Here is a 60,948-nt window from a genome sequence, read left to right on the forward strand (position 1 = left end):
ATTTATGACAAGAAATGTTGCTCAAAATATATTGTGTATTTTACCCAAGAGAAGATTTTCTTGGATACGAAAAGAAAATAAAGTCTGTACAAAATGTTGTGTTTCTTTTCATAAGATTGTGTAAGGTTTTTTTTCTTATTAATTTTTTTCCTGTTTTGTTTTTGTTTATGGGTTTTTTTAATGTAGGAAGCTTAAAGCATACTGTTCATGGTTGTTGCTTTCCACCTGTTTTCTCACAGATGTAAAATTTCTTTACACTTTTTTTTTAAATGCTAATACTGTCATTGAGATTTAGGATGAAAGCTTGTAGTTATGCGAGGTGGGAGTTGCATGCGTTTTAAACTGAATCGTTTCAGTGATTTAGTTTATAACACAGTTCAATGGCACATTGAGAAGTTAGTGCATGTCAGTGAAAGTAAGAGAAAATGGCTGGGGATGGGTATGTGCAGAAACTGCTCAAGCCAACGTTACTGCTGAATCCAATATACTGTGGAATTAAGCAGCAGGTATGTGGCTTGATTTTGAAAGATCCTGAGTGCAGTACTCTCCATTAGCAGCGGTTATCCTCTTATCAGAGCAGCTCAGGTGTTCTGCTCTCTGGTCTGAGGGTTTTCCTTGTATCCACTTTCTCTTTTCCTATATTATTCCTCTATACCACACTTTTTATTCTTCAGTACTTAAGTAAAGCTCACAGTTCCTACCTGAAAAATTGGGGCCCGTCCTTCCTGATATTCCCGCCCTGGGAACCCCTTCAGCCACACTATCTTCTGAAACGTTCCCGTGCCCTTTCAGTCCTATGTTAATTATGTCCTTAAAATAATGCTGCTGCTGCTTCAACAGCAACCGACAGGCATTTTAAGACAGCTGTCCCTCTCTCTCTTCCCCATGAGTTCAGTTAATGAGGGAAGGCAGACTTAAACCCAGCACAGCTAAAAGCTGATGTTTCCTGTCAGCTTGCCAATCTGCTCCTTGATTAATAGTTATGAACAGTGGGTGACTGCAGCTCTTCTCCCTTGATTTTTGAACTAATGAATTAATAGAAATACAAATACTTTACTGTAGGGATATGGGCTGCAATGAACCTACTAAGGGTAATATAAATATCAAAATAATTTGGAATCAGATGTCTCTTGTTAAAATTTTCTAATGGTCCCATTCCTATCCTCACTGAAGTCTGTCACGCTCCATTTTCATGTATGAAAATGATGCTCATATTTCATATTTAAAATTATTAAGATGTTTTTCCTTGTTTTGTCTTCTGAATCCATGCATGAGAAACATGATCCAGGAAACTAAAATTCTTCATTTAAGTATCACGAAAATGCCGGTTTCATTTTTTCTTCCTTCTCTATTTCACATTTAATTCTTATGTTAGAAAAGTTACCAGCAAAGCCTAAAGAAATATTTCCAACCTCTAGTGCATGATAAGAGTATCCCAGGTGACCAGCATCTTGTGAGAAATAATCTTTCTGTCATCTGATTTGGGAAAAGGTTTATTGCTAACTAAACTTGGAGATTCATCTGACCTTTCCACTTAAAATGCTGTCTTAAATAAAATCTGTCCATTAAGCGTTATACTGCAGGTTATCAGTATTTAAGAAAGATTTGAGTATGCACTTGGTATCTTCACACAGGTGTCTATCAGCTTATCTTCATTCCCCCTCCTATCTTCAAGCCATCTGCTTCTTTCCTATGGTCATTGTTTTCCATATTAATTAGTACAGAGTGTCTGCTGACTAAATAGGAATTAAGCCTTTAAATCTTTATGTGCCCAACTATATGGGAAAAATAAAATGGAAAAAATGCCACAATGTTGTTTAGAATTTGTACTCGTTAGTATAAGGCTGTGAGGGCACTTCTGGATGTTTAGGCAGCCTGCATAATTTAGGACCTTTATAGATAGCTGACTTGTCTCATTTGATTTGTCTGCTTCACATAGGGTTGTTTAATGTTTTTAGGTTTTTTCATTATCACTGTTGTCTCTTACATTCATAATGTGGATGGGAGCACATGAGCAAAAATGGAGGGACAGGGCAGCATCCACTTACCATGAGTTGATTTGGCAGTAAGTGGTATATAAGCGCATATAGCCTTTCCCGTCAAATATGAAAGTCAAGTTCTGACTTTGACTCCTCTCAGTGAGCATCAGACTTGAAAATGAGAGGCAGTGCTTGGGTCATATGAAAATTATTAGCCGTTTCTCCAGAGACCTATTTGGAGAAAAGCCGCTATGTTGATTCTAACAACAGTCCTAATAGAAGGTATTGTTGCCTTCAACAGTTCTGGTGCAGAAGGATAGTTCTCTTGAAATAAAATATTATCAAGGAATAAAGAACATAGACCTGATGTAGTAAGACTAAGGGAATTGGCCCAGATTCTGCTATCAGCAGAAGATGAGGGTTTTCAGTACTCGGTGTTTGTTATTTACCATGGTTTTGGCATATCATGATCACAGCCTGAGCTCAGAATTTTCTATTCCTTTTTAAGTTTTGTCTCCCCAAGTTTGAATATAAATGGTTATCTCAGAACTCATATCTTTAAAATGCAAGTTCCTAGCTTTTCTGGCTACAGGGTAAGCTTGAAAGCATGTTACCTAAACATTCTGAGACTAGAGAAATTGGTAAAATGATATCCAAGTTGCACTATTTCTGCAATCTTGTTCTAAGCAACTTAATGGTTGGGCGTCTCACATCACAGATTTTGAATATGAAGGGACAAGGGAGCATAACAATGCTGACAAGGAATGTTATTTAGTATCATAGTACCAGTACTTGCTCTTTTTGGTAAAGGGATGTTACAATCCTGGGTGTTATTTGAGATTGCTACCCAATTTGGAAATTTATGTTTTCAGTCTATTGCATTCTTTAGTAATTCTAGTAAAACTTGCAACGCCTGTGTACTTTCAATGTATTTTTGATAGGTATGTCAAAAATATATTGCTGTAAAACTGATGGCTATTTCTACTGCATATAGACTAGCTTGCTGCAGCGCTATTGCACAGTCTTGATTCTTTGTTCCTCAGTACAAGACTGCTTTGATTTTCCTAGGATATGTGAGATGGTCATAACAACACGACCCTGAGGCAGGCAAGGCTCTGTGGTAAATTGCTTGCACCTTTTCCTTTAAATCATTATACGAAATTTCCTAAAGAGTTCTCCACTTCTAAAGCTTTCTTTTTTTAATAGATAAAGGGAGGAGGTAACTGTTTAGGTAGACTCAACTGTGACTGATGAAAATAGAGGTTTGGAAACAAATCTACTCCCTTCCCGCTGTGTTCTTGCAGGATGGGTCCTTTTCTTCCATCTTGCTTTCCATGTCGTCCTGTGTTGCCACAATTGCCGTGTGTCCCTATCTGGTAGGAACTCAGCAGACCCTGTCCTGGCCGAGCCCTGCCTGCTTGTCATCTCTCTGCTTTTCTCAGGAGTCTCTCTTTCTTGTCCCTGCTCGTTGCTTTTTTCATCCTCTGCTTTCATTGCCTTTCATTGCAGCAGCACCAAGACTTCCCCATTCTCCCAAAAGATTCTGGTTTCAACCAGGACAAGGCAGCCAACCCTCCCTCTTGCCAGAGACGTCCTTTTTAGCATCATATACTGTAGAAGGTTGATACACAAATAAGGCAGTTGTTCTCTCTATCACAGATATACTTTATGAAGAGGTTTTTTTCAACGTTATTTGAAAAAAGACCAGGAACCAATGTGTTAATAATAAATATGCAACCTTTGTAGCTTCTCACAACTGCAATTCTCATTTGGTGAGGTATTTAGGTGAAAGAAACGTGTAATTTCTGTAGTGGTGGCCTGGGTTTGATTCTGCTGTTCTGTGTCTTATAAATTCTTGTTGGAGAGACTGAATAATTTACCTGAAAAAGGACTGTGGACTGGAACATACTGAGAATATGTAAAATATGAAATCATGCCACACAAACCTTGAAAACTCCATTTCTTTCTTTAGAACAAAGTATGACTGTGTACAGCGTGGATACACAGTCAAAAAAAAGTTTAAAAGCCTGGATTGGTGCTTTTTTTTTTTTTTTTTTGTGAATTGAGTGAGGAAATAAAGCCAGTTTCAACATTAAAATCTATTTTATCATTTTCTGCTCTGCTTTTCTAGAAAGCATTTTACTACGCTATTAAATTTTGTGTCCAAAAGCAATTGAAGACATATAGATTGCTATATAAAGAAAGTTTCTACCTACTTAAATAGATGTGGTAACTGCCTCATGTATCAGTATATAAGCTTGGTTTTAGTTGTTCCTGACAAACATCCTTTCAGTCTTGAAGGAACTCTCATTGCAGATAGTCTAAATGAAAAATCTGCTTTGGTTTCAGCAGAGCATTGGCTCAAAATGATCCTCTTTAAAACCAAAGTTCTTCCATTCACTTACAATTGCTAGTTTTCAGTGACACAGCAATCATCATGACTGTAATTAAATATTTATCACACAGTTCTCTTTTGTCATCTGAATGTTACAAGGCAGGCAAAGATATACCTTAAAGGCTGAGTAGTAAGCTATATTATGATAGTATATCAGGCAAATGAGTGTTTGATGGACTGTGCTAATGTGTGCTAAAAATAAAATCCCATCTGTTCACCTTTCAAACTGCATCAAGGCATTGCATATGGGTTGCAGAATAACTTCATGAAACGCAAATGAAAATATGTTTATTTCCATCTTGCTGAAACAAGTAAAACAGGCAACTTGTTAGTAAAGATGTTTTAACAAGTAAAGAATTGTATGCTTATGGTTCTTCTGGAAGACAGCAGCACCACATTTATTTAAGAGCATAAATGAACAGAAGTGGAAGCAGAGATATTCACTGAAGATACTCTCTCCAATAATCATATAAAGCTCAAAATCTTGATTACTAGTGCCCAGAGTTTGAATTATTGGAACAATTAATGATATGCCCCATTAGCATTAATTCTAGGGAATGTACTGCATATTGTGATCTTCAGCAATATTATTTTTTCAATGCTCATTTTTCTCATAATTTAATGAGCTATTTTAATTTATTGGTAGATTATACAGAAATGTTAGAGCCATATGCTGATTTATCTCGGCTGAAGATCTCTTCACTAGATCCACAATAATTTGTGTGCTGAGGATTTTTCAGTGCACTGAATGCTACTTCAATACTTTTTGCTGAATGATTTTTTTCACTTTTCAGCTAATTGTATCTTTGACATGACATATTAATCTGACTTCTCTTTTGTACAGTAGTAACGTGAAAGATTTCATCTGTTATTTTTAATAATCATTTCCTGTTGATTCTCCTATATGTTCAGCCAAAGCTGAAGCATATTTAGTGAGTTCACAGAACTCCTCCTTTTGCAGGTCTTATGAAACAAAACTAGAAGACACCACTAATACGTTAGTTGCTGTAAATACTTGGCAAGGCAGGGATAGGTGTGAAGGGTTCATCTACTTCCTGAAAAGAGGAAAAGACAAATATGAAGTGCCGGGAAGAGAAGAGCTTGGGAGAGTAAGTGGCTTTGTTTAGATAAGATGTGCCTTATGCTTCAGGCTCCTGGGACACATCTTGCTACAGGCAGCTCCATGATGGAAGAAACCCGGAGTATGTGCCATTCTCCTGTGAAACTGTGTTTCTTCCTGGAAGAAAAACTGGATGTGAGTTTATAGTGTGCTTCCAGAAAAGGGTCCCATGAGAAAAGGACTGTAAGTACACTTCAGACTGTACTAACCCATCTGCCCTCTTTCTTGACTTCTACTTAGTGACTGCTCTCCATAATATAGTTTTTAAAAAGATATGCTGATCTTTCAAGTCAGAAGGGGTGGGCGTGTGTTTATGCATGGCTATATATACGTATGTGTGTATACAACTATATATATATCTCTGTATACGCATATAGATATATAAAATCATAGTGTTTGCTTTGGTTAAACAGATTGGATTTCCAAATGGCTGAGATGTGTTACAACAGCTCTGAAAATGAAAGCCGCTTGCAAAAGCCTTATGTTAGAGGGGAAAAACTGCCTGACTTATCATCTTTTCCAAGTCCCAAACAACTCTGAAGCTGCTTGACAGGAAATTTTGAACAATAGTTTTCTGTTTTCAATGTAAATTTTGAATTGTTTTTGTTTTGTTAAAAAAAAAAAAAGATTCAGCCAGGCATTATCTTTAGATATTTAGATGTACACAAAAATATGACAGAAAAATACATATTTTTTTCATACTGAAAAATAATCTTATTCAAAAGATGTTTTTCAAAATAAAACCATTTTCTTGGAAATTTTCAAAGAATTTGCATGAAGAAGGTAATGTTTTATTCTTTAATTCTGTCCAACTGTAGTTTGAAATATAATATATTTCTGGTAAAAGATCTCTGAAGAAATAACAAATGTATGTTTTTCAACCTGCTCATGTTAGATCATAGCTGCCCATTCTACTCTATGCTTGCCTTGCCTAGGAGAGAATTAGTATGTGCATAGGTAGAGTAGATTTAAATACATTGTTAATTTCTATCTTCTGCTCTTGATAAGAATATAAAAGTAATCAAAGTACGCTAAGAGCTAGAATGCTGAATTTGTGAGGTAGCTGTAGAGAAAGAAGGATCTTGCTTATAAGAGTACTTATTTATTTGCCACATGTGCAAACATGTGAAATGGGACAGTTTGTAATCAAATTCTCCTCATGAGAAATCATTCTGTTCTTTGTATTTTTTCCTGCTTCCATATGATATTTGTGCTTTCTTGATTAATGCAGTAGTTTTCCAGTATCTATGTGTACCCTATGCTTAGAATACAGTTTGTTTGTAGGTTTCTTGATTTTCCTCAGATGAAAAGCCGGAAGTAAGGTCCAATAAAAATATTACTGAAGTTCTTCGTAATATACACTGACACAAAAACTTGGGAACTGTTTCTTATCATGTTCTTTACCATTGTATTACTTGATGATGGAGCTTCAGGAAAAATAGCTCAAGTGTCTTGACGTTACTGAGTCACGGAGAATAGTTGTGTGCATTGTTAATGAACCCCTTCCTGTAATCTTGCAAAGAAATTTACTCTTCTGTTTGAGTCCCAAGCTCCTGTTACAGATTGTTACTGATTTAGTATTCGTTAAAGGTTTTCAGATGCTGATGCAGATTGCCACCAGAAAATGCAGAGTATTTAAATTTTTGAAAGTGAGTCTGCCAACATTTAATTATATGCATAAGTAAATCTACCCCTGCTGGAAGTATTGCATTACTATCTAATGAATCAAGTGATGACTAACATGTAAGAACACTTTGAGAGAGGTTCACTTCTCACGGTCTCTTCTGTGTTCCTACTGAATGCCATTGTATTTGTATGACTTTTGTTTGAAAAGGATTTTGTTTCCCGTGATTCTGTCTTTTCTCACTTTTGTGCCATCCTATACAGAAAACTGTATTACTGCTGTCCCTGAAGTTTATTGCCTTATTTCTTATACATTTAAAAGTAGGCAGGACAAGGTAATCCAAGGATATCTATTTGACCATAATATGCACAAGTAGGTTCATATGTTATTTGTCAGCTACCTTATGCGCTCGGTTTTAGTTCACTTTTTCTGTAATGAGTAGCCTGTTTCCTTACAGTAGTTTCCTTTTCTCTTTTTCTCTTCTTTTTCCCCACAACTAATCTGTTAAGAAAACTCCATGAATTAAGTCGATCCAGCATTCATATTCCTATTTCCTATTGTTCTGATGGTAAGTTGCAATATTATATTAAAGGTGCATACTGTTCCAGGTACCATTGGGATTTTATAGATCTGAAGGTGTTTTGTTTTGTTTTGTTTTTTTTCTCTCCTTTCTTACAGGCTGAGGGGAGGGAATTACCTTAAAGATTTTTTTTTTCCTAGGAAGATTCCAGGGAGAATCTCTTCTTGCCTTAAACTGTTTCATTCCCCTTTTCCCTTCCCTTTACAACCTCAAGGTTAGAAAGATAATTTGTTTAATGATTTTTCAGATCTAGGACACTTTTTCCTCTTCATTTTAGTTTCTGGTGGTGCTTGTTCTCATCTCTATTCCTTGACCCCTCAGGGGCTGAACTTTCCTTGCCAGTACCGATGCTAGTTAATGCAATGGATCAAATGCATTCAGAATAATATAGATATTAATAGGTGTATTAGAGTCCCAAAGGTCTTGCTGCTGTCAGGCTATTCCTCCTCTCCTGTGCTGAAGGCACTCCTCTGTGCACTGTTACTTTCCTTCCCCTGATACAACCAGAGTGAAAAATCAAGAGAAAAATACACAACTTTGCATAGATGAACATTCCTTAGCTTTCTTCCCTAGGTGTTACGTACATTATTAAACATTAGCAGAAAATAGAGAAATTGTTCTGAAACTGAACCACCTTTGCTTGTTTTCATATTCTTCCATATATCTTTCCATTAAAATACTGAATTCAGGGATAGATATTTCTCTTTGCTCAAAATTTAATGAGAGCTGCATCCTATTAATAACAATGGACATTCCTTAAAGTCTGAGTAACCTGATACTAGTTGGCAGTTTATTTCCTGTCTTCCCGTCACTTTTCACACCAGGAGTTAGTTTTTCAGGCAATGTAATGACCTGTCTTTGTGGTTGGTTGTTGCACTATAATGACTATGAAAAATTTAGCTGTGTGTATACAGGATGTCTGTCCAGATTTTGGTTGTCCAGCTTTACATGAACTAGCTGTAAACTAACTCTAATCAGGGTCTAATTTTTAATGTCAAAGTAGCTCAGTTTCCTTCACGTGAGTCTTTCAACAGAAGAATCTAGGTGCATGTATTAAAGAACTGAATTAAGAAAACCAATTGCTGTTGAAGAAAATACTGAATGATTCTGAATGCTATTTCAAAATTGCCAGCAGAGGTTAGTGCTATGTTGTATGCTTAATTAGCAAACAAGTTATATATATATAAAAAAGACAAATAATTCAGTGATATTAATATTGATAAATGTGAAAATAAAGTCTCTCTAGGACTCTCTCAAAGCAAAGTGAGGAAAAGTAATCTTATTTGTACTTGTTACCAGAAACTAGTTTGTATTCATTCATAAATGTTAGTGGATATTGACTCTCCTGGGATATGCTGACCTGGGAACAAGGATCAATACAAAGGTCTGCCTGGTCCCAGGCGAGTGTCACAGCTGCAAGAGCAGGGCACACTTCCATTTATCCTCTTGGTCAGACCATAAGATTTCTGAACACTGGCCCAGCTTCAGTACGTAGGTAAGCAGTGGTCCACTCACCTTAATAGTAAAAGTGTAAAAGGTGAAATGTTGGGTTAATAGGTTTTAGATGACACAAATATCAATAAGGTGCAATTTCTTGCATTAGTGCAGGTTCTCCATGTTTTTTTCTCAAATTCCTTAAAATGTTTCTCAGCTACTGTGCTTTCAAAAGAGCTAGGCTCTTCCAATTGCTGGAGCTATATACTAGAGGATCCTGTTAAGTATTTTGTTCTTTGTGTATTGTTGTACATAAAGAGGTTTGGTGTTCCATTTTTAAAGCACAATAAACAGTAAGTAATCTAAGTAGCAATATTCTGAGCCGTATGTTCCTCTGTATGAGTCTCTGTGGTTGCACTTAACTCATGATTCTGGTCTGCTACTACCATTCATGAGTCAACTGAAAATACTGTACTGTAAAGAAGGAGAAGTCATTGTACCCCAGTGGTGTAGCCAGAAAGGAAAAGTGAGTAAATCCTGTTTTGTATGTATAAAAAGGGGGTAAAATCTTTAGTGACAAACTAGAAATGTGTAGATTCTGCTTGAGAATAAAAACATAAATATGCAAACATGTAAATCTATACCTGAAAGGTCATTTTTAGAATGCTCTTCCATCAGATGTACCTTATGAGTACGCTAAGGTATTTTTGGAGTACATAGGTAGTTATACTTCGTGATTTGCAGCCTGCTGTAGGCGAGCCTGCTTGAGCAGGGGGGATGGACTAGATGATCTCCAAAGGTCTCTTCCAGTGTCAGCCATTCTGTGATTCTGTGATTTGAAATGCACAGGTACCTAGCTGATCAGCTGCAAAGTACTTGTCCTGGGGAATCCTCTGCCAGCAGCAATATATAAGCAGCATGCCTCAAGCAATGTACAGTCAACTAGTGGAGTTCAGTCTAGCTTAGCAGTTATCTAAATACAAGCCATACTGTTTTTTTAAACAAGAGAGGAATAATAAGGGAACCATTCGGGGCACTTTAATGCAACACTGCCAGATTAATTTTGCGTCTAACATATTACTTGCTAAGTATCTCATCTCTTCTGTCAACACACTAAATTCTATTCTAATGCAAATGAAAACCATATTAAGTTAGCTAAACACCAAAATCATTTAGTCTCTCTTCCTTCTCCTATCTCTTTCATACCACAGTCTGCTGATCATTTTTTGCACGCTTAATAAAGTATTTGATTTCAGTGAATATTACTGTTGTAAAATAAGAACCTTTATTCATCCACAGCTTAAAAATTCTTGCAGACTAAAAGACATTTGTATAGATAACATCCAAATCACACCTGAATACGTGAGGTGTTCCCTTGCTCTAAAATTCATCTTTCCGACTCCTTTTATGACTTCATCTTAAATAATTAGATCCAAAAAGTGAAAGATGGAGGAGAAATCTTTCCTACAAAGACATACACTAAAGTGGTGTTGAAGTTACTCCAAGTAGTAGAATACAAATGCCTGAGAGGATCTGTAGTGTGAAAGATGTATCTCGCATTGGATGTGTTTATCCGTGTTTGGGACCGTGCAACCTTCTGTTCAGCTGGTCTGGTCTGCTGCACGCACAGGTGCCCCCACACTCTTGCTCTCTCAGGAAGAACTCAAGGCCCTTTGTGACTCTTTCCCCAAACCTCCTTTTTCTTGGTGGGTGTATTTCTACTTGTTCTCTCTTCAGATACTCTGATTCTTTGTTCTGGTTTGATCTCTCCTTTGTTCTTTCTCCAGTGTTTGCTCATAGTTAAATATGCATAACCTATAGATACTACCTCCTGTCCTCTGAACTTCTATAAAAATATGTTGCATGACTCCCAGTATCATGTAAATGTAATTGAAATATAAAGCTTAATAGTTCAGATTTTGTTTGATATATATGAAGAATACATTTTAATGTGTAAAATTATTTCCTGTACTCTTCAACTCATAATTTATAGGAAATGTATGCTTATTAGATAGTAGCTCTCAAGGAACTAAAGAGAAATATAAGCACTGAAAGTAGTAATCCTTGTACAGGTTTGACAGAAGATATTTATTATTTTGCAAATGAACACTTACCCCCCAAAACTTTCAAATTGTTATTTTAGGCTTATTTTTATAGTCTTAAAAATCCTTCTTAAAATAGAACATTGTGCAGTAGTGTAATATGGTTGAGATACTGAAGCAAGCAGATAAAATAATGCAAATTATTCTGAAAGAAGCATCCTTCCAGGGATGTCTCAGAGTCCTTTTCTGCAGTCATTTGGCAGCCTGGGTGCCAGGCTCCCTTTATGTGGAAATGGGGATCTGGGGAGTGTTCAAAAGAAAGAGGGAGGAAGATGATGTGGGCCCAGTTCTCATCTGAACCAAATTCAGGATCTGGTATCTTGGAAGTGCTTTTGATTTCCACACCTTAGATAGATCAAGCACAGCTTTAAAATAACAAAGATAGGCAATTATTGCTTTCATGTGAGGATTTATAGCTGAATGTAATATTCTTATTTACAGGGAAAAGAGACTTGGTCATACCAAGAAATGAGATTCTCAAACAATTTTTCATACCATCATATATAAATTGTCTTTATTTAGGGGCTTTGCATGCTTGCTTTCTCTCGTCCTGTCCTGGATGGAGGAAAATGGGTCGTATTTTTCTAATCAGATGAAAATTACAGGTAAAATAAAAATGGTGATTGCATCTCTTATGACAAGCATCTGATCCAAGTCCCTATCCATGTCTAGCACGAAAGTGTCTTTGCCTGTCCTGCACAAAACAAATATTTCAAATGTCTGCTCTGCCATTTTGTTTCACTACAAAAATTGGTGTGATGTTTCTAGTAGGATGCAGTTTTTCCTGTGCATTTCTTTGTGTGAAAAGTAGCCACGTTCTCATTATACGGAGATTCAATGTATTCTTTGAACTGGAGAGTGGAAAAAATTTTAAAAATACAGTAATGTGTCATGAAAAAAATATGGAAATATTTTGCAGGAAAATGTGAACTATTTACAAAAAATACAGGTAAGGACTTGTTCAGATATTCTTTTGCATGTCACAATTGTGTTCATATCCACTTACTTGTTTTGAGCATAAAACTGCTTTAGCAATTCTGCAGTGCCCAGTGTAAAAGTCGCATCAGTAACAAGGGCTTCAGGAGCTAGGCACAGCACAAATTAAGATCAGAATTATAAGTGCTTCTCTCTGAATCCATAGTCCACGTAGAAGTTTCTGGCTGCTCTTTTATTTGTCAAAAATACTTAATAGTGAGACAAAATAAACAGTTCACAAATAGTTTTGACTGCTGTAAGAATTGTCCTGGGGTCCTCAATAGGATCTATGAAATCTGTGTGGGGGTCTATGTAAATGTAAAAAGAATATATTGCCCACAGCCATCTTGTGTGATGCTAATTATAAAGTATGAAAATATCTGTAGTTCAATCTGTAAATGACTAAAAAGTGGACACGTGAAATTGTGTTTGAAACTATACATGCAAATGTACAACTCAGTGCCAAAGGAAAACCCTTAAATATGTCTTATACATCTCTTTTTAGTCTAAAGTCTGTAATGTGTAAGCTGCCAAAAGATGTAAAGCATTGCCTGCAGTACATGCTGGGAACAAAGAAAAGTGGATTTGCTGAACTCAGGCGAATAGTAATACCACAGGGATGGAACCGGAATGTATAAATATATATAGCAGATTCCTCTCTCAAATACATTAACTCTACTGAAAAGGAGCTAATCTCAGAAAGAGTTCAGTATCCTGACTTATTTTTTATTGTTTTTATTTTCAGTGATCCCTCCTTGTTTTTTCATTACCAATTGACGTACACTACATATAGGAAGTACTTTAGGTGGAACTCGAATGAAGACAGTTTGGGACAAACTATTGGTGAATTTTCCTTTGATAAAACTGTGCTAGGGAGTATATAACGAGTGTATAAAGGAACAAACACTAACGTAGATTTGAAAGATGATGTCCAAAAATCCTAAGATGTGCAAAAGAGAAAGCATGCAAGAAAATATGTTCACATGGCGATTTAACAATTAATTCTCATAATCCATTTAATTTTAGGCCCTTAAGTAGTTCATATTAATGGCTTTGGAAGTTCTAGAGACTAAAGGGTCTTTGTCCCTGAGTTTTTAAATTAACACACATGCAAATATATTCATATGTAGAAGTTAGATTTAAGCTGGAACAAAGCTATAAGCCCAAATGATTTTTATATATATACATATACATACACACACACACACGTATTCTTTTCAAGATGTGATTTTTCCAGCTTGGATACGGTTGAAATGCAAACGTGCTGTGAAATGATGTGCATGTTCATCAGAGGTGGATTTTGTTGTTGGAGGGAGCAAGAGGAGGGAGGGGTCAGATTCAGCCTTCTGACCAACAAGGTGTTATAACTGAGGCTACCTGTTGGGATGCTAAACAAAGCTTCACATTAAGAATGTTACTGTTTCATGTAAAAAGGAGATACTTGTGTATGCTGGAAACCTTCATCCTAGGCAGCTGTTATATGTTACTCAGATAACAAACTTGGTTGATAGATTTGGTCCATTTTTAGCCTCTGAAATCATACAGTTGCCTAGAAGGCTTAATTTCTAAATATTTTCAATAAGCTTTCTAATTTTCTAACTGGCTAAATCTCTTACTTAGGACTAGAATTAGTGGTAGCCAGTTCACTAAAGAATACAGATTTCCTTCTGTTTTTTAGCTATAATTTTAGAACCGTGTGAATAGCATATTCTATTCCTACTGTTTATTATTTACTTAATTCCATCTCTCTACCTGAGCTGATTGTCACAAAGGATTTTGCCTGAGATGCTGAACCACTGCAAACTGGACACAGCTGTTGTATACTTCTCCCACAGCAATGCTGACCTGTTCTAATTGCTTGCTCTCCAAAGTACAACTTTAAAATCCACCAGTTGAATTTGTGAGACTTCCTAGGATTTCACAACTAGAGGCCCTTTCAAGAATAGTTTTTCTAAATTATGTTCTGGGAATGATTTCACAACTGGCTGGCTGTTTAGAGACAGTGATATGTCTGCTCAAAAATTCAGCTTCACAAAGGATGGAGAAATAGATATATTTTTGTCATACTCAAAAAAAGAAAAAGTCATTTTTGAATTTGGTTGGAGTAGGGAAATAAGTAATGTTTGAGTCAAAGGTGTATTGCTAAGTCTTTTAAGAACAACAGTAATGATCTGCAGAAATGTGCCATAAGGAAAAAGATCTCTGAAGTGATATGCACATAGCACATGTAAAGCTGTACTGACCAACGATTCAAAAACTCTACGTAGAAAGAGGTGAACATAGGCACACAGATAAGAAGGCTAATATTTTTATTGCCTAGTAATGCATTTAAAAAGGCCACATAGAGTGGGTTCATTGTTAAGCATTTGTTTGTTGTATTGAATTTATAGCAACAGATTTTTACAGTTTTAGACAACAGGTATTTTAGTGTTCCCTGTGACTCCTTTAGGTCCTTGACAAGGAAAAAATAATATATGCAGCTCATTTTATTGACCTTGTAATTCTCATATTTCAGGTGCTACTGTAATCACTGGTGAATAAGGATAGCCGAAAGAGATGGAGGGTAGGGAATAATATACTAATCCTTATCCAGAAGAGGTTGTCTTCCTTCATCTGCACCAAGGTCAGTCTCTTTCTTTGAATTTTTCAGAGGAATTGAAACCTTTTACAGCTTTTCTGTTTACAAAATAAAAAAATAAACGTCTTTGAGATAATATGACAAATTGGGATGGGAACTATAGCTCTACTGTCTTCAGATAGAAGGGTCTAGGGCAAGTACAATAGAAAGGAGCTGGATTTTTAGACATAGACCAGAAAACTCCATAACTGTGTTAAGAATGAAAGAACAGTAACCATAGTTTTTCTTACACGGTGGTTCCTATCAACATGGGTTGAATTTTATTCTGAAAGTGAAAAAAGCTGTGGAGAATGGAAGGCTGGAATGTATTTGGTAGAGGAGAGACAAATGAGTCTTGCTACCTTCACACTTCCTGTTCCCCAAATCACCAATCCTTTACCTACGAGCCCAGGCCCCCTCCTCCCACCTCATTTAATCTTTATCTGTCGTCCTAGTATCCCTTTTGGAAAAGCTGCACAGACTGGTCGGACAGCAGAAGCTTTTCCCATAAAGCTGCCAAAACAGTTGTGTGGCAGTTACATGAGTGGTCATGTACTAAAATTGCTAAGTAGTTAAGTCACAGCTGAAGTGAATAATTTGATTAAAGAAAAATCTTAACCATAAACTGTATATTTTCATCAAATCTTAAAAGAGTTGCAAATATCAAATGTATTAGTCAAACATAAAAAAGCGGCAATGTGTGCATTGGCTTACTAAATTTTGAATGATTTGCTCAATTTTACATGTCAAACAATGAGGACTGTTATGCACATTGCTGAAGTGTTTATTGCTACATCCTAATCAAAACTCTCCTGCAAAAGCAGGGATTTTATTTGTTGGACAAAGAGAGACCTGCTTCCTCTAAATTTCACATATCTCACTGTCCCCCCAGACCAGTCTCTAAAACGTGGGGGATGCTATGAAGAACATTATTTGAAATAAATAGTCTAGAAAGTTTTAAAAAAGCCAACAGCAAGAAAGCTTGACTATGTTTTCTTCTGGAATACCTTCTCACGTCAGGAGTGGCTATGTTTTCATGTACCTGTCACATAAATTTAATTTGGCAAATGCATAAGTTGTAAGAACATCCAAATTTTGATTACAGTGTGTGGGAACTTGCTGTTTGCTTTAGATAGAATTTGCTCCTTTGGTATGCTCCTGTATCAAACATTGAAACACATTAGGCTGCTGTATTCAAGCTTCTCACATAGCTCAGTGATATATTTCCTTCCACAAAATTGGCTTTTATGCATTAAATTAAGCATCCAAATGCAGAATATGGAATTAGGAAAAATTCGTTTCCATGTCTGGAAAAAACTATGAGATTAAATTTGAATTATCCAGTTATGGTCTATCGAATATGCAAAAAAACCCCAAACCTTGAATTTTAAGCACATTTTTTTTTGTCATTTTCCAAAAAGAAAAGTGGTTTCATGGGCTCAGGTGCTTCAGATTGTCCAAATTTTGATTTTGCATAGGGGAAAATAGCATTTTAAAATTTCTTTTTATCTCTACTATGGATACATAGCCCAGACCTGAAATTCCACTTTTGAGAAGAGCAAAAGAGGATAGATTATATTAAGAAGGCAATGGGGAAATAAATTTCCACTTCCTGAGGAAAGAAACAGATTGTGTTTCCTAATGATTTTGCATTTGTTCAAATAATTTTGTAGTTGGTTCTGAATGGATCTGAATTATATCAACATTATTATTATTATTACTACTACTATTATTACTAATGTCTGGACTATAATAATCAAAACAGAAGTACAAAAATGCTTATGAACAGTTGATTGTAGAGGGGATGGTGGCTCACACCCACAAAAAAAAAAAAACGTATCCAAACATTCTGTTTAAAGTGAGCAGAATAATTCTTAATTTGCTGCTGCTGTTTTCTTCATGACAAATCAAGCTTAAAAGAGGCACTGATTTAATTTGGCAAAGATTACATCTGCCTGATGCCTTGTTTTCCACTTTCTAGTATCTTGTTAACAATTTTCTTGTCAAAGGCAATGCAGGTAACAAAGAAGCAGTTAGAAAACTTCAGATAATGGGTAAACTTTTTTCATTACAATAGTAGTTAATGTAAAAAAAATTAAATGTTATTGTTAAAAGAAATAAGACAAGCATTGACTTTCCATTTGAAATTTTCTGGATCTGAATCCCAGCACATTGATGTGGATTGTGGCACAAGGTGGGTTTAAACTGCAAATCAAGGTTAGTTAAGGAATCATGGTGTAAAGTTGAGTCCGTGCTGTTTTCCAGTGTGGTTTGTAGAAAAGGGTGTAGCTGGAACGCTCCTACCTTCCAAATAGCCTCCTGGGGCTTAAAGCAGCGGGACTTTGTAGCTGGGAGCTACCTCGGACAGCAGAAGCTGCTGACTTCGGTGCCAAGGGGGAAATCGCTGCAGGAAGAGGTAGAACCTTCTATTAGACTTTTATTGATTACTGTAATCAACTTGGAGAAATTGTTCTCCATCTGTTTTACCTTTAAAGATTTCTGCTTCTAACTCAAACTAAAGAAAGCTTCAGTGTCCAAAAGTGGGGGTTTTTTGTTTTTTTTTTTTTTCCAGAAAGTGGTTGAAAATATTACATTTCCCTTGAAACCATGTCTTATTTATATCCGTAGGTCATCGCAGCTACAACACCACTGGTATTTCTGGTGTGTAAATGGCTATTTCCAAACACTGCCTGGTGAGAAACTGGCCATTTGTTTAAAGTCTAGGAAATACATGACATGAAGAGACTATAAATATATATAGAGATCAATGCTAAGCCTAAGAATCCAGGTAGATATGTGATTTCTTATTGTAATTACATATCAGACTTGGCTTTTCTTTCAGCTATTGGATAACCTTAGGGGAAAAGAAAGGAATTCTCTTGTTAAAGGTGCAGCTTTAAATGTTTTAAAAAAAGTACAGTGGAGTAGGAAAGGAATGGACAGGTTTTGGTGAGGTGGAAAATGTGGTCTTCTGTTGACCTTAGAGCTGGAGAGTACCTGTGGCATTACTCAGAGCAGCTCATGGCAAGCTCTAAAGGTTTATAAGAAGATATATTTTAGCTCTCAGGCAGTGTGCTGGCTTGATGGGGTCGAATTTTCACTTAAAGATGTCTTTCGTACTCAGATACAGCAAATGTAAGGATTCAGACTAAAAGACAGAATCAAATTGAATTTGCCACTTGGATTTTTCTTTCAGGAAGACTTGGAAACTTGGAAACTAATTAAACATTTCATAATGCAGAAGCACATGGTAGCTTAAATATAATTTTCTTTCTTTACTTTTGTAGTTCTTTTGTAAAGGTTAGAATTTCATCTTTTGAAACATGTTCAGGGACTTTGGATTTTTTTACATTTACTTTAACAGCAAATATTGAAAGTATGGTAATGGTTATTTGCTTTAAATTTATGGTAGAAGAAACCTGGTGTTTAGTAATAGAAGGAAAAACATTGGAAGGTCTGTGTCTGTTATTACAGGTACTGTATGCAAGTTAAAAAAAAACAGATTTGTTTCTTATACTTTTTTTTAAATAAAAAAGATATTAGCTAGGTCACAACCAAAATATTTTCATCCCATTTACAAAGCTCTGATTTTGATGATTTTTTCCCAAAGGCAGGACAGACAAGAAAATAGAAGTCAAGAAAGAAATGGAAGAGATAAAAGTTGGAGGATGGGTGAAAAAAGGTGAAAAAAGGGTGAAAAAAGAAAATTTCAAGCATTGGTCCAGTCAGAAATAGCTATGTCATATTGTTAATATGGTAATTTAATAATGGCCTCTCTTTTCAGCTGGCAAGTCTCAAGCTCTGTGAGAGCAGTGGCTAAGTAAAACCTAGATGATCCATAAAACATCATAACACATTCACTGTTGTGTAATCTAGTTATAAGACTTAAAATGTTTTTCGACTATACTTATATACCTATTGTATTGACTTTTGGTAGTTATTCTGGAAGTTATTTTCCTTTCTGCTTTGTTTTAGACAAAAATTAGAGGATAATTATGCCAAGTCTGCACAAAAAAGCCTCTATTTCTTCAGGCAGGGGGCAGAGTTTTGACCTCCAGTTCCAATTAAACTAAATAATTTTAGACTATATGATGAATATTTGATGAATAACTTGTGATACTTGCAAATTTACTGAGGCTATAACCATCTTTTTCTTCTATATTTTTTTACAATATGGTTTTGTTCCACAATTGGGTGCTCTGTACTGTTGCTGTAATTAAAAAACATCAATTATTTGTTAAAATTAATCTGAAAATAATTGTGATGAATGAATACAAGAAAATCATGATGGTGTTCAAAATAGTTCATCAGTTGAAAGAGAAGAAAAAAACATTTTAATGTAAGTGTTTTGCTTTGAAATTTTCTATCTACACTTAAATATTCACAAAATTTTGGAAATGGTTTCTGGAACCTCATTGCCACAGTGATCAGATCACTTTTTTGCCTGTTTGATTCATTAGTTCAAAAATTTGCATGAAAAAACTTTGAAATATATAATAGGAGCTATGGTATTTTCAGTGAACTAAGGAGAGGTTAGTTTAACTGGGCAACGTTCCTGTTTAGTTTGGATCTGTCTTTCTTTTTAGCCTCCAACATTTCTGGGAAGTCAGAACAAGGATTGTGTTCTTTGGATTGATTATTGTTGTATTTTTCTGTTTGCAAACTTTTCATAAAGTGATATAATCAGCTGGAACTAGTTGACTCAAGAGACAATGGTTTATGGAAAAGTGAGATTATGTGATTCCCTTGCCTGTAAAATCTTAAACCTAACTTGAAGCTTGGCTGTGAGACCTGAGCAGAAGCCTTGGATACAAACTATAGTGTCCCCTAACCTTCAGGGAGCTGTAGCAGTGTCTGCTGTTATATCATTTTCTTTTGTTCATAAATATTTGAATGTTTTGTCTTACAAACAACCTTTCTGAGTCTATTTTGTTGCACAGCCTGTTTTGTGTGGTAAAACTACTGACCTTTGCATTTGTTTTCTTGGGTAAATGTGAAGCCTTAGCATTAGCATTTGCTTTAAACAAAGTCTTCACTTCTTAAATCATCCTTGCATCTGGAGAGAGAACTGGGATATTCAGCAGAGTGAATATAAGCTGCTCTTTATTTTCACCAGGATGAGATGTGAGGGGACGGGAAGTGGCGGTGTGCTTTCAGCTTCCCTGGGAGACGAGCTCCCAGCACCCAAAGGGGCACAACAGGGAAAGGTCTGTGTGCAGGGTGGGAGCAGGGGAAGGCAGCAAAGCGAGCGGTCCTGCCTCGTCCCCTCTGCCCATCATTCGCCCAGGGTAAACTGGTAGGTCCATAAAAATGGATTTTTGATGAGTCAGCCTGTGTCCTCTTAAAGTGTAAAAGCCGAACTCTATCTACACCTTTCAGTAGATAATTGTATTTTCAAGGAAATGTGTGAAAATCCTCTCATCTTCTACTGGGATTTGATGATTTCATACTCATTAAATACATGCATCGTTTTTTGCAGAGGCAGTTTTTTGTAGAGGCAGTAACACATTCAGATCATTGGCTGTCTTTGATATTAGTGCCTGTTTCTTGTGGGGCAACTCAGTAAGTAAAATACCAGCCAGTGGCTTGACAAGAGGCTAATAATCAGGTTTCTAGTGCCAGATCACTGACATCTCCCGTTGACGCTAGCCTCACTGGCGTGGTTTGTTGTACTTCTGCAGAACACATAGAAAACGCAGACTTTTGCTGTAAATTTAGCTTCTTACATTCCATCGTCCCCAGGTGTCAGGTGTGCAACTGCCGGAGATGGCTTGGAAAGGAGATGCTGTTACTTTCTTGCTGTGCTGAATTCAAGCTATAGTACTGACACAGGGCAAGTGCTTGGACAGGACAGACAAAGGAGACAGAAAAGGGCTCATGTTTGTTTTTTTGTTGTTTTTAATTTTTTTTTAACTGGTTTCTTGTCAGAAGCTCAACAATTCTCTACCTCTTGTTTCTTCTTTTTCTGCACTTTTGAAAAGTCTATTAAATCAGCTAACCGTATTAAATTGCACAAAATTTTTTAAAGTTTTTTTTTTTAATTCTTTATCCAGTGTGGGGTTTCCTGGTAGGTATGCCATTTAGAAATAGATGAAAAAATTGGAAATAAAAGCACATGAGCATCTCCCAAGTTGACTATCAAATCAGAGGTGTATGGACAAACGACAAATGTAGCAGTTTTCTTCCTTTATCTCCTTTTTGCATTTGTTAGATTAAGAAACTGTAAGCAAGCTCACCAACAGGCCTGTTTGCAGAGACTTCCAGCTCTGTTTCCACAACACAGCTCTTTGTACACTTGGAGAGTTGAACTTTTGGATGTTTATTTGGATTAATTCTTTCTGGATTTCCCCATTGGCATATGTATAGTACTGTGTAAAACTGATGTCAATGCTCAAAGTGTAATATAAAGAAGAAAAGAAAAAGAAAAAACAGTGAAACTAATGTGAGCTGATGTAAGCTGCCAAAGAAATGACGAAGTAGTAAAAAAAGGAATAATTTTTTCTGACAAAAAAAGACAAATAAAAGGTACAGGGCTGTGCAAGAACCCTCTGCACTCTCTCCTGGATCTGCTTTATCCTTATGCTTGTAGTAACATCTCCCCTGGCAGAGTTTGTGAAGGATATTTTTTGTGAAAAGCCAGTTTAAGAAATGAAGCAGTAGGGAAAGTGGGAATACCACGAATTATTTCTCTTTCTCACTCTCATCTGAATCCATTTCTCTCTTTGGCAATCCTGTCAGCTGCAGACCAAGGCAGACAATTTTAATTTGAAAATGCTGATCTTTTCTTCTGGTGAAATTCACCTTAAATGTAACAGTTTAGAGGATTTCAATCAATAAAGATTACAGATAGCAACATAGTAATCAACCACCTGCTTTTCCATTGCCATCCTTGTCCAGTTCTGCCTTATCCTGTAAAACCCATTATCAGCAGTGCATTTTGCAAGATGCATGGAGCACTGTAAATACAATGATAATTTATGAGAAAATAAAAATCTTGCTAAGTCTTAAATTATCTTCCCTGAGGTACTAATTGCAGTCTTTTAGTCATTCCCACCTTTCCTTCTTCGATTAACAAGAACTATTGCTTAATAGCAAAACCATAGCTAGATATGAGAGCTGATGTTGCTGTGGGTAAATATTACAGCACTTTTTAAGAATTACGTATAGAAATGAAACAATGCTAATTAAAATATTTGAAGCAGAGTTTATGAACTTGACTGGAATATAGTAGTTTCATACTACATCTATACATCAAGAGTCGCTGTCACTAGAGATGGTTTCCTACTTATAAATAGTAGGATGTTTGATTCTCCTGTCTCAGTGTTACTGACTCTACATGTGCTGGATTATTTTGACTCTGCTGACATTCCCATCTATCTTTCATGTTCAGAACCAAAGCTAAAGTTCTTTACAGCCTCCATCACTCTAATCTGATTAGGCTTTTAGTGGGGCTTAAATATTTGGCAATTTCAGTCGTTGATCATTTGAAAAATGCAGTAAAGCTTTTCTTAAATTTCACTTGTTTTGTAGCTTTCATTTCTTTCCAAAAAATATAGGTCAGTTGCTAGCTCTGGATTTTGTTTTCCACTGCTAAACGTTTAACTGGATAGCTTAAGCTGTCTCCACATGTAATTTTAAAAACACTTCTTGAGCTTTTCAGAATTTTTTCCCCCTGTTTCCATAATCTAAAACCATTTAATTAAGTTTGCTCTCTCACAGATTCCTTAATCAGGAAAGCCTGAACACACAAGTTTAACTTCACATGTATGGGAAGCCTCACTGAAGTCAATGAGACTATTTACCTGCATAGTCAGGTTGATGTTAGACACTGGAATATGAATCGGTCGATGTTTGAAATGCATTTTATTTCAGTTAAACTTTATGTACTGCAATGTATGGCAGTAAAAACCCTTTGAGTCACATTATCTGGTACATACTGACAGAAGCTTGAGATCAAGTTTGAGATTACTTGGGATCCGCTCCCCAACACACATCAGGAGCTTTGAAATACTTTGCAATACATGATCGTCCAGACTTTCTCTTTTGCACAGTGACTGACAAGTTGTTACTGACTCTTGCAGCTAAAACCCCTCGCAAGCACAGGTAACTTCATCATGCATCCAGGCATCACCCGTAACACCCATTATGTTATCAACTCAACAGAGCTAAACCAGCATGAACATACTGTGCTGACAACAATCTATTTGCTAAATAATGTGACAGCCAAGGCATAGCTACATATGTGCATTTAAGTGTCTGTTTTAACAGTTTACTGGCTGCTTTGGCAAAGGTAGGTGCCACCGGAGGCCTTGCAAGCTGTTGAAAGGGATCCCGCCCTACTCCTGTGTGCTGTAAGGTAATCATAATTTTTGCTATAAAAACATACCCCAGATAAATGGTGCACATTGATGTGTGGTTTTGAGTTGACTGAAAATAATTATTCAAATAATTATTGATCATCACTCTGAGGTATTGATTGTTCCCCAATTAAAATGATCGCGATTTCCTGCCAGGTCTTCAGCTTTCTACCACTAATTGTTTTGGTGTATAGATCGTTTCAAGAAGTCATATGCAAAAAGCTAAAATCAGAAATGCTACTTTATATTACCACTGATCCATTGCAGACAGTCAGTGTAAAATAGTTCAGCAAAACAGTTAGTATCCCGCAGGGCTAGAGGATGGTTGACTGGAAGACTGTATTTGAACTTCTGCTTTCTTGCACATAGAAATGCTGAGTGGTAGCGTGGCGGCTCAGATATGCAATAGAGAAATGCGTAATATAACAAAGGAAGAAGCAGTTAAGATAATCAAAAACAGAAAAGAGAAAAGTAGGAAGAACTGAGAAAAGATGGTAGGAACCAGACCATTTCATCATGCTTATAGTAGGAATGAGCTCCTCTAATTTTAAGAGAGACTCAGAGGACTATGCAGCTTATTTGAGCCTAACAGAACAGTGTAAATAGCTGTAGCTGGACAGCCACCTGCCAGAGGAAGAAGGCAGGACAGCCACCTGCCAAAGGAATTTTGAGAAAATCAGTAGGAAGAAACTACGTCCCATTGCTGAAGAACTGAGGCAAAAATTCCAGCCAGTTAGAATTACAAGTAAATCACTAATTAACTCTTTGCTCTTATTTCTTTCATAGCTTCTGAACAGGACCCACTCTTTGTTCCTCCAGTTCTTCTGTAACTTACTTGAAATGATTTCTGTGTGCAAGTGAGTGCTAATTCGCTACATATGTTGGATAGAAAATGGGACTATAACAGACGAACCAGAAAATGGCATATTTTTTTCAGCCTATTTCATTTCATTTCATTTCAACATCATTTCAGTGATGTGCAGTCCTAAGAAAAATTTGATCTAAAACTGTTAATATGCTCTTTTAGAAAAAAAAAGTGACTGAATTTATTAAAGCTATTTAAAATATGGGTGCAATTCACATATACTCATCTCTGATCATTTATGGTCATTTTTCAGTATGAGTTTCTATCTGTATTATTTTATATACTGTAGTATGTTATGCAGATGTATCAGGCAGTAATCAAACCCAGAGATATTTAAGTAGTGTAATAAGAAAAAAACATCTTCAGAAGCAAGCTGCTTGATGGTATCTGGTATATAATAATAGAAAGACTCTGGTAAAAACAAATCAGTCTAGTCTGAAGGTCTTAAATCTGCCACTTATTATTTGTATGACTGTACACTGGTATTGCATTGGAGGTGAAATGCAAGAGCTGTGGAGCAATCTATCATATTCTGATGGCATATTATTCCTAAATGTTTCACAATGTGGGATGCATAACCCTGCTGGAAGGTTCTGAGCTTTTATTTCATACGGATGATGTGTTGTAGGAGGAAATCATTATTATCAATGAGACATCTCCTGAACATATGTAGGAAGTGTTTACTAAAATTGTAATTAGCAGGGAAAATGGTAAACAATTGCCTTCCCAGTATGGCCTGCAGCAAGCAATTTTTTGTTCCCTTCTCTCCCCTCAATAGATTAACTCAGGGAAAGACTGAAGAAGCTGTATGAACATGGAATCTGAATTCAGTGCTAAATTTTTATCACTGGAGAAAAGTAGCTTTTCTAACCAAGGAAGCTTTCCTCTAGCTATTGGTTTTTAACCCCCCTGTTTGGAATTGGCTGCCTTCTATCTTGAAAGATACCCTGCATATCTCTAAATAGGAAGTGTACCAGAGTCTTTTGTAAGAAGTCAAACTATTTTGAATTTTCTCCCTCAAGGTGGTATTCCTTTCAGAGCTGCAACACCTCGGCAGTTTGAACATGGTTCATCCCCAAGTGTGTTATGATTGCTGTAACAGTATTTGTTGTAGGATAAGAGCAATCTTGTCACTATGTTCTCATCTACACATCACCAGTACAGATGAGACCTAGAACATTTTTCAGCTCAAAACTAGGTTATAGGCCCCTCCCTATATACCTTTAGTCCCCATCAATGAAAATGGGGCCTGAAGTGTCTAAAATTCTCTAAATGTCTGCTTTAAACTTAAACTTGTGAATATGCAGTCAGAATAATGTGCAAGCAGTACATAACAATTTTTTGATAAATATGCTGCACTGAGCAAAACCAAAGGCACTCAGGAATTTTTTGCCCACAGTTACCACTACAAGAGTAACTGCAGGTTCACATCCACAATGCCAATAAGGAAACAGTAACAACTGTATTTTGCACGTGTTGTTGTATTTGTTGCTGCTTTAAATTAATTGGACAAAAAAGGAAGAAAGCATCTACCAACTGTTACAATGAGAAGGCCAAATTCTCCTTAAAGTTTATCCTAATGTCAATGCATGTTTGCTCCATTTTACTACTGGAAGTTATTTGGGAGTCACTGTAACGTAAGTGCAGACTTCTGTTGTGCACTGTATTGAATGTGCTCTAACATAAAATGCAAACTATCATGCCTTACAGATTCCATTAACATCAACTTCCTTAGGGGACTTCCTCCCTATTCTCATAATTCCACTGCTTCATTTATTCACTAAATGAATTTTTTGCCATACAGCTGGGATAGCAGATTTGTATACTTCGCAGTTCTTCATGCAGCTGGGCCTTCTGATCCATTCACTGACTCCATCCTACAGCAATAATTCCTTCCACAATAATAGCCAGGATTCACAAGCTTTTAAAAAAATCTAATCTTTAATCTAGTCTTTAAGATTTACATTTAAAAAAAGAATTTGGCCTTTCTTTTCATTCCATATCTGTTATAGTATCTGAGGTAAAACAGAAGAAGAAAGAAACAGTGGGAATTCTTTTAAGGAATGCTTTTAATACTGCTTTTACTGCAGATGCTTTCTGTCTCACAGCTAGGTGCAAACATGATGACTATTCTGATGAGATTTGTACAGAGGAAGTAATTTTTGTGATGAAGGCAGAAATTTTAATGATAGATAAATGCGTACTGTTTTACTCAAGGCTTTGTTGGAATTTTCCATTATTTTTATTATTATGTATGTCTTTTATACAGTCTTTATATGGATTATACAGTAATTTAGAATAAAACTTACCTCATAATAAAATTTAAGAAAAAAGAACCAGCTTGACAAGTACATGCTGTAATGCTGATAGTTTCAGACATGTCCTCCTTTAAGCTAGCAAATTGAGAGAGCAACAGGTTTATTATTTCGTTCAGAACAGCTCTTGCCAATTTATGTCTGGAGAGTTAATGTAATCTCCAAGGTTTTGAAAATCCTGTGTGTCCCATCTTGCTTCATTTAATTCTCAGGGTTGCAGCTGAGTAGGTTACCCAGCTCTTCCTTCAGAGGGTTGATTCAGAGACTGGCAAATTTTGCTGTTAAGAATAATTCTTGATGTTTAGCCTGCATATTTCTTTCAAGAAAATTTCTTGATGTTCAGCCATGTATTCACCCTTTCTTAAGTTTCTTGTATATCCTTGAATAGTCAGGAATATCTTCTTATAAATGGGCTTATATAAATCCTCCTCCTTGGTGTTTTTTTTTTTTTTGTTCTCATTTTCTTTGACTATCAATAAGTCCTATTTTTAGTTTCACACGTTAACCAACATCACTTTTTTAATCCCTAACAGATTTATTTGTTTTTGGAGAGAGACTGTATAAAACATGCAGAGCATAACAGTAATCAGTGTGTTTATTTCAAGTGCGTCATTTAAGTGAATCAGTGAGAAATGGTAGAAAGGTGTCTGGTATGAGATTCTTCCAGAGGTCAAACTCAATCCTTCAAATGTATTAAATTTTTTATGAGTAGCTCGTGTGTTCCTTACAAATTTACTTGTTTCTGATCAACAATAAATGTCATCTTGGTCATAAGGTGCTCCAACATCAGGAGATAAGTCTTGGTGCAAAATCTCTTAGAAAGCAAGGACCTATGCTCACGACTAGTTTCAGCAGAAAATCTAGGTAGTTTTCATTTTAAAAATACTTTCTAGGTTGGTAAGTGCGTTGGTTAAAACTAATAATGTTTCATTCCTTTCAAGGATTCCATTCAAATGGCTCAGGCCAGTTAAAATACTTGCTTCTAGATATATATCCTATTTTTTCTCTTTCATATTGCCTTTCATCCTTCTCTTGCTACTGGGATTCATCAGTTTAAGTTTACATCTGCATTTAGGCGATTCTCAAGTATGAGCTGCTGTTTGAAAGCTGCAAAGTTTCCATGAGCTTCACTGGGCAGGATTGTGCTTGAAAGATGCTAACCTTTCTGTCCCTCCTCCTGCAACGCAATTATGCACGTACTTAATTCACTATGCCAAACATCCATTTCCATAAGGCACTACCCTGGCACTGTGAAGGGGCCTAAAACTAGCACAGTTGGAAAAAAAAAAAAAAAAAAAAAAAAAAAAAAAAGAGAGAGAGAGAGAGAGAATTGACCTTCTGCTGACTTAGCTGGGATTAAAACCATTGCAAACTATATGCAGTATTATGATGAGACAATCTGACATGTGGTCTATTTAAATTTTATTGCCAGTTTTTGGTTGCCCTATTTTTTCTTTTTGCCAGTAGCAAAATATAGCTATAATGCAGCAACAATCACATTTTGTAAAAAATGAAATTTAAAAAGATAAGAGCCAAGCTACAAGCTAACATATGTGTAAATGTTAGGAAGATGCTTAAAGTATGTCCAGGACATTCTGTGCTTGTATCTTTAAAGCAGCAGGCAACTGTTGCTCTGGCTGTTTGTATTTGCCTAACCTTCCATTATCAAATAAAATCAAGAACAAAATAAAATTTCTGCCTGAAACAAATATGACTGGAATCCCCAGAAAGACTCTAAAGGTCAGATCACCTGTTTTGAAATATTGCTCCCCAGTATCTACAAAACCTTAGTGACATTAAACAGTAGGATGTGTAGTTTGCTAGAAGGTACCCCAGTGCCTCTATATATTTTAAGCACAAGATGAAACCTACAAATCAAAAAATTTCTGTGGTGAAAAACTTCCTTCTCTGACCAGCATTCATGGGATAAGAATGATTTTGGAAACTATTTCTTCCAGGTCAGCTGGTGCACCCCAAGTTTCTGATGCTACTGGCATGTTGTCTGCTGCTTTGGCCAGAAAGTTCTCTCGCTGAGTCCAGAGACCCTTGCTAGAACTGACTTCCACATTTATCATTTATTTTGAAAAGAACAATGCTGATTGCAATATGCATAAATGGATAAATATTTGCATTTCACAATTGTTTACACAGATTAGTAAAACTCAATCATAACGAGGCACTTCTCCCCCTTTGAGATAGGATAGAATTTTAATTAGCCTTGTTTCTCTCATTTAGTGAATATGGCAGTATGAGTCTTCTTTTTGTTGTTCTTGTTATATTTTTTCTTTTACAGTGAGTTTTATCAACTTCTTAAGTAATACTGAAATTTTATTTTGGGCATCTAGTTAAGTGGAATTAGAAGGTAATTTAAAGCGAAAGGTATTTCATTCCTGCCTTGAATTTATATAGATGGCTTTACAGAGGAAAAGGCAAATGTATCTAAAAACATTAATTGGGAAGCAGTGTTTTTAGGGATTTTCTGTGTGGGAAAGAGGAAGATGGTCATTTTCCTGTTAACCTAATTTTCAAGGCTAGCTACACAGTTACATAACACATCTGTCCACATACACATGTAGAGGTTGTACAGTGGAATATATGATTGCTAGGACTAAAAACAGAAGTTCATCAAAACTTTTGGTGGTGGTAGCCAAAGCTTTTTAAATGTGCAAATGTTAGCTGGGCATATAATTCCTACAGAAAAATTATATTTCTGGAAATCAGTGGAAGTTGGGCACGTATCTCCAGCCTTTAGAAATATCCTCTCTAGTTTAAATGGGAAAACATAAGTGAGAGGTGGGCTGAATATGGGTACTTGTGTATGTAAGTAAGTACGTACAAACACGTATAGATGTAACTTTGATCATCCAGTAGGCAAAAGTGACACAAAAATGAGGAAAGACATTTTGGACAAGTAGTTGGATGATTTCCAAAAAGCAAGCAGAGCTTTGTAAAACAAAACAAAAGGATGAACAACCCTCACCCTCTGTTAAGGGGAATTAAGGCTGAATCAAGAGAAGTTTTCTCTAAGTGACTTCTTCAGTTCACTTCTTCAGTTCTTATCATAATAAGATTATGCTTAGTTTCTCAGGAGAGAATTTCTGTGATTAAATTTTACTCCTGAACCACTCTGGATTTAGCACATGATGGAATTACCTTGTGTTCAAAGATCATTTAAATGAGAAAAATTACATTCAACATTAAAATAGTCCTTTTTACTGCATGTAGCTCATTTATAATGTGCCTTTCTCTGTTAACACACTGCTGCCAAGAACAGTTTCCAGCAATTAGAAAATATAGAGAAATTCACATGTGAATGAGACTAAACTCATGTTAACCTTTCTCTCCTTTCCCTTAACTATACAGCAAGTTGAGTGTTCGAAGCATATTTGTTTAGGAGATATTCCAAAACACAGAGAAAATCTATGAGAGACAAAATTTTGATGTCAATATAGTGTGTTAAAGGAAGCATTTAATTGCATCTATTGGATACATCTATGTTGCTTGTTAGTGGCTTGAACATTCAATAAGGCATAATTTTACCTCTAGTGAGTGGTTTATTATAGCTTGGCAGCACACAGACATATTATTTACAGCATTTCTCATAGAAAACATCAAATAATGTACTCTCAGGTGCTGAAGATCACCAAGGTAGAGAATTAGCTTTGACTGCTGAGGTCAAGCTCTGCCCCTTGTTATCTTCTATGAAACCTCTGGAAACAGCAAAAATCTAATCTGAAAAATTCCTATTAAGCTGGAACAGTGAAACACTCTCCTACTGTTGATCTCCTGCTTGCAGAATTAGGTTGTCACTATAGCAGAGTTAGGATCACTCTTCATAAGATTAAATTCCTTGTTTTTATTTTCTTGTTCATATATATATCTTAACCTAATTGAGTTATGTTCTAAGCCTAGACCTTTTTTAACAGCAACAAAAAAAGCCTGGGAAATCTCGAGTCCTCAAGCAGCTTGAAACACAATTAACGTGTTACCTGTATCAGGTTTTATTTATCCTGGAGCTCAAAACATTGATGTTATTGATCTACTTTAGGGCTAATCGCTCCACTGTGTAATCTAAGAAGTTGTTACACTACTACTTTTCATGGCAGTGATGTTTTTCAAACTTCAGTTTAGGAGCAATATTGTGCAAACACCAATAATTCCTGTGGTAAGGCTGCGTACTAGGGAGAAAAGGGCATTTTGTTGCAGAATGTGAAGCAACCAGTCACCATGAATAACCGTTTTATGCCTTTTTATGGCCATGTAGGATTTATTCCCATTCCACCCCTCCACCCCTTGTACTGAATTAAAAGAAGGAGGGTAAAAAGGTTGTTCTGATGGGATTTCAAAAATCACTAAAATTTTTACTTGACATCTTTGAGGTTTAACAAAGTGAAACACAGAACGCTGAGCCCGTTGTTCAGAGGTAAGACTAGAAGGAAAGGTGTTTAATCATTCTTTCAGCTAAAGTATAAAAGTATATCCTGTGATACCTTTTGAGTCTTCAATAGACAAAACAGCTGCTGGACTACGTTAGAACCTTGAAGTCAGTAGGTCAGTGTTGATTATTGGCAGCTGAAAATCAGATCTCTGGCAAAAGAAAGGCTGAGAAATAGATAATTATGCAGAGTACTTCCTGAGATGGTGTTGTAATGAGTATAGACAGCCTCAAGGACTTTTTCAATCAAAATTGAACATTCATTTTGCATCGAAGATAGTTTTTTCATAATTTTTTCATACAATTTTCTTATCTAAAGTTTATAATCAAATACTCTCTCCTCTATCCTCCACTTTTGAGTTATATCTAAGATCATAGACATGGGAGAACATGGTCATAGATGCAAACTACAGCAATAAGGGAAGTAAATTAAAAGATATAACTTAAGATATTCACTACAGTCAAACGCATTAAAGAAAAAAACAAGATACATTCTTGAATGAAGGAACTTTGAATCAGTGATGAACTTTGAATTGAGGTGATATCATGTGAAACAAAGAGTCCAAGTGAAACCTGAGATTTCAGTTTTATATGAATAGACATTCATTTTCACATTTCTGTATCCTTTAAAGTACTGAATTTAGTAATCAGGATTTCTGTGATTATACATCTATTTCATTACAGAGATTTGTAATATACGAAACCTGGTACCTCACTATGAATAGCTGAATTTGCAGATCAGCAGAATATGAAAGGACATCTGCAAAACTCCAAAATGTTACACTCTATAGCAGAAATATTCTGCCTTAAACTTTTCCTCCTTTTTGCTTTGCCTTTGTTATGCGAAGATTATTTGGAAAAAAAATTGTATAGGCAAATTAGTGACAAAACTGATGGATTTTTGCTGATGTAATGCACATCCCTACAGTGCTTATTGAGAAGGCTCTACACTCATTGGAGTTTAGCAGTACTGTCATTTGCAATCTGTAATTTTCCTGTCTTCCTCTATGATAGAGGATTACAGCCCAATTAAGTTTCAATCTGAGCTTTGGACAGCTTTCCGTTTTTCAGACTTTTATTTGGACTTATATGTAAGTGCAGTTCATTGTTCCAGCTAACTTTTTGTTTCATGTTTTCTACCGTGTCCGAACACAACAGTTAGGACTGCCATACTTCCCATTTTTAAAACAAATGTAAAATTGTTTTTATGGCGGAAGGATCTACAACATCCTCTCAAACTGAACTTTTAGAGCTCAAGGACAAGTGTTTGTAAGGGATTTATGAGTAGCAAATAAAAGTTTTAAAAGCTGATTTATCAGCATATTGGATTTACACTGGTTTTCTGAAGACCTAATGGTTCTCATTTTATATCACATATAATTACGTCACTTTTTTGACAGTACATTATATAACATTTTTTTCAAGTGAAATGGTGATGAGTAAGACAAGATGACACTTATTTTTAATTGCTTTAAATCAAAACTTGCAGGCTGCCACGGAGTGGGTGAGGAGGTGTATGCTGTGTTCCTCAAGCAGGGAACACTGAAGTAATTACCTAAACTGTATAGGGACATTCAAAGACAGCTTTGATATTTAAATCATCTTCTGTTCCTTGTGAGACGTGAATATCATCATTATCTGGACAGGAGATAAGCTACTTTAAAACAGTTTTCAAGCATGTTTGGAAAACAGTGTGAGGCCCCTGGAGTTCTTGCCTTGAATCCCAATTTGAGTGCAGTGGTGGCAAAGCCTCTCAGCATCAATATTCAATTTGAGCAGGAATATGATTGTCATTTATCATTTTGAATTCTTTTTCCTCCTTTCATTGCATGTCATTTTCATGATGTTTCTAGTATAATATAGTTGTATTTGTTTCTCAGAACTCAGTGATATCACTGAGCTGCAGGCATATCCCCAGGCTAAGGACCTCAAGAAAACCTCTGGGAATGCTTTTTCTGTTGGAAAAAAGAGAGACTTTGAGACTTACTTCCACCTTTCTATTTTGGATAATGTAGCACCCTGTAATAGTACTATTTTGATTCCACCAGGCATTGGAGTGCTCCACCTTCTAGAAGGAGGCATATTATGGAACTGGATCTGAGGCTCATTATTTAAATGGTTTTCTGTTTATAGGAAGGAGCAGTTTGTGAGGCACTGCTTGTTGTCTTACAAACTATAAGCTGACTTAAGAATTTTAACATTCAGCTCCTCTGTTTTCAGGAGAAAATCCCCTTACGTGTCTCATGGACACTTCTCCCACACAGATGGTACATTACAAAGAAAGTGGCTTTGAAATAGCAGGAGGAGTTCCTAGGTCTTCTCACTTTTTCCTGTAGGGTTAGTCTAACAGAATATCTTTCTCTGCTATGAGATTATGATTTTGTGAGGGGTACCACATCGTATCTGCACAACTGGAAACATAGGTTACAGACAGCTATGTCCCCCAGCTAAGTAAAACTACTTGAAACCCACCAGATTAATGAAATAACTAAATAAAGTTCCTTTATGGAATACGAATATAATTTTAAAAAGCTAGACCAGGTCACACAAAATATCTTCTAGCTTTGTATCCTGTCTCCAACAGTGCCTGCCTACAGCTGCTTGGGGAAGGGTATAAACGTATCTGGATACTTTCCAGGAAGACTCTTCCAGTCTTCAGAGATTTAGGAATCAAAGTGAGGTAAAAATGTCATTTAGTTATGAGCATTTATATGCTGTTCATTAGCAAAATGAAGTTCTAGTGATTAGGCTATAATATCAGAAACTCTGTATGCACCAAAAAATCTAATAATCTCTCAAAATGTGAGTGATCTTTCTGGTATTCAGTAATGCTAATACAAATTTATTAGTAATACACAGTAATTGCCATTTTTGTCAAGGTGGTTCTCTTCTGAGTGAGGAAAGAGGAAAAGCAGTATAAGAATGTTTATTATTACTCCCATTTTACAGAAGAGAAAGCTGAACCACAAAGGAAAAAGTCTAGCACAGTATACACAGTGCACAGTCCGTGAATTGGTTTTACGTAGATTTGCATATGAATACAATACAATTTGTATTCAACAGTTACTAGTGAGATGTTATAAAAAATCTAGGGCTTCTGGTGTCTGGTAACTGGAGAACTTCAGAAGACTGAGGTAGGTCTGAGGGGAATTGCATCATTCAGTGGCATCCATTGTAAAATTGTCAAATCATGTCAGGCAATACTTAAATTGAGAGTGTGATTTCTGAAGATGTCTTGGAACAGAGTTTCCATCGTGTTTTTGATTTAGAGCTGGAGGTGGGAGAGGTTATTCATGGCAGTTGACTTCAGGAAAACTACTCCCCCTGGATTTCTTGCCTTTTAAATTAGAAGAGGAAGGCTAAAGTTAAGAGCCCCCAGAGCAGCTTGAGCTATAACCTGTCTCTGAACCGTCTCCTGGAGGAACTCGTTGCTTTCTGTTGTCTAGAGAGGAAACCTAGACTGTAAGCTCTCAGCTGAAGTTGGTCTTTCTGAATTCATCCATATTACATGCAAAAGTTCATTTGATGTTACCAAGTATCTGCATTACAGTAAGTTTAATACAGCCTTCTAAAATCCTACTGTCACGCAGCAGTGGCAGGCCTGAATTTCTGATTCTCTGTGACCTCTCTGCTGTTGAAGCAGCATAAAGTAACTCTGTAGCAGGCAAAACTGCTCTCTGAGGATTTCTGCTGTTGGTATAAAGCTGGCAAGACGTCTTTGTACTTTGCTCTGGTAGTCCCTATTATTCCTCATTTTAGGAATACAAAAGAATAATCGGTTTTTGGGATAGAGGAGCCAGGAAAGAGGATTGAGGCAGGTGTCAAAGGCAAGAAGGAGATGTTAGATGCAGGAAATAAAGTTGTAGTAGTAGAAAGCCATGACACAACATAGTCCCTCTGTTCTTGGCTGAACGTGACCCTAGCATGAGTGAACTCTGTATTATTAAGTAGACTTCACCCTTTAGGGCAGGAAGTCCCCCTCATAGGACAGCAGAAAATTTAAAGGGACAAGACTGAAAAAGAAAGGGGCAAATAAAGCAAGAATTGTCTCGGGCTGTTGCTGAATCAGTTACAATGTTGATGAGTCTTTAATTAAATAAATGTAATTAAGCAAAGATGTCTGTTCACCAGTTCCCTGCATGAGGAATGAAATATGCTGAAGAGATGTGAGAGTAAGGCTGAAGGGAGCGCAATGAAAGTTTGCCTTACTGACTATATTCTTACTATTCATCACACTGCATTTTTTTGAAATTGAGGTCATGTACTTCTTTGTTCTTAGTAGCATGCAACAGAAAGCTGAGCGTGCTCGTAGAAGAAGTTCTTTTCTAGACATCAGAACTCTTTACAATTTGTCAAAAACTGTCAGATGTATATATTTTTCTGCAGGAAGGTCTACTGCAGGAGAACTGTTCACTGTTTTTGTCTGTGCTTCCGAAATGGGCTTCCTTAAGCCTTCCATTAGGCAAAAATTCTTAAAAGTAGAAAACTGTCTTCTTGAACATTGTTCATCTTCCTTCTTTGCAGATGGCTTTCTGTATAAATAAAATAAGTTACAATCCAGATAGGCTTTAAATGTATTTTCCTTGTTTTTCCTGAAAGCCCGGATACGTAGTGCCCCTTAGCAGAGAACAGAAATAAGCACTATTTTATGAAAAGCAGCAATGTATATCATATTTTACATAACGGTTGTAAATGTCCTAATATTTTCCACTGTAAGAGCTTGGCTGTCTGTCCATAATACCTCACAGAAATGTGCATTTTGTTTCCTCTCTTTGAAAAGCAAAAACAATCTCATTAGAATAGAAGGAAGGTTGATGATGAGAATATAAAATGATTCTGTTTATCCTAATATTTAGGTCAATGAAAACATAAAGAACAGGGCAGGAATCTTGCTATTCTTTTTAATGGCAGAAAAAAATTAATTTTGAAATAAAAGTTGGCAACAATCTCCAGATCAAGACAGCATGGCTTAGTTTATAAAAAAGAGAAAATAGCAAAAGGTTAGTATCCAGAAAACTCAATAAATGCAGCATAAGATGTCATAGAGGTCTTATAGTTCTCACAGATTTTACAGGTCACTTACTGTCTGAATGGGACATATTGAAAAACATACGATGCCTCATAATTGTCTAGGACAATTATAACTGCACTACAGGCAGATAGCAATAGATAGTCTTTTTAGATGTATGTAATTAATAGTCACTTTAAAAAGAGCTAGGTCTCTAGAATGGTTTTATGCTGCTCAGAGACACTGAAAGTGAAATATTCTCCATTGATGGAGTATTAAAGGAAGTTTATGTGTGAGAGAAAAAAATAAAGAGAGCAAGTGACAAATATTCATGTGTTTATAAAATAGGAATGTCTATAAAACAGCTGATAGGTAATAAAAAAATGAGAAGATGGACAAAAGTATGATTGGTTTAGAAAGGGAACTTAAAGACTGCCTTAATTGTATTTCTGGTTATTGTCATGGACACAGCTCCTGACCTAAACCTGCAGGCTAGGTTCACCTCTTTTTTCTACCGCCATGTTAGAAATGCAGTAAATTCCACTGAGTTACACCGAATGATAGTTAGCAACAAGTCCTGAAATAAATTCTAATCTAACATGTCGCAATTGTTCACTGATTGCCTTATTGTTAGCATGAAGGTAATTTCCCCTGCCTTATACCAGGAATCTTAATAATTGGAAAAATAGTCCAGCAGAACTTGCACATTAGTGCAGTTTAGTCTATTCCTGTCAGTGTGGTGGTGATGATCCAGCAGTGTTTTGTTTTGTTTTTTCTGTATCCCAACAGTAACATAAATGTTCTGGTGACTGTACATTCAGTTTCACATCTGTGGTTCTTCTGCTTTTTCCCTAGCTCTGCACAGCAGAGTGGCAACTTCTTGGAAGATTCTTGGTAAACGAGAAGAAGGGCATAAGTTCCAGAAACCTTTTATCCTGTTTTATAGATTCTTGAGATTCTATTCTCATTTGAACCATTGGTCCTGAGAGAAGAGTAAATTTTGCCTGGGTTGAGCAGGAGACTTTGATATCTGAAAGGAGAGTGGGCAGGATGTAAGTCAAAAGAATTTTATTTCATATCGAAAGAAACCTTCAGCTTGTTACTGTCATCATTCCATAGGTACTTTACTATTTTACTTTAACGTTCACAGGAACCTGGAGTTAATCCCTTCTGTATCTTCAGGCTGAAGACACAAGCCTTCTCTCTGAAGGCTCTGAGAAAGCCTGTACCCAGCTGGGATCTGGAAAAGTAGGCGTCCCTTCATAAAGGAGCTCAATTCAGTCAGTAATCTCAAAACATGTCATCTCTGTGAGGAAGGGGAGTGTCCCCATACAGCATAATCACAGGTATTTCATCATAGCTGCATGCTTTTGGAGTGGGAGACCTGACCTCGGCTGATGTTTCAGTTCTAAGAACTAAACCCACATCTCCACAGAGACTGCTTGAACATCTAGGACTACCCAGAAGCAAGTACTACTTTGCCCTTCTATTGAAACTTTTTAAATGTCATTTCTAAAAGTGGACTTTCGTTGGGTCACTCAGTGATTCAGATTTCATTTTCAGTCATTCCAGACTTAAGGGGATTAACTAGTAATTTAAATTGGGGGGCCATAACTAGAGAATAAATGTATCTGCCATATTCATTTGCATCTTATTGGATACAATAATTGATATACCTATGTCACATTAGCCCGGTGGCCTAGATGTGGAGGGATTGGAACTTTTACATTCTTTTTTGCTTTCATATATATTAATTTCACTCCTATTTTCCTTAAAAAGGAATTGAGCATTTTCTTTCACTCCAATCTGTTTCTACACTACCTGAAATTATCTGCAAACTGAGATATAATATCAGAATAAAGCAGGCATCTACATGACTGAATAACAGGTTATTAAATTTGTTGGAAGACAATAGGTATTTAAATTAAGTGGACATCAAAACTCTCTCTATATAAATGTTTAGCATGAAGACTTTGACATCTAACAAGATGAGACAAGCAAGAATTCATCAGCAGAGCGTGACTCTAATTGGACTGGCTCAGCAAGAAACACAATGAAAACTGACTTTTCAACCTAAGTTTGTTTTTAAGGGAATGAAATTTATCAAGAAAGCTAGAAGAAGTCTCATTCTACTGTTTTCCACCATATCATCAAGGTAACAGAACAAAACATGTTAAAAGAAAAAGGCATCAAAGAAATTCTGTGAAAAGAAATAGCGGTCTGAGATAGATGGAGGTGCTTCCTCTGAGTCAAATCAAGCCTTAGAGCAGAATAATACTCTCTTACTTGTTATCTTCATTAGTGACTATTCTGCATCCTATTTAACAAGTATTTGTGTGAGTGGCAGCGTGTATGACGGGTGATTTTCTCCCATGCCATCTGTTGTGCGGAATCTCGGATAATGGTTGAATCTGTTCTGTAAGCAGTTCTTCAGTGAGAGCATTAATCTGGTCATGCTGCCTCTTCTAACAAGCAGGGGAGCTTAATGTCTTTGGTACAATAGTCCCAGTGTCAGATGGGGCTGACCTTGACCTAAGTATGGATTAGAAGGCTGGTGTTATTTGGAGAATTAGAGGGTGGAGAATGATGGGCAACGTGAACTCATAAACTCTGTTTTCTAAGGAAGCAGGGAATCCTTAGCCGAGATTAGGAAATGAAACTCACTCTTGTAATAGATTCACACTGTTTTCCAGAAGTATGCATGTTTTGCTGTGAACACTCACTTGATTAATAACACTAAATTACTAAACCACATTCAAGATGCACAGTTTGATAATTTGATCCTAACTGACTGATCACATGTCTGTGTGTGAAAGCAGTCAGTCTCTGATTAGTAACAAGAGCTTACATTCATAATAAATTTGATGTTAGGCATCTATATGTCTTGTTTTTACAACAAATGATGAGCTTTCAGCCTTTACCCAGAAAGTGCCCTTGCTGAGAGCCTGATTCTGTCATCACACACAGCAGTGTAATTCCATTAGCTCAACTGCAATGGAGTTAATCCTAATTTACATGAAAGTCAGTGACAACAGAAGCAGGCCTTCTGTACCTCATCCGAAAAAGGTAGCAACTCTGCATGTAGAGATCCTCCTGCAGTCAAGGAAAAGACTCGCACCAATTTCAGTAGTCTTTGGGCCCTTATTAGAGAGCTCTATTTCATTTTTAGGTACAAATAAATAGTCTTAACAGTGGCGATCAAGTGTTCAGAAGATGAATTAGTCAGTCTAGACAAACGAAAACTTGTAAGAGGTACTGTAATCTAATGGATAACCCATTGTTTTAGTCACAGCAGTAGTTATTTCAGTAGACTGCACTTTTCTCACTGAATAGCAAATCACACTTAAATCTACTCAAAGTTCACTGTCACTAAACTAATGGTAATGTTTTGGGCAGGTAGAAAAACATTGCCATTAAGGTCAAGGATCACAGCCCTCTCTTTGGTGGGGAAATCTTCACCATGTGCATATGTCTCCATTATGATAAAATAAGGAAGTAAACTACAAGGAGGTCACTGACAGTAAGAAACAATTTTCTAGCTCTTACTGGTTCTAGTACTGCTCAGTGTAATTCACAAAAAAAAAGCATAAATGAACAGCAACCTTTTCCAGCAGGTTTATGGAGAAATCAGGAGAGATGAAGTGACCTAACGCAGGATATTAAATTGTCATGACCAATCTCCTGTAATCATTCTTGAAAGAAAGCAAAACACTTCTTTCTTATAATTACAAAGATACTTTGTAAAAACCTGCATATATTAAAGTGTTTCAGAGCATCCAATATGAGTCAGTCTGCTGTAAAAATATAAGCAAGCAGACAAATAAATGTAAGTGTTTATATATATTACCAAGCTATGCCAGTGAATTTTCCTATCACATGCATGACTGCTTCCTATTCTGGCACTTGCTTTATCACAATATTTACAACAAGCTTCTAGGCCACAAACAAGTCGTTTCAAGAGAGGTATGTGGAGCCTGCCGTGTCTCACAAATACAATCCATTTAGTTTCACTTCTTGATAGTTTATGTTCAGTCATAGCACTTTTGCAGACTCAGCTCTCAGGAGCATTTATAAATTATAGGGGTTTATATTTCCCAAGATCTCTCAAAGAGTAAAACTGATCTATTAAATATTTTGATGCTTCTTCAGTGAGCAGTGCTGCTTACGGTCCTTGCAGGTGTGTATACTTTAGAATTAAGCTAAACATAACAGACCTATGATGACCCTCTGAATTTACATTTTAAGTTTGAAAATTGTTGGCTTATTTCAGTTTTGTTTCCGTCACAGAACTATATCACAACGTAGGTGTTCAGAACTGTACGTAGATACCTTCTCTGCTACCATCTCCCCCCCAGGTGTCAAAATTTGTGGTTCATATTTCTGTAACAATGGCTCTACTGGCTGATGTAGTAAAACTTAGAATAAGGGAAAACATGATAGTCATTAAAACTTTAAATAGTGAATAAAAGAGGAAAAAGTTTTATTTATACTGAGAGCAAGAGTCTGAGATTCAGGTTTTCCATTTTCTATTCAGTACTGCTATTGACTGTTTATCTGAAAGTGAGTTAGTTGTTTGGGTCTTGTTATTCTGTGAATTATTTTGGTAAGGATACACTTTTTTAGATGGAAACATGAAATGTTATGGTGCTAAAGCAGCAATTCTGTGGCTGAAATTGAAACTAGCTTGCTATTCTGAACTTGATATTTGGGGATTTTTAAATAACTCCTTCCCACCTCATTCCCATCCATGCCTAATTTTCTTAGAAACAATCTAACATCACCTCCCAATATGCAACATCTTCTGAAAGGCAGATATTTTCAGAGAAATTCTGAAAAAGCAGAAAAATTTTAAATTATGGTGATTTCTACATGGCTTTGTCATTTTCTTTTTTCTATTATATAGTATCTTCAGTTCCTCACATTTACAAAATTGGTTATACTTACAAACTTAGCCTATGGCTTTGTTTCTTTTAAGTATTGCCAAGGAAAACTGACTGTTGAAAGGAAGGTTTTCTTTGGTATCTCCTTAAATATGGTGGATTGCTCAAAGTCTGTTAGTTGGCTACATGTTGCCACTGATGAGAGTGATGAGAAGATTCATGCTGCTTTGGGGGAACTTCCCAGATCTCTAAGGAATATTCTCTATATGTGTGCGTATGTATGCTTATACATGTAAATTTATAATAAATAAATAAACCTTAATGTAAAAATGTCAGGAATAGAAATTGCTATTTCAGAAGCTATCAGTGAAGTAGAAGTTAAAGTAGAAAATAGAATATAGAATTTAAATATGTTCCATAATGGTATCATAGAAAAATTCTGTTCCTGAGTTTTGAAATTGGGCTTTACATCTTTACCAGTCCATTATTCATACCATGAGCAGGGACTCTCCTAATGAATTTTACCCTTCAGCTCATAGAATAGGTTATTTGTAATTCAATGTAGAATTAGGTTAAATTGCTCACCGCTACTGTTTGAGATAACCACTTTTAAAAAGTAGGAAACTTGTTAATGCAAAAAGCCAAATTTTACACAGAAAAAGACTAGTATTAAGTGGAAGCGTTTTAGTATTAGAAGCGTTTCAGTGTAGCACTTGAAAACAGACCAGCTTCGGTTATAACACAAGTTCTGTATGTGTGCTAATCTTTGGGAAGATTGGAGATGCAAGCAATGCTCCTACCCCCACGGGCTTCAGCTGTGCAGAAGCCTCAGCCCTCTGAGTTGAGATGCAGTAATCGAGCTTCAAGCGGTGATAGCCAAAAGGATGTAACAGGATGCAACATTCGGTTGCAACTGTGAAGTCAATAGCACCTCAAAAAAAAATTATGTTGATATAGTGCTAGTTGTCAACAAAGAATATTTTACATTATGGAGATAAAGCAACAAACAGTCTGAAACAACTTGTAAATGCTAATTAATGAATTCATTTCAGCCCTATGCTCCTCTTGACACAGAAGGTATGAAAATGATAAGGCTAGGATATCCATCTTCTTACAGTCTCTACCTGAAAATGCCAGGGCTTCCTTCAGTCTATGTGGTGTCTGAATGTTTTATTCATCCTCTATGGTTCTCACGTTTTCTCCATCTACTTGCATCTTAATTTAAATTACATTAAATTTCAAAATTAAGTATCATACAGAGTGAAGTAGCTAAGCAGTACCAGCTGTACCATACTGTTACCTCATGGCACTTACAATTAGAAATAGTAGTACACAGAGAAATAAGTAAACTAAAAATAAATAAATGCTTTTTTCACATTCTGGAATTTTGCATTCTCCCTGAAAGCTAAGATTTACTTTATTTACTGGGCAAAATTTTGAGAAGTACCTTCTACATTTTCTATAAGAGACTGAATGGATGTATTTTTAAAAGATCACCTTTTCGAATCTTTGCTTTCTTTTAAAAACCTTTTTAAAAACAAGGAGATTTTTTTCTTTATATCTATACAAAGAACCAGTGCAGACTATTTCACCTTTCAAATTAAAGTTCAGTAAAAAACTAATATCAGCAAAATACTGTGAGCAATTTTGTTCTTTGACTGATTAGGACAGGAAAATAGCGACAGGTTTCACACAAGCCCTTGTTTCTTTGATATCCACAATGTGCTTTCGTAAGACAGAGGTGGTAAAACAGTAACTTTGGGAGAATATACAAGCATTTTATTCTAAATCTAGAGGAAACTTAAACTTTTCTCTGTGGATAAAACTTATCTAATTAGTAAGTGTTAAACACAACAACAGCAAAAATTAACATGCAGACAAAACCCTATAAATGGAAGAAATTGATCACTAACCGTCTTTTCTCATATAGATATTTCAATTTTAAATGCAATTATAAAAATAATTTTATTAGGTTTAGGCACAAGTATTCCCCATAATGTTTTGGATTCCATGCTTATGTGCATGTTCATCTGTATTATCTGTGTATTTTTAACATATGTTCTTATATGATATTAAGACCTTCTCAAAACTGCATTTTACCTCTTGCTGAATGATATTGCTTTACTGCTTTATACTGTGGTGAGAAAAAAGGCATGCTAGTATTAAAACACCACTGGTTGTCTTCTAAAAACCGATGCCTAATTGGTGCTTTTGTTGCGGGTCAAAGTGGGGTGCGCCTTACTGATTTAGAAGTTATATTTCTTAAACAGTTTTGAAATTGTATTTCCTTCTGTATAAACAGAAGGACATTGGCAGCAGGACCCCTGTTTTCAGAAAAGGATCCCATCTCATAAATTATCACAAGCCTGCATAGTAATGAGGCCATTTATATGGAAATAGATGCACTACTATTCTTTTTCTGGCTCTCAAGCAATTCATGAACTGCTTTTCACATTATGAGAAGTGCTTCATGAATCAGATGAAAAACAAAATTGAGACGCTGGTAATTTCCAACTTCCTTTGATAAATACTACTCTAAACACGAAAATGGTGAAAGAGCCAAGAGGTGTAAGACAGAGGAGGTGTAAGTGATAATAATGTCAGTGGAATTGAATGCTGTTGCAGATAATGGTCTCCTCCTCCTAGGATGATAAATACAGAAGGAAAGCAGAGACATTTATCAAAAGATAAACACTGAGCCTAAGTGAAGGTGTTTATTTTCATAAAGGGAGATGCATTTTATCTTGGGAGATGGTGATGTATTAGTGACTCTTACCAATTAAAATCAATAACATCTGCAGTGCATTAGCAGAGCAGGTACTTACCCAGCTCAGAGGGCTACTTGTTCTAATTTCCTTAGATAATGAAGATTTCTGAGAAGTAGGCAACATGCTTATTCATAAAAAGCTAGTTTAAGTGGGAATTGCTAGCAGTGGAGCACAGAGGGGAATGTGACTTAATATTTCTTTTCAAAGAACGCCTAGCAACTTTCTAAGCAAACGGGAGTAATTTCAGGAAAAAGTAGCAGGTGTTTCAGGTGTTACCTGAAGTGAATGGCAATAATTGCAACAGAGTAATAGTAGAATTTTACTTTGAATTGATTTATTTTGAAGCTCGCCATGTAGGAAGTGAAGACTAGAAACGGGTAGAGGTGCCCTGGAGGAATCGGTAATTTCAAACTAATTTCTAATTCGGGAGCTACTGAACTCCTAGGAATTTGTGGCATTGTCCCCTCACCTACCAGTTAGTGAATATCATAACCAATTTCATCAATTTTTGCCATGCCATACTGAAAATTATTGCAGTCACATGATAACTTACGTGTAGCATTTCATTAAAAAAGAATACTGTTATATATATCTCTGCATGTGTTACTGGCTTTTGCAATTTTATTTTGAATTTCACAATATTGGTTTTGGTTTTTAAAACCACTGCTCTTTGAGTCTTGTAAATAAATAATATCAATAAGAAAAATAAATTTCCGTATCACTGGAAGGAACAGATTTGGAAAGCAAGTCAGTGAAGATAAAATAAGTAAATAAATTCAAAGATCACAACTTTAAGTCTCAGCATTGCAATGGGGGAAGGAGTTATTTTATTTTGGAACAGAATTACGGTACATACTTACTCATATTCGTATTATCAGCACTTCTAGAAGTTTTCTTATGTTTAGGTGAGTAAGGATTTTTCTTTTTTGATATATAAAAGGAAAAATAAGGGTGGGTGAATAGTTCTTAATCTTTTGTTAGTGATATTACTAATGGAGTTTTGAATAAATATTTGCCTTTGTAAAAAATGTTGGATTGCCTACCTTAGCTGATTAAGATCAAATGAAAATTTACCAAGATCAAGTAAGCCTGAAGTTCTGCTACCCTTTATAGTTAAGCGTATTTGGATGAGATATATGATTTAGGGTCATTCTATTTCTTGAGTAGGAAGTAATGTGTTGGAGCTGCTGAGCTTTTTTTTTTCTTCTAATTCTTCTTTACAATCCATATTTTCCTTGGCCAGTGAAGGAGGACAGTAAACTCCCACACCAAATATTCTAGGAAAACGGAATGAATTGAAAATCGTGGGGGCGAAGGGAAGAGGGAGGGGGGAAAGGAAGCAGGAAAGGTATTCTGGTCCTTCTTCAGTAGAACTAACAATGAATTTGTCCCATGGAGGCCCAGTCCGTCTTAGTGGACTTTTCTCCCTAACTCTAGGGAGGAAAAGGCATGCTACTTATTTCTTCTTGGTAATGCAATCTAATCTATCTGTAAGAGGATATGGAGACAAAGCGACTTTTGATTTGGGAGAGAGGCTCCTTGGATTAACCTCTCTCAGCAGATTTGGAGTGAAGGAGAAGCAAGTTTGACTAACTCCAGTAAATATAGTTGGTGAACTTGAGAATAAACTTGATGAATACTTAAGAATGTGAAATGGGGCTGTATATTTCATGAGGCATACCCCAAGCCTGCTGTGCTCTTGTTGACTCCTGCGGAAGCAGGCTGCTCAGCTTTCTAAAAAAAATGTGCTTGAAGACATGAATATCATTTCAGGAGCTTAAAAAATAAAACATGCTTGTATTTCTCTAAAACATAATGATCCAGTCCAGAATCCAGTATCTTCTAGGGAGGTTTATATATGCATGTGTATACCAGTATTCTGGTATGCAGAGATCTGTCAAAGATATACACCTTGAACTTTGTCTACTAGATTATTGTTGTATCAAGATGAAATATTGGACACCATTTTTCCTTCTAAAGAAAGGAAAAGGAAAATACAAAGGCAAGAAAAGAAATGGAATAGAAGTGGGGATTTTTCTTACTGTGTCAACTCTGTCTTTTCTTGACATCTCCAATTTCTACCCAAGAAAACACAATTCAGTGTGGAGTGTATAGAAAACGTGCTTTAAAGAGCCTTTGTAAATTGACAGTGCATTTATTTATACACATTGCACCCTGACTCATTACATATCATCATGAGGCTACCCAGGCTACATATAAAAACAAAAGCAGGCATAAATCAAACTAGATGCATCACTTCCATTTCTTCGCTGGTTTTCAGATTTTTCTCTTTCAGTAGTAGGCATAGAGAACATACATTTTTCCTTATTCAAGGAAACAGCGAATACCAGTCTCCATATTATCCTCTCTCTATCCAGTAATAATGATAATCATTATAATTCTCATTGCACAGGTGTTTTAAAGTGTGATGTAATTTTATGGAGATATGAGCACTTTTTTGCTATTTTTCATTTAACCTCTCGAGAACTTGTTTATTTTCTTTCTTGCAAGTAGCTGACCTTCTTCTTAAAGTTTCCTGTTAACTTCTAAGATGAGAGCACACCTACTAACTTTTTAACTGGTGAGCAGAGCACACGGGTAGAGGAGTCTGTTGAACCATAATACAGTTAAGATCGAGGTTTATCATTCATAAAGAACTGTCAGAGGAAAGGAGGGTGCAAAAAGATTAAAAAAAAAAAAAAAAAAAACCTCCAAAACCCATTGCAGTCTTCTTTTATCAAAAGGACTAAAGGACTATTAGGCCTGCCTGCTAATCTATCAGGACTTCTATTAGGAGATGTTTTGTTCAACAGCTCAAAGATTATCCCAGAGTATGGCCACCATAAATCTTAAATGTCAATAGAAGTGAAAATTGAATCTCACTGATGTTCAAGTTGGTCAAGATCTGCCAAAATGGTAAATATTAATTGCCAGTGTTCTTCTCCCAATGGCTCTTCAGCCTGTGTAGGTTAGGGGGAATTTCCAAAGAATATTACAAGAAAGGTTCTTTTTGGCACAGTTTGTGGTACATTTCAGTAATTATTCATATTCCAAATGGCCAGTACTGTCCCTAATGAATGCTTCACATTTTTCCATTAGCTTTTGGAAGGAAAAATAGCTAAGCATTTTTTTCAAAGAAAACAGTAGCACAGTAGTTATTCAAACTCTTTGGATCAGAAATTATTAGTTTACATGCGTTTAAATCCATACATTTCTACATTTAGAGTAGAGTTTTTGAGTAAAATTAAGATATATAAATTATGAATATAACAATTTAAAATGTTACAGCAGAATATAAAATAGTAACAGATGATAAAATACTGCAATTGTTATGATTTTCATCTTCTAACAAGTATAATGTGCCTGCTTAGCTAATGATAAAAAAAAGATTTTTTCTTTTTTATGCAGTACCAGTCCCCTCTCCCTTTGTTTTTTTCTCATTTTGATAGAATAATTTTTTTAATTTGTATTGTAAGTGAAGTTAGAGTAATGGATGGCATCACATAGCTGAGCTGTTCTGTGCTTTTGAATAACTTAAATGATTTTGGAGCAGGATACAATAATGAGGCTTTTGCTTTTGATCACTACTTTCATAGATATTAGGAGAGATTGCTTCTTTTTGTGGTGCTGTAGTATACTGGCCATCTCTGGTGAATTCCCTGAAAGACCAAATGCACTCCGCAAGGAATTCCTGCTAGGAAAGCAATCACCGGCTTCTGATGTGCTCGTTAACGAGAAGAACGATGCTGGTTCTGATGCTACTTCAACTCACAGAGTTTCAGTGAGCTGCAACTGAGTTTCAAGGCCACACACTTTTCAGAGAAAAAAAGAGCAATAGAGTAGACTTCTGCATCATGTGACAGAAACATTAAACCTGGTGAGTTCAAGATTGTACAGGAAGTCTTGCATGAGAATTCAGTTCTTAATTTGAGTTTTTTTCTAGGCTATCCAGTGATTCAAGGTCCTCCTTCAGGGTGTGCTTTCTCATGTTTTACTACAGTTCCCTCAGCTGAACATGATGGACTCTGAGTCTGTGATAAATGCTTGTAATTGGAATGATGTACATATAGCGGTACACTGGAAAGGGGCACTGTTTTATTGCATTTTTATGATATAGCATAAATACTACTCAAAAGAAAAAAAACTGTTCTTCAATTATGAGTACAATTTTCTCTTATGCCTCATTCTTTGTGTCTGTGCCCAATGCATTATGAAGCATTATCCCGCTATGTCATCCAGCATTCTTCAGAGAACAGTAACTTAGAGCTGGTATTATTAATTATCCCCCTGTGTAAACCTGTCTGGATACCAGAGATGACCTTAGATTTCTGGAAAGTACCAACATGTTGATGCTTAACTACATTCTGCTTTTGTTGCATTTGTTGTTAGAAGAAATAAAAAAAAGCAGACTTTATAAAGAATCAAACCTGTCTAGATGGAGTTCAGACCAGTTTTCATGGAGGAGACATTCTGGAAACCCCATTACATTCACTGCAGAGATCTGTTACAGTATCTAGTTCTTCTCTTATGTTAAATCAGATCCCACCACCTTTAATTATCTTTACAGTTATTTATTATGGGGCCCACTGCTACCATCACTGGAAGAGCTATAAGATTTCAATGCATCTTTTATCCTCAGTTAAAAGCAAAGCAAACCCCCCAGTCCTAATACTTTGAAGTAAGTTTAACAAATTCAAGAATAAATTAACATACTTTTGTATTGTAAAAATAGAATTATTTTCATCATAAAAATGCTATTTCTGCAGATCAGTATTCATATAAAGAATAATTAGGTTATTTTTAAATGATGAAGCCAGATACTATTAATCTATTGGTCTTAGATTTAATGAGCTGTCCTCAGCTACAAGTGTGGGTGAACTTATGCTGCTTGTGTTGAAGCTGTAAATGTGTGATAATGCTATTGCAATTACTAGATAGAAACTATTTACATGATATATGTTGTTCACTACTAGATGTCAACCACAAGACTATTTACTGTCATAATCATACTCTTTTCTCAGTATTATTTAAGCAATACCAAATCTGCTTAACTACAGGAGGTCAGATACTGAATTTCAGTAATTGAAACTGAGCAGTCTATAAAGTCTTATCTGAATCTGTAACTTGCTTTGTGCTAGACACTGTATAAAGTTGTAACCCTTCAGAGGTCTAAACTTCCTTTGAAAACCTATGTCCCAGTCGTGCAAAGAAATTATTCAGTTTACATAAAATATAGATATCTTTGCAAGATCAGGTATTACATTTCTTCTGTTGAAAATATCATTTAAGGAAACTGCTCCTTACAGATGCTTATGTCTCCTCTTTCCACAGACACTGGCATGTACAGAATCGTTTGATACTATTTCCTATTACTATTTAAAAGTGTATAAAGGAATATGTTGCCTGCAGAAGAAAGAGTTGACCTTCTCCTAAATTTGCAATGATAGACCAAGCGTGATCTATATTGATCAGTATCCACTGTGGCTGTCAGCCCAAAGGTGAAAGTTATTTCTTCACCCAAAGGCGAAATTACTTCTTGATTTTAGATCTGTGCAAGGAGAGAGAATCTTCCAAATATTTCATGTCACTTTAGACACATTGCTCACCAGTGAGAATAAGCACATCCCACTGAATATGCAACAAAATGCCACAGCAAGCAATGCTGATCCTTCATAATACTGAGAGACAGTAGATTTGGCAAGACTTTAAGGATGAGTATGAAGTATATTATCTGTTACTTGGTTGAATGGCAGCAGGAAAAGTTTACTCTTGTTCTTGCTTAGTCTCTAGTTAACTTTGTGCAAATAAGTTCTCATACAGCAATATGGAGACGTAATTTTATGCCATGATGTGACCACTCACAAGACTGCAACTGTAGGATCCATTGCAGGAGTGCAGAGCATCCTTTGTGCTCTTATCAAATGCCATTGGCAAGAAAAGAGAGTGGTTTAGCTTTCAATTCTTTCAGTTTTTTCAGATCTTTTCTGTTTTATCGTTCCTTACGATGGGGAAAATGAGTTTATTGAAAATCTTTTGGGGTAGTTTGTACCGCTAAGTTTAGTTTGCTAACTTTACAAAGAGAGGAGAAAATGGTGTTTGAAAAGTACAAGCTTGTGAGAAGAAAAAGGAGGTTTAATTGCACTTGCTTCTATGGCTCTCAAAGCCCAGCTTTTACAACCCATCATTTCTCTAAGTAATAGTCCCTGGAAGTGATTTACTGTTTTCTCTCCATCAGTAACTGCCAGCATGACTGCTCTACAGCTGAAAGTTACAAAATCAGTCTTTATTAATGTGGGCTTAAATGCCAAAGAGCTATATTTCAAGCATGCTCATATCCATTTTTCCTTTCTGAAACAGATTCTGTTTAAAGGGGAGATTGGAACTAGTATCTCAATGTATGGAAATGATATGTTTGCAGACAAAGAATTATTTTTGAATTACAACACATAAGAAATCACCAATTTTCTCGAAATTCATACTATGAACTACTGCTGAGAATGAAAAACTTACCAGTTAAATGGTATTCTTCAGCTAGGCTTAGTCTAAAGGTATGTGATCAATATTATATATTCTTTAATTTTGTCTTCTAAAAGCTTCTCATTCAATCTAAGAGCAGAAACATATTAATAAAACCATTGTTAAGAAATCATCAAGAAATGATTGTTTTAAATTACACAAAGGTTGAAAAGTAGTACCAATCCAAGTTATTAGCTATATTTAAAAATAGCAAACATCAGTAAAACCAATTGTCAGATAAAATCTTGTTTTGTTTATCCATGCCTATAATACAGCAGTAATTACATAGGAAGTAAAAAATAAATGAAAAAAAGCTCAGATATGCAGCCAGGGAAATGAGAAATATGTGTTCCAGAAGCTCTTACTAGGACAGACCCCAAAAGCAACATGATGATTTTTCTTTAATTGAATTCCACTTCCAATCTGGTTGGTGTTTTGAACTGCTATTTAAAAGACTCGTCTCCAGGGAAACAAGATCTATGTGGGACTGAGAGACTCTGACTGACAAATTGAAGTGTGGTTATAGTCAGAAAAGTGACTCCGGTTAAACGACATTGTGGGGTTCCATATTTTTCTTTCTCTGGGACTTCCAGATCAAATTTGCTAAGCTGACAAGTCAATCTATGATTTTCTAACTGTTGTCATTTCAACTCAATGTGGGAGCTGAAAATCAAGCTGTGGTCTTTCTTCCTCTTATTTTGATGCTAGTGATAAAAGATCTAGTCTGAAAAGCTAGATGGCATTGCTACTTATGATGCACAAGCCGAATCCAGCTCCATCTTACACAGCTGAAATACTCTATAGTGCTCTCAGCTGTGATTTAACAGGAAATGCTTGGGCCTGGATGTTAGGAGGTTAAGCTCTCTAAGGCTGATCTGCTGTGCCTCAATGGATATATATTTCTTATTTTATTAGCTTCAATTTCCCTAGTTTTTCAACTGAGAAATGATACCTGCTTCTTTGTGGGACTGGCACTTACAAGCTCTGTATAGTGTAGGCCAGTCGAATTCAGAAGCCATGGCTTCTTATTCTGTGAGTACTTCTTTAATCTACCTTCTCTAATTTATAGTGATCCTTGTTTAAAATAATTCATTGTTTCCATTTTATGAGAGTATAACTTTAGAGTTTCAAACTTAGAAACACATTACCTATGTAACATGAAAATCTTTCTTGACATAATTCAGCTACTTCTACTTAAATAGTTTCTTTGCTGTTTGCTGCTTTTTCACCTCTTTTTCCTATTTTCCTGTTATAGAGGTGGAAGGTAACTACAAATGAGGAAGACAATAAGGTGTAGGGAGCAGGAATCTGCTGAGAAACCTGTGCAAGTTGTTGAACAGAGAATATAGAAATGTCATCTGAGAGTAAGCACTGCTAAGGAGCTAATTTAGTAAGCCGAAAAGAAAACCTGTTTAGATTTTGGGGAGGGGTTTGGGGAGGAAATTTGGTACAGATCCAGAGGAGGGCTGAGCTGGTAGGTTAGCAGAGTGGTTTGTGGCTCAAGGTCAGAAAGGAGAAGAGGATATAGGCTCCTCCTCAGTGCCTGATGCTGTCAGTGCTGCACTGTCTGACCACTTTCCAGAGCTGCATTAATGCCTCCTGATCCAGCTGGCAGCCAGGAAGCTGGATCTACCCGCAGGCTGCCGCCGTCCAGCATGACACTTTGCGCTTGGAGGGGATGGTGGGGACGGCTGCCTGGGCAGGGCTGCCTGTTGGGACAGCCAAGTGCTTCCTGCTGCAAACCACAAAGTGCTTAGAGCTGAGCTGCCACCCCTGCTTGGAAGGAACGGATGGGGTTAGAACAAGGTTTTGCCCATCTTTGGGCATGTAGGAAGCTGCTGCCTCCTTTTGGGGGAGAATTGTTGGTAGGGTTTCAAGGCTGAATGAAGCCCCTACAACTTCAGAGGCTGGACCATTGCTTAGTGAGCAACAGTACCGAAGTCGGTGGTGATGGTTCATGCTGTCTCTCACAAGGGCTTTTGCTGTAGAGCTCTTAAGGGATGTGTTATCCATACTGACCTCAGCCCAATTAGCACAGTGGACCGGAGGACCAAGATTTCGTACTCAACTGACTTTAAACTAGTCTTGATTTTCTACAGAAGCAAATGAAGGGTGTGTTGGGAGCCTTGTCATGCTCCATATTGTTAGCAGATGCAATGTAGCCTTTTGCACTAGCTGGATCCTCTCTCTTTTCTCATCCACGGTGGAAATGGTTGATGTTTCACAGAATACCGTTGACAGGCCTCTTGTGGAAAATATAACATGCATTTAATGCAAACTCTTTTTAATGCTTGAGTTGGATGAAGCTTAATTGTACTTAAAATGGTTATTTTAAACCAGGAAACATTTTTATAAAACCTGCCAATTTTCTTTGTTATATTGAAACTAGTAATGCAATTTTAATGATTGCAAGGTTGTTTTATTTTTCACTTCTGTTGTGTAATCTATCTATTAAAATAAGACCACTTTTTCATACTAAGTTTTTAATCAACCATTGCCAGCCATTTTATATTTTAAATTTCTTCACCTAAGTATATCATTATTCTAAAATAATCCTTTCTGCAGACGAGTGTCGCACTAAAATTTCCTCTTATTACTACTTTTGACATCAATACTTTATTGAATTAGGTTTTTCCAATTTAATTACATTTGCTTCATTGTCTTGGTCACCTTTTAAACAAAATTCATATCAGTATGAAATTGCTGGTTTTACTGAATTAGATTATGATGTTTCTAGTCTCATGAAAATAATTTTTTTTTGCTCACATTTGGGATAGCTGAATTAACATTGATTTATCACAAGAGTTTAGAAAAATATTTTGATTTATTATTACTGGTAGCAAAAATGGATATAAATAATGTTTGCTTGTTTCATTTTCAATGTATGGAATACATTATTCTAATTAAATAATCCTTAGTTAATTACTGTTCCTTCCAGAAAGTGAAAAGATGAAGTCATATTCATTTATTTCTATTTTGCATTTCTCAGACACCCAGTATATGAGGTCTTCACAGAAACAAGCAAAAACAGTGTTTACTCTGAAGAGATAGGATATTAAGCATCTCTCCAGCATGCCTTTAAGCCCCCAAGCAATCCTACTGAACTTGGGTGAAAATACTCACATTCACAGTTGTTTTAGGGTTAGGTTTTAAACTCAAATTTGACACAACAAATAACTAGTACAAGTAAATGAACCCGAATGTGCAAGGCCAGGTTCACTATTAGAATAAATATAAGTGAAATGATAGAATAAGTTATTACTATAATAAGCCCATGTTGGTACTGCAAATTCCTTATAAATTTCTATGCAGTGCCGTTATCAGCCAGAAAGATAAAACTATTAAAAAAATTTTTTATTAACCCAGGGAAGATAGCTAAGCCAATCAGGAAGTGGAGAGATCACATTAATGAGTTTCTTCTGCACACCTTTCTCCAACTCAGATTTTTTTTTAACGCTGTTTATAACCATATATTTATGTGGTTATAGAACCTCTGCTATCACATATTGTATTCCCTGGCTTCATGCAAGCGCAGATAAAGGATCATGCTCAGTAGATCTGCAAAATGATCACCCATTAGTAAACCAAATGAGTGGCTGTCCTCTGTGGCTGAACTTCAGACGTTTGAGACACCATCCTTCAGACTTTATTTCACTGCTTATTGCATTAATTCATATATCAGGAGAGAGCAAGCAAGATTTAACTCTGCTTTTCGTAACTCAGTCAAAATGATGCAATGAGACTCGGTGCATTGGGTCCTGTACCAGCGTTCCCATTGATGAGTGCTTCTGTGAAAGTAAACATAATGCTTGTTCTAGGTCACTGGACATGTAGCAAAAGAATCAGATCCAAGCTACTTTTTCTGGACATGTTCGTCCCCCTGAGATATACAGAATAATCTGGTTGCGTTATACTGACCTTCTGTCAAAGGGGGTAAGTGCTTACTCTCATTTATCTCAAGTTATACTTACTGTGGCAGAAATTTTCATAGGTACGCACGTACCAACAGCTGCTTACCAATGGTATTAAAAATACCATGAAACTCATGGGCATGTCATTGCCCACTTGCTTTTCAATATTTGCTGTAGATCTATTGAGCTAGGAAAATATATGTTTTTTATGGAGACATTTTACACCCTGTCAGAGAAATGAATTTGAGATGATAGAATTAGGCACTCAGGAATATTTCTTGTGCTAAGTTTGAAAAAAAGAGATGTTGAGAAAATTGGAATGTGTTTCACAGAAAACTGACATTTCATAAACAATAACAGCCACGTATTTGAAAAATGTGTTCATGGGAAAGTTTGAAGAGGGGTGGAATTTTCTTTTAAGGAGAAAAAATCAGAACGTAAAAACAATATTTCATTTATATTGCCTGACACAATTCATTTGACAATTCAACCATAATAATAGTGTACAGTATGCTGTTTTATCATGTTATGCCAAATCATATTTAATAGAATAAATCATTTCAAGTAAACATATTTTTATTATCTAGATTTCTTTGATATGCTTTTTTTTGTGTAGGTGAAGTTTGCACCACTGAACGTGACCAGAAAATATTTCTGTTTCAGTCAGCAGCTGTTGAGTTTTAGGGGAGATAGCTGTTTTTGAAAACTGTGTTAAAAAAGCAAAAAAAGAATGTTGTACAGATTGTTGTACAGTACTATATTTATTATGAATTAAAACAGAACCACATTTCAAAATGTCAAAATCTCTTGTAAGCGAAAATTTCTTCAAGTCAACCATCTTTATTCAGTACATATCTTCCAATTTTTGCAGCAAAAAAGCCTTTTGCTTGCAATTCTTATTCCTCTTTTGAACAGGCCACTTGTGGTCAGAAGCAGGAGAGAGTTTGTGAGGCAAAAGAGAAAGGAGTGATCATGCAGTCAAAAACCATAGTAGTGACACATGCAGAAACTTCTGAATTTAAAAATTGTATGCTGAGTATTAAGAAATGTAAACTTTGCATTTTTGTGTAAATAAACAGGAAACTTCAAGTTGTTATCGTTTCTAATTGATACAGTCTGTTATTCATGATAACAAAGATCCCAGAATAACAGAAAATCCCTAGTCCTGTAGGCCCTGTAAGACAACACAGAGACAGCTCGAGGCCTCCTGCAGTTGGCCTGTCTCTCTGAGTATTACTCACAAGAGGATGTCTCTTGGCATCACGCTGCTGAAGCTGCTTTCCAGGATGTGCCTGTAGAGTTTGGTGGGGTTATCTCTGGCCTGAAACTTGTAAGCCCAGGTAAATGTAAGGCTGAATTTGGTTTCTTAATCACAGGTTTTCAGTCCTGACACTCTAGAAGGGCGTCTGCTGGTCGCATTTTCTAGCCCAGTGAAGATGTCAACTGTACCTCTAGGGTATCTCAAATAATATTAAACATCAATTTTGTATTACAGAGTCATGCCCAGTGGCTTTACCAGAGCCACATTGGTGTCTTCTGCAAAAGGCATTGCAGAGCTGACCTCTGTGGCAAAGGATAGTCAGGCCTTGAGCTCATTCTCCCAGAAGGCGTCACTTCCTTTGGTGTCATTCCAAAGCAACCATGCGGTTGTGGAAGCAAGCTGGCTTTGGAAGCAGTAAACACATGTTCATGGAGAAAAGCACCTGACCTTACAAGCTCACTATAGAGGTTGCTGTGGGAAATAGTCTAGTGTAAGTGGTAGAGTCCAGAAGAAACTTAAGCACATGGCGCGTAGAATACTTTCACTTGGGTAATTTTTTTTCCCATGGGCAAATTTATTTTTTCCTCTAGCCATACCCTCAGAAAGACCTAAAATGTTTTAGTAAAAGGTAGAAAATAAAGAATATAATCCAAACAGACACCTTACCAAAAAGCCTGGTACAGTCATTGGTATTCAAAACCAAGGTAATGTAATAGGGTGTTTCAGACCACCAGAACAAGGCAGGACTACTAACCCCAATTAAAATGATCACCAGCTGTTTTACGTTGGATTCCCTTGTTTGTTTGGAGTAATGCTCTAATTTCACTGATGGAAATATTTAATAAAACACAACCTCAACTGGGTGCCTAATTTTTCCAGTCTTAGGGGAGATTTAATAAATGAGGCTCCACAACTTTTATTTAGTGTCTTCAGGTGGTAAATTAACTACAAGAGGGCTTCCCTATTGTTCCCTGAAAGCAATAAAAGCATAGTGAGCAATAAAAGCAAAATACTAATTTAAATTTGAGTATAAGGGCTAGAGAGTTCAGAGAGAGCTTATTCTTGGTGCACACTAATATCCGTATGAAGGCAGAACTTCATAGAAATTAAATTTAAATATAGAGTATATACTTGACTATATGAACAAACTCAGTGATAAAATGCAGCTTAAATTCAAGGCACTTTGAATGATGGCAATTAATCTAGTGATTTTCTGTTATAAACTATTTATCATGCAGCTAAAAAATAACATACTTTCATTGTTCTACTTTTAGAATGTTCTTTGCGGCTGAAACTAATAAGGTTTTTGATAGCTATAGGTCTTGCTACCAGATCATCAGCTGGTGCAAAGAGGTGCCTGTCCACTGAAGTCAGTGGTGGCTATCAACTCAAAGCAATGGAATAATTGTTGTTTGTGTTTTTTCATGATGTGCTTGGTCATGATTGAAAAGAAAGGAGTTCCCTGCCCTCTTTGCCTCATGTTCAGTATCTCACCTGCCTGTTGTTCTTGAAAGATGCGTGAGAGGGGACTTGCAGGAGGAGATCAAAAAGTACATGAGAGATGACATCCAGCCTGGTTGGATTATAGACTGATAAAGACGTAAGATCACCCAGAATGCACAGTAGGGAAAATATGGAGCATAAAAGCTGTGGGGAAATGTTTTCAAACTGGATGGAGGGCGATTTATAAGAGTTGCTAAAGTCTGGTTTCCTACAGTTTGTAGCTGATTCCTTGTCACAGCAGTAATAGCAGGGGCATTCCTTTGAAAGTTTTTTGATGTGACTGATTTGAGTGCCTATGATTTGCCACGTGGGTTACTTTGAAAGTTCTCTCTCTCTTGTAGGTTCACTTACGAGCTTATTCCACAGTCTTTCCCTTAATAGGAAGCAGTAATGGGATGTCTCTGCTGTACTCAGATTATTTGCATGAAATTCAGAGGAATCTAATGATTTTTGAGAACTCCATCCCTCTGTCAAATAGGGCTAGATTGTCCAATCCATTTAGTTTATTATAAGGAACACATAGACAGTGTGATGATATAAGCATCATCTCGCAGGAAAGCTGAACTAAAAAATTATGTGACAAAGAGACAGAGGAGGATGGGACCAAAAGAGGGGGAAAAAAAAGAGGACAAAAATAGTGAAGTTGTGAAAGAAGAAACAAGGCCAGCACCTGAGAGAGTCAGACCATCTGTTGTTGCAGCACCTCAACATGATTGGTTTCCTCTCTCTGTTTCTCTTCATCTGCAAGAGGGGATAGACTATGTGAAGCTTAGCTTGAAGGCCTTGGTACTTTTTTTATAATACTAAAGATGAAATAGCCTGCATTCAGGAAATCTTGTTTTATTCCCTACCAGTTGCAACATCTCTCTCTGCAAGCAGTACAGAACGTGACAGCTGTTTGCTCTATGCAGTAATGGAAGCTGTTTGCATTCCATTTGGTGTTTTTGTAGGGGATGCCTGACAGAAAACCATGAATTCCTTGAGGAAAGCAGGGCCTGCTAGCATTTTATACATCCAAAATCTAGTTAAATCTAACTCACATTAAAAGACATGACCCAGCTGACCACTTCTTCCAAACTGCGTGATTCAGGTAAACTGAGCAAAGAATACTCTTAGGGGCCAGGGTAGGTCAGAGAGTTCGTAACACAATACAGAGCCTTTCACTCCTGGGTGGCGTCTCAGTCCAAAACGCCAAAGAGCGTTCTGTTTGCATGGCCTGTGCTAAGAAGCGATTGTTCTACTCCGGTCCACAGTACAGCTGACACATAATGGCAGTAGCTACAAAAAGACATGTTCATGCCACATAAACCACCCTTAGTGGTTTCTTCAGTTTCTGCCAAGTTGTGATGGACACAGTTTGGCACCTATAGGTAGGAGATTGCAATGCTGTTACCTCTTCTGGAGCTTTGGGGAAATAAAGAGCAACCATAAGTCTCGGTCAGTCTGGCACCTCTAATGGGCACTAAATTGACTTAGAGAAAAGAGACAGTGTGAGAAGCATTTGGGAAACATATAGATTCAAAATGATCTTCATGCCCTGGAACTGGAGCTTCAGCATTTGCAAGAGAATGGACACTTTACATGAATACAAATTTCAAGAGAAACAACTGTAGGGCAAATTTTACATACTGCAAGTCACTGTGTGGCTGGTAGGAAAGTGCAGTGCATACATAGAGCTGGGTGCAAGTTTCTCATGCAATGAAATAGGAAGCCTGCAGGAAGGTCATCCTGTCTCTGTAAGGAGCCCTGCATTTTTTAGCACTTAACATGTAGCATTATAAATTTGAGTATGGTTAAATAATAGTCACAATAGAATGTTACACTATTCATAGCAGTCAGGTGTCAGAAAAATGGATTGATATCTATTAAGGAGCACTAAGAAATGAATTAGATTCAACCGTATGAAGTAACTGCTGAAGTTTCTTTTCCCTGCAGTGGTACCCAACAGAGGTAAAAATGCATGTGTAAATAAAGATCTTAAAGAATTAGCAAAGCAGAAAAGTTCCTGTCTAGGAAGCTGTACTGAAACCTTGTTCATGTTCACTGTTTCCAACACTGCTGGACAGGATGCAAATTTCTACACCAATTTCTTAAAATAGTAGTTTCAAAAATGCTCAAGGAAAGATGCAACTGCCATAGCAGCTACCAAAAAGAATGCAATTCTTTATGATAGACTGACTTAAACTGTGTCTGTGCATTAGAAACAGAGTTAATTTCTTTAGCTGTCAGATTAAAATAAATGCAATATATTTGCTATTTAGTGCCACTAACTTGAATTTGCATTAATAGAGTAGGAAGAAATATCTTGGTCCTCTTACTATCCCAAGACTTGTAAATAATAGCAAGACCTGTGTTATTTTGAGAATGAGAGAGCTCTGCAGAAAACACAAAGACAGTTCCTCTGTAAGAATAGTTTGCTGCTGTCATCAAATTTTGCTACTGTCACAGACCCAGATAAGCTGTTCTTGTTTCAGTGTTTAGTGCATACATGTTTATACGCCTGCTGAAACTGATGGTGGAGGCTTCCGTTGGGAGTGTGGAAACTCAGAAGCTGAGAGATCTGAATTGGTACCCTCTCAGTTTAAGTCCAAGCAGTCACTTAAACAAACCCTTCCCAGAGCTCCAGTCATTTGGGCAGCCCAGTTTGTATGCAGAATTTAGACAGTTATTTCAAAAGTTGTGTTAAATATCTTCTTAAACACAGACACTCAATCCTCAGACTTACAGGTCTATGCAACATGAAAAAACTATATATCTTGGATACATACTCTGGCACTCCAAGAACCTGATTCATGTGAGTCTGGCACAGTTTGCTCTTACCTAAAGTTCTTAGTTTATTCAGCTTTGGCATTTGGGTAGTTTCCTTTGGGCTGACTGCTTTCCATACCATATCCCATTGTTCTATGGAGGTAATAAATAATTAAAACCCAAAGTAATTGTCCTACAGCTGCTTTCAGTCTGGGGGTGTTACTGGTATGGTCTCAATTCATACTGATATATAAAAATGTTTAGACTTGAATGTAAAATTAATAAAATCAATCAGAATTCAATGATTGATGGAAACACTCCCAAGAATATTACAGTCAACGGTGATATGGAGCGAGGTCTGAATTTCATGTGCAATATGTATGATCTTAAAGTCAATAGCAGAGAACTTTCTGTTCTTGCAGGAACCCTTTCTGGACGTGAAGGAGCAGAACAGCAGATTATCTCCTGCTTCTGCTGTCGGAGTGAGCGAGTGCTGAACGCTGTGACCTTTGCCAGAGCAGTACACAAAGCTGACCCAGAAGTCTGCAGAAAAATATAAGTAATGAAAGTGTTTGTTTCTGCGTCTTTTTGGGTAAGCAGTAAGTTCACTTTGTCTGACAGAATTGAAGCAATTTGCAGACGAAAATAGCAATGAGATATGAAAAAAGTTCAAAATTAGTGCTTGCTGCTGGGCCCATTTGAAGATACTTAGACTTTGGAAGCTGGGCTGAATTTCCACAGTGTGCTCCGTTTTTCTGACTGGACATAGCTACCTACTTAGCTTGTGCTTGTATTGGGGGTGGTTTTCAATTTATTTCATATTGAAAAGCAGAGGTAGATTACAACTGAAAGTCTGGGCCTTGTCATGTAAACACATCCTTTTTGTTCATGCTCTTTTTGTGTTCCTATTCAGACATTATAAGAGATTCTTTTAGTAATGGTTCCTATTCCAGAATACTGATGGTGTGGAAAATAGAAGGTATGTTTGTCTCAGTTTTGCTTCCCTTGTTGGTTTCAAATATTTGAATATTTGCTGTTATTAGAAAGTCAGGTTACCAATATTTGTCATACTGTGTTACCTATAATCTTATTTGTTTCATGAGTAGAAGAAATAGATATTTGAGGTGGTTATTGTATTTTGTGATCCTTATCATGCTTTTATAGAAGTGTAACTCACTTGACTTCAGTTAGGATACTTCCGATGTATTTCATGGAAAAAGGAGGGGGAGAAAGAGAGAGAATAAGCATGCTGTGCTGTTTTAAGGATGGTATCTGTAGCAGATGATAGTGGTCCACAGAAGCAAACTGGATAGATACAACATTAAATCAGAGGAGCTGATATCTCAGTTTTTTTTCTTTTGGAGCTTTCTTTTGTCACAGTTATGAGGCAGAAATACAGTGTGCTAGTAGAAATGGAGGAAGAAAACTGAATTGTTTGTATATCATGAACACAAATGTGGTTTGAGGTTTCTGCTTTTTCTCCAAATGACAGTGAAAGGCATTACAGGTGCTTCTTTAAAAGCTCTAAAATGGTGTTATATGCATCCTAAATAGT

The 60,948-nt window shown here is 36.4% G+C and overlaps 1 long non-coding RNA gene across 3 annotated transcripts; it reads left to right on the forward strand.

Annotated features, from left to right (window-relative positions):
• Positions 1 to 5,296: 5,296 nt before the first annotated feature.
• LOC112989020 (uncharacterized) lies at positions 5,297 to 60,627 on the forward strand. Of its 3 annotated transcripts, XR_003260695.2 has the most exons (5): positions 5,297 to 5,677; positions 14,725 to 14,832; positions 36,753 to 36,858; positions 36,957 to 37,961; positions 59,816 to 60,627. It is a non-coding gene; the product is annotated as an uncharacterized LOC112989020 (long non-coding RNA). The 3 variants fall into 3 exon arrangements; XR_010390012.1 differs by lacking the exons at positions 36,753 to 36,858; positions 36,957 to 37,961 and adding an exon at positions 53,789 to 53,903; XR_010390011.1 differs by lacking the exons at positions 36,753 to 36,858; positions 36,957 to 37,961; positions 59,816 to 60,627 and adding an exon at positions 53,789 to 54,290.
• Positions 60,628 to 60,948: the final 321 nt, after the last annotated feature.

The sequence above is a fragment of the Dromaius novaehollandiae genome, chromosome 7 (assembly GCF_036370855.1).
Source record: "Dromaius novaehollandiae isolate bDroNov1 chromosome 7, bDroNov1.hap1, whole genome shotgun sequence".
Classification (NCBI taxonomy): Eukaryota; Metazoa; Chordata; class Aves; order Casuariiformes; family Dromaiidae; genus Dromaius; species Dromaius novaehollandiae.